At 40.2% G+C, this 72,089-nt stretch overlaps 1 protein-coding gene across 1 annotated transcript; it reads left to right on the plus strand.

The window, feature by feature from the left end:
- Positions 1-30,027: 30,027 nt before the first annotated feature.
- Positions 30,028-55,799, plus strand: cep85l (centrosomal protein 85L). The gene is given in 12 exon segments (XM_028605839.1): positions 30,028-30,497; positions 31,581-31,745; positions 32,922-33,784; positions 37,481-37,566; positions 41,620-41,737; positions 41,819-41,974; positions 42,737-42,889; positions 43,289-43,443; positions 46,300-46,417; positions 46,507-46,557; positions 50,535-50,715; positions 53,451-55,799. Coding segments are annotated over 12 exon segments (2,283 nt in total). The 5' UTR covers positions 30,028-30,448; the 3' UTR covers positions 53,639-55,799.
- Positions 55,800-72,089: the final 16,290 nt, after the last annotated feature.

Below are 72,089 nucleotides of genomic sequence, written 5' to 3' on the forward strand. Positions count from 1 at the left end.
ACCTCACACTGCTATTTGAAGAAGAACACTTTGCAACCTGCAGTGAACTACAGCCAGCTGAAGCTGAAAACAGTAGCACCAGTGTTGGTATTTGTCTTCAGATATGTTTATTCAGAGTATAAAGATATGTATGATGGTGTGGTGAACACGCTCTACATGACAGTGAGGACATCCACCGTCAAAACTATTAGCTTTGTGCTGTCTGACGCCTGAGAACACTGTCTTCTCTGTGCACAGCCTCAGTTTGATCTCTTCTTCACAGAAAGAATGTCTACAGAAAAAAAGTCTTTAAAGGAATAGTACAACATTTTGGGAGACAGGTTGTGGAGAGTTTTTCTCAGAGGAAACTTATTGTCTGGGACTTGCAGTTTCAAATATGAATACAGCACTGTAGTGGCAATGCCAAGAGCACATGATCTCTCTTTTGAAGTTGAATTCACTTTTCTGGGTAAGTTATTCTCTGTGTAATAGTGCATCTTGCATTGTTTCTCTGGAATCTGGAAACAAAAATATATGCCCGCTTAAGCTTCATATTGTGGATTAGGATTTTATAATAAGGCCGGTTACATACTGCCTGCGTGGCGTGAGCGTGGCGTTTGTGTTGCGTGTCAGCTGTGTGGCGGCTGCGTGGATTTTTCTGTCTTTACACACCAGAAACGTGTCTGACGCGGTGCTGCTGCTAGCCTTGTCTGAACACATGTATGTTTCCCATTGATAAAATGAAATACCATGTTAAACATAAATATATACTGATTTGATTACAGCAAAGACAATTATTGCACACATGAACCATGACAAAACAAACCAAATTGGCAGTACCAAACATAGATTTTTATTTTTTAGCACCTATAACACATTGCGCATCACCACAAGCCTGTAAACATAGATGCTTCAATGAATAAAGAAAATAAAGTAAATACTGACCATTTAAGTACAGTAGACTACCAAAAATAGTGACATATCATATTGAACCAAATATGGCCCTGATACACGCTCTATCTGAACTCCTTGAACATGTCTTTACATAATTAAAACATGTCAATCAACATGCTGCAGCTACAGCTTGAGTTTCTAGAGAAATGGAGTTTGTCAATTGCCAATTAAAGTACACTATCAAAAATAGAATGATTTCTTAACACACTCTTTAAATGCTTGCCTTTTATAGAATTAACATTCAACTGGCCATTCAAGTAGGTTACCAAAAATAGAAGTTTAACGCACTGCGCTGAATATGGCCCTGAACATGGCTCTAAATAGGCTAATTGAAATGTCTTTCGGACCTCTTGCCTTGTACGGCTTCATCATATTGAACCTTGTGTTGACGTTTGAGGTGCTGGTAAAGTCTTGTGATGTTACTTTGCGGTGCTGCAACGAGGGCAAAGCATGCCTTACAAATCACATCGGACTGACCCTCGTCGTCTTGCTTGAATCCAAAATATTACACCACCTAATGTGAGCCTTTTTTCGGAACGAGTTCGGTTTGAGACTGAGGGGTTGGGTGATTCTCGTCACTAGTACCTGGGTTTTCATCAATATCCATTTGGTTTATTTCCAAACTTCCTTGAAACACGTGACTAAAAGGCGCTTTCTCATTGGCTGAGGGCAATGAACTGATGAGTGAAAAATGTGACTAAAAGGCGCTTTGAAAAGCTTTAAAAGGCTGAGGGTGATGACCTAAACTGTGTTTTTTTTTTTTTTAATTGAAGTCATTTAAAAATTAAATCATGAAAAGGATGAATCAAGATCGCGATGTTATAACCGTTTATCGTGCAGGCCTAGTCGGCAAATCTTATGATATCGTTGATATTGTACACTGTAGTGATCTCCACAGGCTGATGGTCGATTGGCTGTTCCCGCAACTCTTTCTAATGTCCAGCAGAAAGAACATATTTTTGCTCATTTGCTTTATAGGACAGGGATAAAACTACTTCTTACACTGAAACACTTTTGTTAGTGTCAGCAGAGGCTGCGGCAAGTACCAGTCACGCCACCATGTTGGAAGGTGTTATGATCTTTAGTGAGTCTATTAAACTGGAGAGCTGAATACCTGAATAGGCTGAATGTAAGTAACTCTACAATGAAGGAAAGCTAATGTCCTGCCTACTGCTTTAAAAAAGGTTCTTTCACAATCAACTGATGTAATGAAGAATAGTGAGAATTTTATGTGCAAATAAGTACATGGAACATCTTGTATTTAATGTTACATCCTCTACTATAAGTATGATAACTATTATTTACAAGAGCTGATCAAGCTCAGTCAGTTTTCGTTCCTACCCTCACCTATGGTCATGAAGGCTGGGTCATGACCGAAAGAACGAGATCCAGGGTACAAGCGGCCGAAATGGGTTTCCTCAGGAGGGTGGCTGGCGTCTCCCTTAGAGATAGGGTGAGAAGCTCAGTCATCCGTGAGGAGCTCGGAGTAGAGCCGCTGCTCCTTTGCGTCGAAAGGAGCCAGTTGAGGTGGTTCGGGCATCTGGTAAGGATGCCCCCTGGGCGCCTCCCTAGGGAGGTGTTCCAGGCACGTCCAGCTGGGAGGAGGCCTCGGGGAAGACCCAGGACTAGGTGGAGGGATTATATCTCCAACCTGGCCTGGGAACGCCTCGGGATCCCCCAGTCGGAGCTGGTTAATGTTGCTCGGGAAAGGGAAGTTTGGGGTCCCCTGCTGGAGATGCTCCCCCCGCGACCCGACACCGGATAAGCGGACGAAGATGGATGGATGGATGGATGGATGGATCAAGCTTGTCTTATGTATTGTCCTGAAGTAGTTCTTGGCTTTTCTTCATTGGCTTAAAAAGGTAATTTGAAAATGTTTATCCTTTTCTCTCCCTTGTGCAAGCCTTTCAATGAGAGAGAAAAAAAACCTAGTAGCTGTGTGATATGGTCAGGCAAAGTGCAAATTAATTAGCTCTGAAAAGACTGGATTAAAGTATCTGCTTCTGCTGGCATAGAAGAGAACAGTATGGTATGGATCTGAAAGCATATTCCCATTAGAACAGCAGACACTCCCTTTATCTGTCCTCTCAGCCGTGAAGCAGAACTGTAGATCCTTTGTCTGCCTTGGATCATTGTTCTTTGGAAGAAACAAAAAAAGACCTGTGGTGATTAAGATGACTAAATAGACTATGCTTTATCTCATTTGAAAAGTGAAGCGGAGCAGTGGGATGAGCACTGATGCTGCAGCAGAGTGAGGTGGCACCGCAGCAGCATCATCACTACATGCCATGACTCATAATGACAGTAGTGAACCCAGCCAGCGTTTATCCTCTTTAGCACTTGTCAGGGTTCATCACACCCTGTTTTTTGCCACACACTGACAGGTCACAGTGCTGTGACCACTGTGGGAGAAAAGAACAGCTGCTGTCTGGTGCTAAGAATCCTGCTTAAACCAATCACAATCGTCTTGGGTGGTGTTAAGGTCCGGACACAGAGACGGTGGCTCTGCAAAATGGTCTCGGGAAGGAACTTGTTTTGGTTGAATATTTGCACCACAAAAGGAAACGCCACATACAGTATAAAATTAAGTTAACTGTTAACACAAAACAGTAACGTGAGCTATTTAAAGGAACACGCCGACTTATTGGGAATTTAGCTTATTCACCGTAACCCCCAGAGTTAGACAAGTCGATACATACCCTTCTCATCTCCGTGCATGCGGTAACGCTGTCTGACAGTTCCAGCATTAGCTTAGCCCAGCACAGATCCTGCAGGTAACTGGTTCCAACTAGCCTACTGCTCCAAATTGTGACAAAAGTGACAAAATAACGGCAACATGTTCCTATTTACATGTTGTGATTTGTAGAGTCACAGCGTGTACAAAAAACAACGTAACATGAGACACAGCCATCTTCTAACAGTAAACAAACTGGGAACTATATTCTCAGACAGGCTTGCTGCGAGCATATCACTCCGCCCAAGTACTATATTCTTCCGCCTGAGTATGTATCAACTTGTCTAACTCTGGGGGTTACGGTGAATAACCTAAATTCCCAATAAGTCGCTGTGTTCCTTTAAATTAGCTTAATACACGTAATTTGCTCTTACCAGTGTATCGCCGTGTGTATTTTGTCCATAGCACATCCCAAATCTAAACTTCCCAGTTAGATAGTAAATGCTGTAAACATATTCTTTGTAAATCTTTACAATCATTCCCTGAAAAAAACAAGCAGGCCTTAATCTTAAATCTTATTCAAAACTTGCCATTTATAATCTGTAGCTTTCTAGCTAAAAGTTTATTGTTGTTTCCCAAAGGGAACGGAGTTTAAGAACGCCAACAGAGAGTGGAAGGCAAGGGACAATTATCCTTGAAATGTCGTTGATCCAGAGTCCAGACAATTATTTCGTAATTATTTCACCCGGAAATTCACAATTTTTATAACACAAAAGATCCTCTTTTTGTTCAGCAGATAGACATTTAAGCTTGATTGATTTTGGGCATTGGGTAAAAATTATTTGCTTTGTCAAATTTATATACATTTTCATAGTATGCTGTAATCCCCTGTTTCAATTTTTAATTGCCTATTATTGGTATGTTGGAAACTGTCAATTGTCAGTGTCTTTCAGTGCTACATTGTTTCTTTTTACTACTCTTGAGAGCTCAATTGTTGAACTGTTCTATTTGCTGATATTGTCCAGATTGGTAGCCTGACAAGCCAGACCCACATCAAGATGTTGGGTCTGGGAACTCACCATTGACAGGGATCAATCCGAGGGGCGGGATAAACGGTTGTCTTTCAAATTCCCTCTGCACATAATGGGATAGAGCTACAACCTGGCAGAGCAACAAAGAAGGTAGCAGAGCTAGTTGATAGATTAAACTTTTGCCATTTATCAAAAAAAGGCTTAACTCCAAGTTTTCTAAAAGACCGGTGTTCCCAGCAGCAACAGCCATAAGCCTGCCCACCGATTCTATACATGTGATTGGCCTGACCAGAGTTTGGGTTTTCCAGCTCGCAAGCCAATGGAGAGTGACTAGACCCCCTGGCTGCAAATTAAATTTGCTGCTGCTAGGGTGCGTCTAGATTTCTAGGCTACCAGATTGGACCACTGAAAATCTTGGGGTGGCACACCAAAACCAAAAGCCGTAACTGAAATTGTATTATGCTGTATACAGGCTAGTTTAAAAATATAGCAAATAATTAAGGAATTACCCACTGATCTACTTTGGTTTGTTACTTTACATTTAATGTTATTAATTATCCAATGTGCACAGACTAACACCTGGACAGTAACATTTTGAGCTTCACAACAATCCTGTTTTCCACCCACTTTGTTTATTAAGTTTTGCAGGGAGATATAATTGATATTTACATTCAGAGTTATACATATGAAACAACAATCCCAATTTAATGTATTAATGTATATGTGTGTTTGTATGATAATACTAATAATTTATTTAACAAACAGCAGTACATGACATATGTACATTTTTAACAAAATCTTCATTAGGCTACACTTAATACAATTTCATTCACCTGTTTCTGTGTTTTTTGGCAAACACATCTACAAAATCTTCAAGATTTATTAGAACTAGCCCTTCTCGACTCTACACTTAACATCCCACTAGTTTGCTTCCTCTCAAGAATTTGCTTAAGCTGGGGGGATCTCATATTATAGATCCTCAGCGCATCACTTTTATTGTGAGGCAAATGATGGGCTAATACATCCTTGCCTCAACAGCTCTGATAACATTTCTCTCTTCAGATATTTCTTTCAGTAGACATATATGGCTGGTGAGTCTGTCCCTCACTGCAAGCCTTGTACCTACATACCCAAGTGTCTCTTTCAGCCTTTGTAACTCTCTCGGAGCCTTCTGAAACATCTGTACTTCAAGCCATCTTGGGTGCACATATGACCCTGACACAAAGACAGTACAGTTTTTGCAATAGAGAGAAGAAGCAATAGGCCTCAGGCATGCATTTCACACTGTCAACTTATACAAAATTTAGGCAATGTGCAGTGAAAATAAAAAGCTAATGTGGTATGATGCAAAAACAGTCTCATAAGTATTTGCAACTTGTAAAACACAATTCACAAATTAATACAGAGTGATTTGTATTCGTAAATCTGTGTTGTATCTGTGCCTCTAATTTGTGACTTGTGAAACACAATGCAGAAATGAATGCAGAGCTATTTGTATCCGCAAACACAATTCACAAATGAATGCAGAGTGATTTGTATCTGCAAACACAATTCACAAATGAAAGCAGAGTGATTTGTATCCGCAAATGCGTATCTGTGTCCGTGTGTCTAATTTGTAACTTGTATTTCATCATTTGTAAATTAACTTAGTATTTTTCAATGTGAATATATTTGTAAATCTCCTTCTATATGTGTGGGTACTTTTGAGACTGTTTTCCCGCGCCGTTGTTGTCACATAACAATTTGCGTCTCAAGTGACTTTCCCAGCACTCTCCAGTAGATGGCGGTAATGCAACACTTATGGATGCCAACCGCTCTTAAACTACATGAAAAAGCCTTATTTTTTTGTACTTTATACATCTATTACACACACAAGAAACTATACAACACATAGAAAGACAGGAAAAATCCAAAATAGGTGTTAAGGAAAAACTCAGGAGCAGCACAACTCATTCACTTACGTGAAGAAGGTTGGGGAGACCTTGATGACTTACACAGAAGCATTTAATGAGGATTGACAATTAAGCAGGTGTACAATACTCTCCCACCTACACATTTTTTTCGTTACCTCCAGATTAGAAATTACATCCGGACAAATTTACCACATTTTGAATCAATGCCAGGCCCCATTGGACTTCATACTCTAATGAATCAGTCTCCTGACCCAAAAAAATGTGTCTCTCGATTTGTTGACCTGTTTACAGCACTTAAACCAACTCAGAATTTAAAGGAAGCATGGGGAAAGGACCTCGGTGTGACAATTACTGATGAAAATTTGCATCATGGACAGATTGAATGGCAACAGGACAAAGAATGGAAACAACAAAGATTATGGTGCTAAAACAGTATCGTAAGTATTTGTAACTTGTGAAACACAATGAACAAATAAATGCAGAGGGAGCCGTATCTGTAAGTGCAATCCACAAATAAATGCAGAGGGATTTGTATATGTACAGTATATCTGGGTCGTATCTGTGCCTCTAATTTGTAACTCGTGAAACACAATGCACAAATGAATGCAGAGCTATTCGTATCTATAAAAGTGTATCTGTGTCCGTGACTCTTATTTGTAACTCGTATTTCATCATTTGTAAATCAACTTAGTAATTTTCAATGGAAATATATTTGTAAAACTCCTATCTGTGTGGATACTTTTGAGACTGTTTTTCCGTGCGGTGTGTAGCCACAAAATATTTGTGCCTTTAGTGCCGATCCAGCGTTCTCCAGTAGATGGCGCTAATGCAATATGAAGGCCTATGGATGCCAACAGCAAGCGACCCTTGTTAAGGGTCGGCAGCAGCATTGCTATATAGCTGCTATAATGGAGTATATCTTCTCAATACTGTTATATGATAATGTACTATGAAGATTTTTTGAATCACACTTTATTAATAATTCATAACTTAACATGACGAGTAGAATCTGAGTTTCGCTCTCGGAACCCGATTGAGCCCAACCATTACAACCATTGCAGGTCTCCTACTCGACTTGTAGCTGGCAAGCAGGATTTTGATGCGTGTATATCCATGTTGTTATGGTACAGATGCTTGGAGCAGCCAAAAAAAAAGGAACGATTCTGCCACTTTGTCTCCGTTCATGTTTGCTTGCTCTCAGCATTACAGGTAAGCTATAGTTTTGTTTGTTCATTCCAGCTTGATTGAAATTTCTATTTGAGTTAAAACAATGGAATTGTGCTGGTGTTTAGCAGTCTGGGAGCATATCTACTAATCTCATTCCATTTCTATAATCTGAAGTCTGTGATTATCAATTTAATTCACATTTTCATTATTGTGTACAGTTTCATTTTTGTAGGCTATACATAATAAATAACTAAAATAAAATAAATACAGCATTCTTTTTCGGGAGATGTCACGTCACAATGGAGCTTACCTTATCCTTAATGTTCAATTTCAGTAGTTTTACCTCCTTCAGTGAAAGTGACAGAACAGACATAAAAGTGACAGAACAGACATATTTAAGTAAAAATCTTCCAGATCACAGCTTGATGCTAAATCCAATGATTTTCTGTTCTAAAGCAGTGATTCTCAGTCTCTCCAAAGTGGGTTCCGGGAAGTTTATTTATTTTACAAAGCAATGCATATGCAGTTTCAACGGCTATTTCAACTTTTAAATCATTAATAGGCTATATAGACGCGTTCTCTAACAAATATACTCTCTGTATATTCACCATTTTATGGTTTTTGGCTGAAAAAAAGAGAGCCTCTGATATAAAGTAGCTTATATCTGTGCGTTGTTAGCCATGCTTACTAACCACACTAGTAAAGACACCAAGGGAGGGCAGCATAAACGGACAACATTTATCTGGTCTAATTAATACTATAATGTCAGTGAATTGTGCATAAGTAGTTAGCTAAAACAAATAAACGTCATGTCACTGCAGGTCAACCTGCATACGAGATGGAGAATGACCCGACTGGACAACAACCATACATCTCTGGCACACAGACTGTAAAGTTGTGCACACAAAGACGTCTCTGCAAGAGATGCTGGGTACAGAGAGTGTGTGCTGATGCTTTATCGTGCTTGTCACTCTTTCTGTCATGCATTTTAAAACTGAACTGACGGGACAATTTTAAGAAAAATAAAATCGTAAAAAGAACCACACCAGTTAATATAATACTTAGGATATATGTACTATATATAATGTATGATACTTGTAAGTTTTTATTGTTTGGAAATCGGTGATTCCTTTACATGGAGATGGAATCAAGTAATTTAAAGTACAATTTTCAAGTATCTGTACTTTATCTGCACATGTTAATTAAATACTGACCACAAAGTACAATCAATATAACCGTTAAAGTCTTTCATCTTTTCTAAAATCCCATGTTTTTGAACAAAATGTTTCTGAAACTTCAATTTGGACAAAAGTAGAAGAGTAAAAACATTAACATCTTACAGTGCTTAAAATATGGATGTTGCTGCAAGCTACAAATTCTAAAACGTAAATGCTTTGTACACATCTTAAACCTGGCAGCACATAAGATCTGTACATCCACCACAATTTCACGTTGGCACCCAAGATTAATGTCACCAATTCAGTATTTGACCAAATGTGAAATATAGTTACAATCCCCTCCTGTTTCTTAGTTATGATTTTGAATAATGCCCAGAAAAGCATTTTTGCACAACATTATGATGCCACAGTGAAGTTGGTCTTTGACCTTTTTATCACTTCATTTTATATCATAAATTGTCATGATAACTCAACCTCGACAAGACTCCTCCACTGCCAACATCCGACCCCTGCAGCTCATTCAGGACGCAGCAACTCAGCTTGTCTTCAACCTCCCCAAATTCTCTCACACTACACCGCTCCTCCGCTCTCTTCACTCGTTACCAGTTGCTGCCTGCATCCGCTCTGCATCAGCTAAACTGCTTGCTGCCCCCTCACAGCGAGAACTAATCACTCAACGAAATCCCGACCTCCCTATCGACATCAGGATGGCCGAAAACCTACACATCTTCCGCCGAAGGCTAAAAACACATCTCTTCCGACTACACCTCAGATAAAAAAAAAAAAAAAAAAAACTTTCTTGAACCTGCACTTTTATATGTTTCTTTGTAGCTTTTCATATTTAAAGCTAATGTACTTGCACCTACTATTTGTTGTCTGGTGTTTGAACCTTAACAGTTGAAAGCACTTAATTTTAATGTAATGTAATGTAATAAGTTTCTAAATTCTTGAGTTAGGGCAAAAAATTTGTTTTACAAGGTCACAATGACCTTGACCTTCATCCATTACCAAGTACAGTTGAGACATACTGGTGCACATTCAAGTAGATCTCAAACCCAAATGACTCAGAGGGACCGATTGGGTCAATAGTATTTCTCAGGTCTTCCATCTGTTGCCCTGTGAGAGGGCTATCCACTATGGGGATGATCACTCCAGCATCTCTATCAACAGCATGCCCACTCTCCTCCCAGTCAATTTCAGGAATGCCAATCTAAAAAAAAAAAAAAAGTAAATCAATAAACAATTACTCCTACAGTAGTAGTAATTTTGCTATATAGTCCACAAATATGTATTTATTTTTCAGGTGGAAAGTTATTTTTTGTGCATTGCATAACAAATGTATTATATCATGGCCACAGAACATCAACCATGTGAGCACGGCAATTGGTCAATGCCAATTATGTTTGTTTAGAAGTTACATTTTTGTTGACATTTCAATTGCAAAGTGAGATTTAATTACATAACAGCCTTACCTCCAAGATCTCTGGGTCAGCGACAGGATACAGCTCCTGACCCATTTCCCAAAGTTGGTTTGGGGTCATATTCTGTTCTGTTCTGATGGGGTGGTTGTCCCAGGACTCTCGAAATGTGTCCAAGCTAGCTTGCAAACGGGGCAGGAAAATGTAGTGGCAGCAGAAGAGATCCAGAGAGCTGCTGAGATCAAGCAGCCCCCCCCTCCTCCAGGGAGTGTAGAACTGTATAGTACATTGATGTGACTCCATCCCATACATCTCTCCAAAGCCTTTCAATACTGATTAACAAAAACACAGAAATAAATGGTTTTAACAATATTTCAGGGACAAAGGAAGTTCACAAGTTTATTGTTGTACAGTTGACAAAATGCTTGCCTACTTACCAAAACCACTCACACAAGGTGTATCCATGACAGCAAAAAGCCCCCTTGAGACATTTTAAAATTACTCAAATGTAAAGAATTCTTCTTCTTTTTTATAAAATAAATGATACAAATTGCGAATATGAATTCAGTTAGGATGTTGCATTTGATTTCTAGTGTTTGCATTATCCTATAGATGTAGCCCAAGCCAATCTGAGTAATACTGAACAGTATATATTTGTATGTTCTAACTTGATTTTCTAACTAAACGGTGAATGTATTACAAATTAAATTGATTTAGAATGTAAGAATTCTGACCCATAATTACCTTGACTGCATTTACATGTAATCCATTTATGACCATTTATGTGTTTTAATGCTGGGATAAAACACAGGGATATTGCTGCGTGTATACACCTTAAATGGTTATTGGGCGCCCATGACTATCTGCGTAGGTGGGCTTCAGCCAAGTGACGTAACAGAATTACAAACAATGGCGGTAGCAAGAGAGCCTCACTTTTGGAACCATGAAGAAACATGTCTTTCTTTGGTAATTAGATTGCGTATATTCATACATTGCTACCCTGTACTAAGTAGTGGTAGTGACAGGCTGGCACAGTGTTCTAAGAGCAGCTACGTACATAGTGTGTGTGAGTGTATGTGTGTGTGCAGGGAATATGAATTACCTAGTTTCTCTGTGATAATGTAAAGACCATATCCCAATTATGATCATAATCTAGATAAGCCTCATAAACAGGTTATTTATGTCCATGCAAACACACTCAGTAATGCAAACCTTAAACCTTAGCCCCCTTTGCTTCTGAGAAAAATATCCTCTCTGCCCATCAATGTAATTTTCTTTTCTGATCCTGACCTCATGTAGGACTGATAGACAAAGCAGAAGGCGAATCACAAGTAAAAAAATAAAAATTTACCGTTGATTTTGCCTGAGATAAAACTTCCATTCTCAGGCCCACGGGCAGAGAACATGAGACGTGCGACGTCTACATTTTCCAATCCTTGGTCTGAACGTAGTCAAACAAACAAACTCATAAAAGGTACTTGGTGCCCCTCGACTTATTGGAACTGTTATTTGTTTTCTGTGCTATGTATTACTGTATTTGAAACCAAAAAGAGTTAGAGTTAATCATTAAAAAAAAATACAATAGGGGAATCCACTGCTTGTGTGAAGTCTCAATTTATTTTGCTTAAAATAAGCAATATTGGGCATTAAGTGTAAATTACATAAACAGGGCAACTATATTCATGCAGAAAAAGCTAAATTTTGATCAGCCAGGCATCCTGGAGGGCCTGTTTGGAAGCCTTAATCCCCAACTATAATATAACAAACACAAATCTATTTGCACAAGCATTAAGCTTATTTAAATTAAATGGCCAAAACTGAAAAATATTTTCTCAACAACTGATATGATGTTAGTCGTTTTTTTTCATACATATTTTGAGATTATGAAAAAAAAGACAGTAAATGTCATACCGTAGTGGAAATCTGTGGCCTCTGTAAAGAAAGCCAGTGTTGTTTGTGTCAAGTTGTTTGTTCCTGCACCCAGGTACATGATCTAAAAGAAAAACTGGTAAATGAAAATAGGGTGGAAATAATTGTCCTAATACAAGAGACCACATTTACCAGTGTAATTACACATCACATAGGCCTATTTGTTTGTTTGAAAACACTTCAGGCAGTTTTATCTAGCTGACAGTCATATTTACCACCAAATGCATATCTACCAAAGGAAACCTGTGTTCTTACTAAGGCACACCAGGCCATTTGTGGGGGAAAACGGTAATGGAGGGAAGTCAAAATTTGTTGACTGGTATGGACCTTTAATTCCAATATTTAACAAATTTTAACATTAACCTACCTTTCTGGAGAAGAAATCAATTCCACCAAAGATGACCAAATTGTACCTGGTAATATGAACACATGTAATTTTTTAACACAGATCAAAGTCAAGACACAGAGGAATAAGTGGCAAGGTAACCAACACTTGTGTTTCTTTGTGCCTAACAGGAATAGCCACAAGATGTTAAATTTCATATAGTGTATAGACCCCTTCTGAATACATTAGCTTGATAGCAAACAGAGATTATGAATGTTTTGAGCATCTATTAGTTGAATTTTGTAGAAAGGATATATGAATGAATGGTTTATTTTCATGTCTGGCCACTTACTTAAGGCCCATCCATTATAGGATTATTCAGACACATTTTGAATTAACACTTTCCCAGTGCTGACAGAAACCACAATACAAACATGATAAACAAGATACACTAGTATAAAATGTACAATTCAACACAAAAAACAGATAAAGCTAAATGCAAGTGGAGTACTAACAAATAAGTTTTAGCTTTTAACATAAAACCCTTTCAGACAAGAGTAAATAAACATGCATAAACAAATAGAAGATAAACAGATTAGGCAGATACTATAGGTATTCCAAATAAGTAATAAGGTAGGGGAAACTGGAGAGAGAGAGAGAGCAAGAGAGGGAGAGAGAGAAATAGATAGACAGACCAAAAGAGACAAAACGAGACTGATGTACTATACATTTTAGTTGTTGGGATGAAATTTTCACTCTCTGCTTTTGATAGTTTGTCTGCCATGACATTAGAGAAACTGTCAATGGATTCTTAAATGCTACCAGCTAGCCTCCACCAGCCACAAATGCAACTGCAATGCTGAAAAAAGTAACTGGCATGTACCTGACAAGTTTGTGACAGGTGTCAATGTGTACCATATATTTGGGGCAGGGCACTGTATAAGTGCGCCGAACCACACATCCCATTTGGGTCAGCCTCGACAAAACGCCCACTGTATCCACTCTATGCATGGATGCACGGATTCTATTCCATTGGACTCTGTGTCCCATTGCCCTTAGATTCCCTCTCACCATGTCCAGCATTGGGCATATTTGACTTTAACTCAGATACTTTAGCATCAAGCTCTTCATCTGTCAAATTACTGTGTAGTCCCTTGACAGACAGATTGAGGTCTTTCATCCTTCGAAATAGTGTGGCACGGGATACTCCTTGTGGACGCCCATTAGTTCCACATGTGCCACTTCTGGTTGTTGCACAACTCTAGTAGGTTGTGTAGTTCTGTAAGTGCTTCAATGATATCGTGAGGGATTTGGACATTGTTTCACGAGGCACTAACAAAGACCACCTCTTGAGTTATAACAACTCACCAACTCCTACAGAGGAAAAGATTACACCTTAAGAAAAACAGCCATGACAGTTTATTGTAGTTGAGGGTGAAATTGTAGTCGCTAAGGCACTACGCTTTTCCATGTCTATTTTTTTGCTAAGAGGAAACTCAACAAAAAGACATTTGCCAAAATTAAATATCAAACAAAAGCCAGACAATATATAGTATTACTATATAGGTAAGTAAGTTGTTGTGAGCTGTAGCCTACATTCACCACTTCTAACCAGAGGCAGAATATAAAGTAATCTTGGAGATTATTCCTTCACACGCTGCGCAAGGCCTTTTGGCCAGCCTTAGGCACACCTGTGCAATAATCATGCTGTCTAATCAGCATCTTGATATGCCACACCTCTGAGGTGGATGGATTTTCTCGGCAAAGGAGAAGTGCTCACTAACACAGATTTGTGAATAATATTTTAGAGAAATAGTTATTTTGTATACATAGAAAAAGATAGGGGAAGAAGATTATACACAGGTGACACACATTAGGGAAGGGAGGGTAATCACACAGGTGGAAAGGCAGACAAAGACAGGAAGACAAGTGACCTGAAACAGAAACAGACAGTGAGTTAACAAAATAAAACAGGAAGTCAGGGAAACAAACAAAACATTAATTAAGAGCGGGAACTGGATGTAGGGGGAGGGGGTTGGTTTAGCCCATTGAATTATATCCGTACAGTTATCAAATAATATTAATTTGGTATATTTATTTAATTATTAATCTATTTGTATTTCATATCAAATTATTACACTTTATTAACTTTCCCACAGTTGAGTCAATTAATTCACAGGGTTCTGGTAACTGGAGGATTACATTTAAGGTACTGTAATCCTAACATTATTAGTTACAGCAAATGTACAGCTAACCCCAGTAAGAGCAAATTATAATATATATCTAATGTTACAAGAAAACTGTTTAAAAACAACTGCTTTGTAGGTAGCAAATGTTAACTTTATTTAATGATACCTTTACTCTGTGTGTTTTTGGCAGCTTGACTTGGACACTGGTGCTCTTTTTAGACATTTCACACTTACATCCAACATCTCTGGTAGTCGCATGAAAACAAAAATGATTTCTTACCAGTGAACTTACTGTTACAGTTAAACATATATATATATTATATATGATATTTAAGCAAAACACAAGATTTATTTTTCAAAATGTAGACTTTGCTTGCTATCTAACCTGCCTGAGTCAATGAAAAAACAATTACCCCAAACAAAATCACTCGACAGGTTCACCTTACTAACCCTGAATTATCACCTTTAAAATGTTTAACCTTTTCATGGTTCATAACATAACATACAGCAAGACAGCTATGGAGAGGAGCACTGAGTGGGAGGATTTGAGCCAAATGACATGCAGCTGGGTCATCCTGTGTCAAAATCCAGGAAAAAAGGTGGTGCACCGCCTTAGATTTTGCTCAAAGTTTATGCTACCCTTAATTTCAGTCTTTTCATGCCGTACAAACTTTTAATGGTTCAGTCATATTAACATGCTTGTCTTCCACCCTACAAAGTTTGGGCTGCCTATGAATTAATGTCCAAATATTGCTTCCCAGATAATGTGATTTTCAGGCTGTAAAATTGAAATAATTTCAAGGGCTAAAATATGAAGACATAGGATTTGAACATAAATATTTTACAGGCCTTGGTTTTGGGACACATTCTTGATATAGACAAGGTTTGACCAAAATCTGAGACAGTGCAACAACAACCTGTAATTGCATTTTAACCCAGAAGACTCTGACAGTGCTCTACCTGCCTGATAAATCGCTTATTAATTGAAAAAAAAAAAAATGTATTTCATTGCCAAGACACATACATTTATCTACTGGAATAGAGCCGTGTAAACATTGCATAAGGCCATCCTCAACCTTACAGTAGGCTACTTGTATGACACTCCCATCTGACAGGATTTCTGTTCAGCAATCAACGATTGTTGTAATGCACTGGGCTAATGTTTCAGGTTTTAATTTGCAGGTAGTTAACGTTACAGTTAGTGATAAGGGGTAACTTTGGCTATGTTCATTGCATATTCCACAAATGAACGTGCAATACTAACATTACATTATCACACCAAGTACTCTCAGTAACTTAGCCTGCGAATTCCTAGCTAGAAGTTACTAGCGTAAACAAATAGGCGCTAACTAGCGCTAACGTACAGCAGGCTTTTTCAGTTGGCTTACTTGAAACTTACTTCATGTGACTCGAGAGCGCAGACTCGCCCATTGTGTAAAGCCTCACGTCTTTTTTGCAGACTTTACAAGAGGCAACTCATATGGTTTGTCTCCGTTTAATCCATAATTTGTATTTTTCATCTTCCTGCCAACGTTCATTGAAACGACAACGTGCCGATATTACGAATCCCACTATGGCCACCACAAGACAGGCCCTTCAATAGCATTTATTGGGCAGGTGTCCATGATGCTTACACAAGGTAAAATAACACCATTTGTACAAGTCCTACCCCCTGACCAATCGGCTATCCTAACCTTAACCACTTAAGGTGAAATACATTACCCCAACCAATCGAGCTGCTTCCTAGGGCAAGTCTTGGCGTGGTGGCAGATCGCAGTCAAAAAGCACGCTCAGAAGCGGAAAAATCACGAGTCGGCAAGCAGACCTGCTGCACATAAATGGGCAGGTGGCCACGTTCCTCCGGCCCCAATTGCACCTCCAGCTGGTGACCCGGTGCTTATGGCACTGTCTGACATTCAATCTTCCCTCCTCGATATGACTGCCAAAATTTCTACACTGGAAAACGACTCCACCGTCAGGCCTTTGTCTTCGTCAACCCTCATCTCCACTCCATCGGCGTCCATTTCCGCTCCAGCAGTCTCCACCCTCTCCGACCAGCGACACCAACTGCACCAGCCTCTGAATGATGATGTCACCCCGGAGTTCACTCCCAGGAGGACCCTGGCGACCGCTGTACCCCTATCCACGGGCTCACCCTTTTTCCCGCCGTCTGCCATTTCTCATCAGCTGAGGGGCCAGATTTTGGCAGGTAATGATACCAATCTTGTTAAACTTCTGGTGGGATCTGAGCTGTGCGAGCGGCGTGTTGTAGACTGTGGTGACATATCCGTTGCGTTAAAAGATGGGGACTCTAGACTGTTTAAAACTCTGACCTTTCTCCGAGTTCTGCGTAACCTTTGGAGTGTATAGGGATGTAATTTGCGAAGTCTATCCGGCTCGCAGAGCCGAACTTGATACTTATCTTGCCATCATTTCCGACCTAGGTCTCTCTTATGGTGGAACTTTATCATCTCATCTGTGGGTTTTTATATTGGTAGGATGTAAATGGACTGTTTTTATATAGCGCTTTTCTAGTCTTAATTAGTCACACATTTACACTCCGATGCACAGCAATGTGTAAATCGGGGGCAACTCGGGATTCAGTGTCTTGCCTACCACTGAGCCACAGCCGCCCCTTAGTATAACTGTAAATATCTTCATGTCTGTAGCTACTGTGGGGATGCCCACTCCAAGTCGGTGTGTCCAAGGAGAACCCGCTTCATGAAAGCAGAGTGGAAGAAATAAAACCGTCAACGTTGACGGCGTTGAGGAAGCATCCAAACTAGGGCTGGGCGATAAAACGATAACAATATGTATCGCGATAGACACATAATCAATATCAATAGAAAATGTGGTCGATAAAACGTTCGATAACTTGTTTTTCTTCATCAGAAGAAACCAGAGGTTGTGAATCAAGTTTGGTTGCATGAACAAAGGCCCTCACTCTCTGGCAACCTAGCAATGTGGGGAGTGACACTCTAACAGCCAATCATGTAACAGTATCATGTTTGGTTGCGCCACATCGCTGTCTCGTGTTCTTCAATAACAGAACCGGCGTGGAGTGGAAAGTGAGTGCCGCAGCGAGCGAGGAAATCGTTGATTAAACAGGAAAAGTCAGTATGGCAGTTTTGGGGATTTTATAAGTCTGACCGTAGTCAGACCAATGTCGTCAGACCAACACTGGTAATACCATAAACTTGTTTTACCACTATAGCCGCGCTCACACTTTCGAGCACAGCCGTATTCGCCATCAACGTCCAACAACATCTGCAGCTGCAACACGGCACAAGCAGCAGACCACCATGGAGAGGTACTCTGCATCAGCGCCTTACTAAACGCTACAAAGAAATAACGAAGGCAGACATGCTGAGCACTGTCCAGAAGCCAGGTTACCAACCTAGCACTAAACCTGCAGAAAATAGTTCCTTCTCAGGTTTCTTATATTTAGCTAACACTTTGCACTATTTTATGACACTTTATTAAGCATTTCTTACTTATTCTTTAATTTTGCACCTTAATGTTAAGAGATAATTGTTAAGTGTTCATTGTGATGTTAGACCTGTTTACATTTTAATTATTTGAGTGTTTTCCATGGTTGTGTTGACATTTCTGCTTTTATAACTGAGGGGATTATAATCAGAGCAGGGTTAAATTTAAAATAAAAATGTTTAAATTTAATATATTTTTCTCCTGGTCCTTATTTTAAATAGGTCATAAAAATATCAATAATTATCGATATCGACCGATATGAAAAACTTATATCGTGATACAGTTTTCAACCATATCGCCCAGCCCTAATCCAAACCTCTGTTTTGTGGATTATTTATTGACTGGTCTTGTTCACGGTTTCTTTGCTGGTCTGTTGCATTTGCCTGCTGTGTCATTCGGATGTAAAAACATATTGTCCGCATCAAAGGAGCCAGAAACGGTGGATGCCTTGTTGGAGAAGGATGTTTAAAAAGGTTTTATGATAGGTCCGTTCGATAGGTCTCCTTTTCCAATTTTTAGGATAAATCCCATAGGGATCGCCACTCGAAAATATTCAGGTAAAACACATTTTATCATCGACCTTTCCGGTCCCCACAATGATTTGGCTGATAACCTCAATAACCTCATTCCTTTAGCCCCTTTTCCCCTGTTTTATAGCACCGTCGATGACGCTATCAGTAACATTAAAAGGGCGGATATTTCAGATGCTTTTAAAGGGAATGTGAGATGACTCTCTGATTGGTTTATTGCGTTACGCCCAAACCACACCTAGCTACTTCAGACCAACCCATTTAAGATTTGCGTCGGGCGCTAGAGTCATTTATCCCGCCGGTATAATAGCAACAGCGCCTGAGATCCGCCCACAAAGCTACTTGCGTTTTGCGTTTCATACTTGCGTTTCAGATCGTTAAAATAGGGCCCATAGAGTTATTCTTGGGCATCGCTCTCGATTCCAACCATATGCAAGCTTCGCTGCTTTGCTTGAGAAATTATCCTGCATAAGACAGGTTATGCAAGTCGCTCAAAGTTCACGGTCCTTCTCTAAAAGGGAATTGCTCTCTCTTCTGGGCCACCTTAATTTTGCGATGAGGGTAATTCCTCAAGGCAGATCATTTATTACCAGGCTTCTTGACCTATCCAAATCAATAAAAGATCTCAATGATGTTGTTACGTTGGACGCAGGATGTAGATCAGAGCTTAAATTTTGGTCTCTGCTCCTGGATAATTGGAATGGCATTGCCTTTTTTCTAAAAGATTTTCTGGAATCCTATGATGAAACTTAATCTGTATGCGGATGCTGCGCCCTCCGTAGGGTTTGGGGGGGGGTCCTTTAATAACGAATGGTTTGTGAGTGTTTGGCCGAAAGAATTACTCACTTTACCTGCCAGTGATTCCTCAACAGCCCTAATATAATTATATCCTATTGTTGTAGCCTCTGTATGACCAAAGTGAGAGCTGTGTCCGGGTTCTCGGTAGTAAGTCGGACTCGTTTCAGGTGAGGGTTGGCCTCCGCCAGGGCTGCGCTTTGTCACCAATCCTGTTTGTAATATTTATGGACAGGATATCGAGGCGTAGTCGGGGTGGGGAGGGGTTGCAGTTTGGTGGGCTGGGGATCTCATCGCTGCTCTTTGCAGATGATGTGGTCCTGATGGCATCATCGGCCTGCGACCTTCAGCACTCACTGGATCGGTTCGCAACCGAGTGTGAAGCGGTTGGGATGAGGATCAGCACCTCTAAATCGGAGGCCATGGTTCTCAGCAGGAAACCGATGGAATGCCTTCTCCAGGTAGGGAATGAGTCCTTACCCCAAGTGAAGGAGTTCAAGTACCTTGGGGTTTTGTTCACGAGTGAGGGACAATGGAGCGGGAGATTGGTCGGAGAATCGGGCGCAGAGGGTGCGGTATTGCATTCAATCTATCGCACCGTTGTGACGAAAAGAGAGCTGAGCCAGAAGGCAAAGCTCTCGATCTACCGGTCAGTTTTCGTTCCTACCCTCACCTATGGTCATGAAGGCTGGGTCATGACCGAAAGAACGAGATCCAGGGTACAAGCGGCGAAATGGGTTTCCTCAGGAGGGTGGCTGGCGTCTCCCTTAGAGATAGGGTGAGAAGCTCAGTCATCCGTGAGGAGCTCGGAGTAGAGCCGCTGCTCCTTTGCGTCGAAAGGAGCCAGTTGAGGTGGTTCGGGCATCTGGTAAGGATGCCCCCTGGGCGCCTCCCTAGGGAGGTGTTCCAGGCACGTCCAGCTGGGAGGAGGCCTCGGGGAAGACCCAGGACTAGGTGGAGGGATTATATCTCCAACCTGGCCTGGGAACGCCTCGGGATCCCCCAGTCGGAGCTGGTTAATGTTGCTCGGGAAAGGGAAGTTTGGGGTCCCCTGCTGGAGCTGCTCCCCCCGCGACCCGACACCGGATAAGCGGACGAAGATGGATGGATGGATGGATGGATGGATGTTGTAGCCTGCATTCTCTGGGGTTAACATTGGGCTAGGAAACAAATTCAGTTTTTCTGTGACAACGAGGCAACTGTTAACATCATTAACAAGAGGCATTCATCTGTTCCATCAAAAGTATGGTCGCTGGCATCCAATTCCATCTACGCCGCCTGGATCCTTTCGCTACCAGTATTCTGGAAAACCCCATCCATACGCCTCTTGCTGAACAGCCTCAAAAGGAAGTCACCATGAGGCAATGATAAATGTCTCCCTTTCACATTAACTTTAGTTAAACAAACTATATCACAATTGTGGAAAGGGTGTTTTGGGCCTTACACAGATCAAATGTTGGAGACATTGATTGGATTGGTTTTCCAAGGGTGGCGAAATTTCTTCACGCACGTGTTCCTTTGACCCAAATCACGATCTCACCATTTCTGATGTTTAAATTAATGATCACCATTTCAACATTGTTTCTCAAACACTCCAAAACAGATAGAAGTAGTGAAGGTACTGTTGTCTATATCTCAGAGTCTCCGCATCTGCTCCTGTTTCAACCCTAAAAGCCATGGGGCGATGAACTTCTGCTGCATATGAACGTTACCTTTGACCTGACGTTCGCGCTATTCTCTATTGGTTTGGACCAATAAACAAATCAGCAAATTCGTGCTTCATCTGCTTAACTTTTATTATGTGAAACAATCTAAATAAGGACGTTCATTATCTAATGCGTTAATTCCATCCTCTTGTTTTAATTTAATCGCAAGAGGATTGCCAGGTATGGTCTGTTTGGGGGGGAATAGTTTAGCTCTCCCAGTCTTAAACTGTGTGAGCATCCCCTAATGCTGCTGCTGCTGACTCTCTGCCCTTTCATGGTACTCATGAAAGGTCAGGGGTCTCCTCTGAACAGAGCCATACCGCCAAATTGTATTTGTAATTTATTCAATAAAATTTCCTAAAGCATTTTTGTTGTCTGTGTTGCTCTTGACTTAATGGACCTGACAGAAATTGAGCGTCAGTTCTGGCAGGCCAAGTAGTCAAGACGCTGCTAACTGCTATTGGCCAATAACATGGTCGCATCAGCTGAGCTGCATCAGCTGAGCTGCATCAGCTGAGCTGCATCAGCTGAGCTGCATCAGCTGAGCTGCATCAGCTGAGCTGCAACAGCGCTTCAGCTGGTCAACTCCCCTCGCTGCTAAATGGCTACACTCAAACAGGGCGCCCTACTTAAAGGAACACGCCGACTTATTGGGATTTTAGCTTATTCACCGTAACCCCCAGAGTTAGACAAGTCGATACATACCCTTCTCATATCCGTGCGTGCTGTAACGCTGTCTGACTGCTCCAGCATTAGCTTAGCCTAGCACAGATCCTGCAGGTGAATGGTTCCAGTAATCCTACTGCTCCAAATTGTGACAAAAGTGACAAAATAACGCCAACATGTTCCTATTTACATGTTGTGATTTGTAGAGTCACAGCGTGTACAAAAAACAACGTAACATGAGACACAGCCATCTTCTAACCGTAAACAAGCCGGGAACTATATTCTCAGACAGGCTTGCTGCGAGCATATCACTCCGCCAAAGTACTATATTCTTCCGCCTAAGAATATAGTTCCTGGTTTGTTTAGGGATAGAAGGTGGCTGTGTCTCATGTTACGTTGTTTTTTGTACACGCTGTGACTCTACAAATCACAACATGTAAATAGGAACATGTTGGCGTTATTTTGTCACTTATTCGGAGCAGTAGGATTGTTGGAACCAGTCACCTGCATGTTCTGTGCTGACCTGATGCCGCTGGAGCCGTCAGACAGCATTACAGCACGTACGGAGATGAGAAGGGTATGTATCGACTTATCTAACTCTGGGGGTTACGGTGAATAAGCTAAATTCCCAATAAGTTGGCGTGTTCCTTTAAAGCTGCTTTAGTTTGCTTCTAACTGCTTGCTGCTTGCATCTATGCTACCCACCTCCTCCCCTGCTCCACCTTGTTGTAAAGCATTTCTATTGTCTGTGTTGTTCTTGACTTAATGGACCTAACAGAACTGTGTTAGTGGTTTATCAATGGTGTTGTGATTATGACTTTGCATATGTTGGTTGTAGCCTTGACAGTGCTTGTGTGTTTACAGTACTATATAACCTTCCTCACTTGCAGTTTACTGCATATCATACAGCATTTGGTAGCTCATTAGCTGGTAGCGTTTACCTTGTTGTAGTTGCTGATTATATTTGCACATTTGTTTGAAAGCTAGAAGCTACTAGACAATGAGCTAATGTTACATGTATGCAGTAAACTACAAGCTAATGTAAACTGTTAGCTACTGTAAGCTTAATGTTACTTGATGTAACTCTATGGAAATTAAGATTAATTAATGCAATTCTCCTTACTGGTAAGTGTTATGACAACTACAAACATGAACTCCCATGAGTTTTTAATTGATTGACATGGCATAAATAAGAGAAAACGACTATTGCTTACATTATAAGAGAAAAGCTGTAATACAGACTATATGATTGTGACTGTTTATCTGTGTGCTTCATTCTACTATGAAAACAAGAATAAAGAGACACTGACACAAGTGTTAGGTTTACAAAAGGATTTTTTTTATTTATTTATTTTATTCATAAATGTCTGAAACAATGACAAGACAACAGTATAACAAAGTAGGCCTACAACAAATTCAAACAAAACTTCAATTCATAGTAACTATATAAATATCTATGGATTTCAACTGAACGGGCCATGCATGCTCAACAAAGAAATATAACATGCATGCTCAACAAAGCAATGTAACACTCACTACTTTACCATGCTTACCTTACCTTCCTTTCCTTTGTAGATAAGTTTAGATAGATTTATAGATAGGCTCAAAACAAGGTGGGCCAGGAAGTCCAGCGTCTTTTGCATCCTTCACTAACACCCTTGTGCAGGATAAGTAAAACACAGACAGACATATTGAAATTACAAATAAGAATATTAAGTGTTTAAGTGTTAAAACGGCATTTCACAATCATGCATTTCTTGAAATTGCATTGATCTCCTTTGGTGTGTCCTTCGAATGGTAAGCCCAGTGTTGTGAAATAATCCTGTAAAAACAAACAAACAAACCAATATTCCAAAATTCAGTAGGGAGAGTGGGGTGATTTGTGCCAGGGGGGAAGTAGATCCACCCCTTGTTTCTGGAAAACCATAGAAGAAATTGGTCATGTGACCACCTCATTTTTGAAAAGCCATCCATTTTACTCATCCTCCAAAGAAGAGAGACACATGGCACATTTTAGCTCAAAAAACTTTTTTTCCTTTCAAAGTAAAATTTCTATAATTAGGTTTTTTTGATTGTAGTGTCTGAACAATTATAGACAAGTTTGAAAACATTTCACACATGTTTTAGTGCTTTAGCAGGCTACACAAGGAGTCTGTAGAGTTTTTCAAACTTGTGGGTCTGGCATGATTTGTGCCAAAGGGCCTGGGTTAAGTTGTGCCAGTGATGGAGTCATCCCTAGAGGTGATTTGCTCAAGAAACTACCCACACCCCAAAAACTTGGTGGTACAGCCAGAAGGGAGCAGAAGTTTATATTCCCCTGCAGCACTGACAAGTGGGATGTTAAGTAGTAGTAGTAGTAGTAGTAGTAGTAGTACTAGACCTACATACTCACAGGGGATAATCTGGAGAAGTGAGGAGATGGGCATGCCTCATCAGTGTTTGACTTAGGCCTACCTGTCATTTGTTTAATTTAGCTAACACTGATTTCAGTTTGTTATTAAAGAGAATTTTTATTAAGTTTTTAAGTTGCCTAAGTTTACCTATGTTTAGAAATTAGCCTAGTCACTTTATTCTTATGTTACATAATTGACAGACAGCGTTCTATGTATGTCAACAGGCCAAAGCCTTTTTGCCTGAAATGATTCACAAATATCATATATTGTTTATTTAAGTTGTACAAAATATGACTTTTTCCAAGAGTTTAATAAGGTGACAATATCTAAATAAACCTTAAATTAGTAATTTTGTATTGCATTTCTCTTGCTTTCATATAACATTACAGTTCATAACATTAAAATGTTCTGTTTTACTTTAGAAATCACTGGCACAATTTACCCCAACGTATTCCCCCAAAGGCACAACTTACCCCGCATCAGTGGCAAGTTGTGCCACGAGAACACTTTTTTCCCAAAAGCTATATTTATGAAACAATTTATTTCAGATCCAAAGTAATTGTTCTCAGGGATGCACCATATCCTGATATATATGTACATCCTTAAGTTGAAAGTATTACTGTCATGGCTTCACTTTAAAGTAACTTTGAGTAAAAACTGGCACAACTCACCCCACTTTCTCCTAACATTGAAATCATTAATATTTCTGTTTTACAACAGGAAATTCACATACTACGCCAGAGAGAATGGTGCTTAGTAAGTCCAGTTTTTAAAATACATTAGAGGCTATAAATATATAAAAATCTAAGTATTATACAAAAAACGTTTTGAGGTTTTGATGATCATCCCCAGTTGTGGATGACTGTTCTATCACTGTTCTTTTTATCACCTTCCTGTCCCAACTATTGTATTGGTGTCACAAAACAGTGTATTATTATTGTCGTTATTATTACTAATAAATTTTCATATAATTTATTAATGTCTCAAAATGTGTAACATTAATTACAAATATGTCTTCTTTTCTCATTTGAAGCTGAGTGCAATACAAAACAGGTGGCAAATGACAGTTAGTCTTAATACTGTGGTATACTCAGTCAGTCAGTCAGTCAGTCAGTCAATTACAGTGTGCCTCAGTGTTATTTAAATTCGTCTGGAATACCTCCTAGCCAATTTCCCAAAAAGGTGGAGTGTTCCTTTAATTGCATAGGCTTCATTTTTGCAGTGTGCCCCAGTGTTATTTAAATTCGTCTGGAATACCTTTTAGCCAATTTCCCCAAAAGATGGAGTGTTCCTTTAATTGCATAGGCTTCATTAAGAGAGTATTTACATAAGATGTACACAAGTTCTTTATTTCTTTATAAAATTGTGATGTGTTATTTTTTTGACTTTCAGATGAAATTTTTAATGAAATTGGACCAAATTGTTGAACAACAGCAACAAATTCTAAATTACCAAAAACAAAATATGCCACCTGTGCATGAGTCAGAGGACATAATTGACTGTCCCTGCGAGACCCTGGAGGACCTGGAGATATTGAAATTGTGACCAATTCGATTTCATAAACACAAACACACACACACACACACACACACACACACACACACACATACTGGGCTATAGGGCTGGGAAATATAAAAGGTATATTGTATAAAAGGTATACATTTCTCCAAAGGTATGCATTTTGACTATATATACCCATAGCGCAATATACAGTAGTCATCTTCATCATTGTGCCCACAACTGGGCTGATGATGGTGTACAACACGGCGGTGGCATTTAACAATGATCTCTCCATGTCTTTCAGACTATGTACCTGTGCTCACTTGGCGGGGCAAATCTGAATGCAGCCGTCAGAAGAATTCTCTGCCTGGTGGGCAAAAATGACCTCTGGTCAAATTTTAGTTTTAAATAGTGATGGTCAAATGAAGCTTCGCGAACCAGTGTCTTTACTTTCTGAGCTCACTAGATGGTGCTGTCCGTTCAACAAAGGGTTTGAAAACCCATTGAATTGCCATTCATTTAACCTTTTTTTTTAACAGAGAACACCATCTACTGAGCTCAGAAAGTAAAGACACTGGTTTGCGAAGCTTCATTTGACCATCACTAATTTTAAAGAGAGGCTGGGCAAGCGCCCTTTCAGTAAGCTTGTGAAGCAATGATTGGTAAGCTGTTATTGCAATAAAGATTGTATTACTATGTACAATGTTAACACTTGGAGCTGTTTGACAACTCTAACCTCTATTATGTTTTTTAGGAGCATGCCAGAAATTGCATAAAGTGAATGCAGATGAGGTGGAGGATGCCATTGGCCAGGCGCGGAAATTTGCGTCACACAGACAATTAAAGTGGTAAATGAGTCATTATTATCGATATTGGTTCTGAATCCATTTACATGATTGTTACATTTTGTTACCATAACTGCTCTGTTAAAATTATTTTGATCAAGCACTAATGACAATCTTGCAATTTTTTTCTTTGTTTAAGATGGAAGAGGAGGAGAAGTACAAAACTGTAGTTTAAAATGAAATCTAATTTATGGATCTCATTTCCTGTCATTTACTTGATATAGTAGATAAGGTGTATGATAATTAGTACAAATTCCAGTGATATCTGTGTACAAATTCAAGTAATATCTGTGTTCTACTAATAGTAGTGACCTAGTACTACATATGTATATCAATATAGCTGTGACTGCAGAGGCAGCTTTGATCAGTGGGACAGATAGGTGGACAGGTGGGAAAATGAATTGGAGACGACTCTGCAAAGATGGATGAAGCTCCAGGGAAATGCTGATAAGTATAACCAACTCATGATGGACAGAATTAATTGAGAATGTATTCATAAATATATCTGCATTTTCTGTGTGGAAAATTAATACTATCATTTATTTGTTTCAGTGTTCAAGACTTTTTCATGGATCCTTGCGATGTGCACCTTCAGCGTCTAATGTAAGTTATGTAAGCACTATATCTGCTTTGGAACAAATCTTGCAACGACGAAAGCAAAGGGAAAATGAATCAATATCAGTCAAAAAATGGTGTCCTTTTATCCAAATACGTGTCTTTTCAGTGTGCACTTGTGATTCAATACTCATTTAAATTAACGTTGTTTTGGAAAGGACATGAAAATTAGTCACTTTGGTCAGCTGTCACCCATGGGCCATGTCTCATCCCACTTGTGACCACACAACAGAGGCCTCCTTTGGTAAAGAAAAGAAAAGGGTAGATTATGATGTCTTGAGCATTATGCAATTACTAGCCATAGCATGTAGTCAGTTTCAGAACATGCAGGTTTTACAGGTTCAAAATGTAATATATATACTATGTATATACACTCACCTAAAGGATTATTAGGAATACCCTACTAATACCGTGTTTGAACCCGTTTCGCCTTCAGAACTGCCTTCATTCTTTGTGGCATTGATTCAACAATGTTCTATTGGTATGAGATCTGGTGACTGTGGGGGCCATTTTAGTACAGTGAACTCATTGTCATGTTCAAGAAACCAATTTGAAATGATTCTAGCTTTGTGACATGGTGCAATATCCTGCTGGAAGTAACCATCAGAGGATGGGTACATGGTGGTCATAAAAGGATGGACATGGTCAGAACAATGCTCAGGTAGGCTGTGACATTTAAACGATGCCCAATAGGTACTAAGGGGACTAAAGTATGCCAAAAAAAATATTCCCCACACCATTACACCACCACCACCAGCCTGCCCAGTGGTAACAAGGCATGATGGATCCATGTTCTCATTCTGTTTACGCCAAATTCTGACTCTACCATCTGAATGTCTCAACAGAAATTGAGAATCATCAGACCAGGCAACATTCTTACAGTCTTCAACTGTCCAATTTTGGTGAGCTTGTGCAAATTGTAGAGTCATTTTCCTATTTTTAGTGGAGAGGAGTGGTACACGGTGGGGTCTTGTGCTGGTGTAGCCCATCCGCATCAAGGTTGTGCGTGTTGTGGCTTCACAAATGCTTCACTGCATACCTCAGTTGTAAAGAGTGGTCATTTGAGTCAAAATTGATCTTCTATCAGCTGGAATCGGTCGGCCCATTCTCGTCTGACCTCTAGCATCAACAATGCATTTTCGCCCAGAGGACTGCCGCATACTGGATGTTTTTCCTTTTTCAGACCATTCTTTGTAATCCCTAGAAATGGTTGTGTGTGAAAATCACAGTAACTGAGCAGATTGTGAAAAACCATGCCACGATCAAATTGGCTTTCTTTCCTATTCCGATATTCAGTTTGGATTTCAGGAGATTGTCTAGATCTGGACAACACCCCTAAATGCATTGAAGCAGCTGCCATGTGATTGGTTGATTAGATAATTGCATTAACGAGAAATCTTACAGGTGTTCCTAATAATCCTTTAGGTGAGTGTATGAGGCTTATTTTCTCAGAGTTTGAAAATGGTCATTATGGTATATGATTACAAAGCTTCGTTGTACTGAGAGAGTTTGATAACATTCAGATATGTAGCTGTTTCATATTCCTAATATGGGTCTAATGAAATTAAACAACTATAATCATTTGACTTGTGGCACAGGTTGAAAGAGACTGTTTGTGCTTAGATAGGCCTACACATTAATAACAATGATAAATGATCACGTTTGACATGTTACATTTTTACCCCCAAAACGGAATAAAGTGTTATGTGGGGTCATGCCTGTTTGTTGTAGTCAGTTAGGTTTTGGTATGTGAGGCAAAGATGAACCTACTTTACTGTTTCGAGGCTTGCATTTTCCCATGTTAAATTGTGATATCACCAGTTAACATGGGCTTAGATTTCTCTCATATGTTAACCTGTGTTAACTTAGACTAAAAGTCCAAAGTATAGATAGAAATAACAGAATCATTTCAGTGATGTGTAGTGTAGTGGTATAGATAATGTAAAAGCTAGTTCAACCATCAAAGGTTCGAATCCCAGCTAGATTTCTAGTGCGTTGTTTCGTTTTATTTTTTTCCGTTCATACAGTATGTGTCGTATTTGTGTGGAAAATGCTTAAAAGGACATGCATTACACATAAATTGGTGATGTTTTGAGTGATATCCGTTATTTTTTCTCACTTGCAAACACTTTGTGAAAATGTGAACCTCTGGCACTCGAGGGGCGGAGACAGAGCAGAATGCAGGGCAGGGCCTTGTTGAATATTCACTGATTTCATGCAAATATCACCAGTTAACATGATCACCAGCTAAACACGTGTGGAAATTTCAAAAGGAAAAAATACTGGCATTAGCATTGTTGTCAGAAAAGATAAGCTAAGCATGTTTCCTTAATATCTGATTACGCATTGGGGTCATTTTTTGATTTACTACAGTAAATATATTACATTATGGACCTTTAAGAGAAATTTAAGTCATAGAGCTTTTATTGTGACGGGAAAAACGGATGTGGTGAAATGCTGTGAGGTGCCGATCATGGATGTATTAAGAGGTGCTGATGCCTGTGCTGTGGTTGAATAAAAATAAGACGTGCAGTGCCGTCTCGGTTTCGAAATCGAAGGCCGTTTTGATTTTATAGTCGATCCTGAGTGAAGGCAACATACTAAACTATCAGAAACACTGTTTTGAATATGTTGATATTGTTTTATGTATTGTAACTGAATTGTTTTAAATAAAGTTTTTTTTTTTTTTTTTGGGGGGGGGGGGGATCACTCGCGCAGAAGCTACCGTAATTGTAAGAATAGACGCCCTAAGAGAATCTGAAAGAGAGTTTTATAATACATCCATGTTTGCAATCCGTTCGTGGTCCGTTTGTGGTTCTTCTTGCGCGTGTGTAGTGCCGTTTCGTGCTCATAGATAAATGTGTGTCGTGCTGGCAGTACTGCGGCTGAGATGCGGAGGAGGAGTTTTGGATCACTTCCTTTCAGTTGACGTTCGTGCTTCCGACGTGCGGGCTCAATTCATAGGAAGAATCCCGTTATCCGAAAGAATGTTTTTGAGACCGAATAAAAATACCACATATGATCTTTCGATCGTTTATACTATATTGTAAGGAATGACAGAGTACCTGCGTTGTCATATTTTGGACTTGTTTTTCTTCTTCTTTTGTCCTCCTCCGTTTCCAGCTGTTATATAAAGCCCGCAGTCATACGGAATGTGGTACAGAAGTGATTTAGAAGATGGATACGAATCGAACAAAACAGGTGAGATGCTCATAAGATAACGGCTTGGGATGACAAGATGATGCTTAGCGTGCGAACTATAGATCCAATGATTCTGTTTTTAACGGCCAAGATAAGCGACAGTACAGCAGCTAGCACAGACTACCTTTTTTCTATTATGCTGTGATACGGGCTACAGCCTATAGGCTACATTAACACATCGTATTGAGCAATGAGAAAGAAGTGTGTCATGGTTTATTGCTGTTTGATGCAGCCAGTTATGCCCAGCTGCAAGTAAACTGAACAGAGTAGCAGAGTAAGCAACAGCAACTGAGATTAGTGAAGGTATTTAAACCTATTCGACCTAAACGGGTTAATGATCAGCCAGGTTGATGTGGTTGAAGTCAATACAAAATCATCAGTATTAATCATTATTTAAGCTTGGCATATACAACAGTATAGAACATATAGCCTATGTAAGATGAGAAAATCAAATTGATGACGTAAGTAAAGCATTTCACTGGTAAATTGCATGTCATGTATCATACAAAACCCTCATCTGCAGCCTAAAGCTTAACTCATTTTTTAAGTTTTCACTACTACCATGAATCATTCATTTGGGGAAAATACATTTGTAAATCGATAAGTGATTGCAATAACGTAAGATGTCATACACCTAGTCTTCCTGGAGGTGGACAGGGGGGGATCCACCTGGGCCTGGCAATACTCTACACAATCCTGACAACAGGGGGAATACACAAGAAAATAATTACCTGCAGATAATGAAAAAGCAGTTTTAGATCTGAAACGATTAGTGGATTAATTGATTAGTCAGTGGACAGAAAATGTATTTGTTTGAAAAAGTAGAAACTTCACAGGTTCCATCTTCTCAAATGTATTTGCTAGGGATGTTGGTCCTCTGTGGTATTCAACAACATATTTTTGAAGACTTTTGAATGTATCAACTTGGGCCTTCAACTACTGTATGTCAGAACATAAAATGTTTCTTGCCCTATGTGAGTACAACTCAATCAAACATTGGCAAGTGGCCCACCTGGTAACCCCAATATTTTTGTGGCAGTGTAAACTGTGTAACAGATAGTCCTTTAAAAATTGTTGTTTTAGGCTCCAGTGGAGGCGGTTCTCTAGGATGGGTCTCTGGCCACGAATCACCGTGGCACAGCAACCCCCCTGGCCCTGGGAACAGTATCTCTAGTGGGCGCCGACACAGCACAGTGTCTGACAGTGGTGACACTGGAATTGGCACTTACTGCTCTGACAGCGTGGAAGGTAGGATGTCCCGTCTATTTATTCTGCATCGTTTGTCTCTTTTTAAAAAGGTTTAACCAGCAGGGTTTTATTCACTTAAAGCTTAACTCTCGCCAAAATGCAACCTAGGGTCTTTTTGTGAATATACCCGAGTCAAACTTTCGTTTAAAAGCATAATTAGGCCTTTTGAATGGGAGTGCTAGGGGCACTACTATGATCTCATCAAAATCACTATATTTAAAACACTAAGAAGGCTCGACACCACATGAAACTTTGCTCGAAGTATCACCAGGAGCTCTACACGTGAACTCGAGCATTGAGAACATTGTTTGTTACACAGAGTTTAACATTGCATTTTTTTTAAACGGAATTTAAAACACATTCTTCTGCATTTCCTTTCCCTGCTCTCCTCGGGTCTCTCTGTCACTTGTGTCACGCTCACACAGACACACACACACAGCTCCTCCCACCATGCGGTGTTTGGTGTTTTTAGCCCCCAACGTCGTCTTCCAGGCAGCGCGGCAATGGTTATAGTTAAGCTGCCTGTAAGGCAACGTCGGAGGCTTAAAACACCAACGAGCCCACCGTGCACACAGCGTCTGTCTGTGACGGCTGGTGAAATTCACAAGTTCACAAAAGGTTGGTATCTATCTCGTGAACACCTTTACGCAATCACACATTCACAATCACCGACCCAACTCTTTAGAAAGTTAACTAGTCACAAGGTTGCGATAAAATGCAGTTGGGTTGTCAAGGTCAAAACACTATATAGCAGCTGTGAATCAAATAAACGTATTATAAATAATGTTATGTCATTTTTTACTCTTACACTGAATATTTGCTGCTTCAATCCAGATTAGTATTGAAAAGTATTTTCCACGACTGAAAAAGGCATGTGTTGAGGATGAGGATCAGCCTGAACCGGAGATATCCGTCTGAAACAGAGCTGAACAGTCCGACCAGTGTAATTATTTATGTTATTAATTTGTTTACAATATTTTCAGGCTTCAACCAGTGAAAGACAGGGTCAGGGAGAGAAAGAGATAGATTCGTTAGGCATTGAAGTAGAAGAGGAGGACAGCATCCAGACCCCCCCTCCGTGACACGGGACCAATGAAATACAATATGTTCATGAATATGCTTGTGTTGATGATTCACATTGTTATTATGGTCTCTTTGGCATGTTATGTCTTACAGACGACTCCAGTTCCAGTACCACGCCTTTGTCTTTCCAGCCACTGTACGAGCATCTCATGGGCCAGGATGATAGTGCCATTCCTGTTGTCCACGCCATGCTGTCCCCATCCTCCTCACCCTACACCAGTTTTAGAAAACCAGCCACACCCAGCAGCACAGGTCGCTGGAGCAGGTCTTGCCAGCGGCTTACGTCAGACATGTCTCCCCTGGGTGCACCAAGCTGTCTGGATATGAAGGACCATCAGCCCATCCGGAGGTGGTCCTCTCTCACCAAGTTGTCAACTGGGGCTGATAAGAGCTCCACTCGGACATCAGTCGATCAGTACAACCCAGATTCACAAGGCTCCTTGGACAGAAGTCTGCTATATGGGTACAGAAAACAACCTCATGGTTCAAACTTGGACCTTTATCTACCTATATCTTCCTCCTTGCTCTGCCATACCTTGCTGCAGCGCTCACCAGGAGCTGGCCCCTGCTACCGATACAACCACAGCAGTAGATCCAATGGTTTGGAAACAGATCTGTCCCTTTCCTCAACTCTGTCATCATCCGTAAAACACAACAGTCTGGACATGAACTATAGTGCTTTACCAGAAGCTAAACTGGTTCGGGGAGGTGCACAGGTTTATGGCCTCAGCTTACCCAACCAAGCAAACTCAATGGGTCATCAGACTGATAGAGACTCCCCAATTCAGCCTGCAGTTCGCACCCAGATGTGGCTGACTGACCAGATGGAGTACAGGCCCAAAGTAGAGGGTGGAGGTCAACCTGGTCAAATCAGTGCTACTGGAACAGAGGGCTGTGGTGTAGATGGGCCGTTGTTATGTCAACAGGGACATCAGCAGGAACTAGGGCTTAACCAGGTAAGAGGAGTATAACAATAACGAAGTGAGAAAAGAAATAAGTAGGTATAGGAAAAAGAGAAAAAAGCGAGGGGATGAATTAGTTATCCAATCCAAGGTTGACAGAAGGACGAAGAGGCTTGATGGAGCAAGAAGGTACTGTTATCCTCAAAAAGCAATGTTTAACGTGCACAATTCACCTGACTTTAAAATAATGACTTAGTGCCATGATAAGTTAAAGGTGCCCTGTGGAGTATTTTGTAAACAAACTGGAATATTGTGAAGACTGCGATCACAATCAATTGATAGACTAATAAAGTAACTGGAATTTACTGATTAAAATAGATTTATATGGAGGACGTCTCAATAAATAAATAAATGAATAAATATATGCAGTAATATATGAATAAGTAAATAAATAAAGTAAATAAATCTTGAAATCAATAAATAAATGCTTTACATTTATTTCTACATTTTTGTCCACCTACATTTATTTATTTCTGTCTCCATATGTTAATAAGGTAAAAGGTCCTAGCCTCTACCTTGGCTAGTTTCGGGTCTGGGACTTTTGCCTTACAGTGAGACATTGCACGGAGGAGCAGCAGTTGACAGCAGCTCTCCTCTGCTCCCTGCTATGTCCACAGTAATATTTTCCTCATTGATTATACGTTATTTCACCCACAATCCATTCACTATTAATCAGAATTTTCATTTTCATGACTTGCATGCCACGGATAAACTGCTGGTGGTTGCTATTGCTGAACCCGCTGAGCTAGCATGTTGTTTGTGTATATGGACATGAATATTCCGGTTTGGAGGCTTATTCCGTGTTTGATCATATTCGGGTCGGGAGATACTCTAGCCATAGATGTAAAACCTATAAGCAATATTACACAAGAGGGTGTGATTTAACGTTAGCAAAGCAGTGATGCGGCTAGCACCGAGGTCCGTAACGTTAAGCACCACTAAAGTGCCAATCCCTCCCTGTTTAGTCAGTCAGCCAACTTAAGCTAACATTAGCATTGTAGAGATCGTAGGATTTCACAAACTGAATAAATACCGCACATATAAAAACAGCACAGCTTTGCTAGCTCAATCTTGTTGTAACAAAGATATTTGCTGAAAATAATATTTTTTATATCGACAGATTTAGCTCCTCTGTGTCTGTGAACTACACATGTAGCAGCTATTTTTAACATAGTGTATCACCCGCACCAGTGTCAAAGTCTGTTCTCCAATACGATATCTGTTCCCTTATTGTTAAAAGGCTACAAGGGTTAAGGTTTGGTTCAGGTTTAGGTAGGGGAGAACGTATCTGGACAGGGAAACAGAGTTAAATACAACACCGGCACAGCTGATGTGATCCAACATTTCAATAACAGTTAACTTCAGAGTGTTGTAAAAAAACAACTGATGAATCACTTTATATAATTATCTCAGAAGAGCTTCTGTGTGTTCCACTTTGGTTCCCAACTTATTTTCATGAATACAATTTATTTTTTGATTCAACACCGTAATGTTGACATGTCTAATGGCGGAGTAATACTTAAGTGATGCGCCTGGTGTGCTTAAATGGCTCTGGGTGTGCCGTCACGATGATTTGAGCACTTTATAGTTGAACATTCCGATTGCCTGGTTGGATCTAATTGTTGTTTTTAATGGCATTTTTAATCCCGCAGCAGGTCTGCCAGCTGACTCCTGGGGCCTGTTTCACAAAAGCAGAATATATAAATCCAGGATAACTGATAAAGCGAGGCTTGACCTAGTCTAATCTGTGCATCCTGGCTTGGTGCGTTTCACAAAGGCCAAGCCAGGCTGAGGAGGAGCGACTAGGTCGAGCCAGGCTGAACTAATTCAGATAGATGCGCGTCCACGGATTTCCTCAAAAGACCGCAAGGTCGATCACAGATTTACTGATGCCAAAATGGAGAATACGCATTGTACATACTTTATATAGAGTGAGCAGCAGCTTCTTGTGGAAGTATGATGACGTGAAACACATTTGAATAAAAAGAAAATAACACGGCCGCTGTAACGAAACAGCGAGAGAAAGTGTAGCAGACGATCACGGACCGACTGAATGCTTAATTGTAGCCTAAATATATACATTAACTGACCACTGCTCTGAATGGAAACCGTCATAATCCTACCATTCAATGATTAGGCTACTAATCATTTGCACAAATTAACAATTGTACTCTTTGCCTTAAAAGTAAGCAGAAGAAATTTACCATGAAGATCCATTTTCTATAACGCTAGAATATGAAGCGTAAATATCTCTTTCACTCTGTTCCTCCCTCTCTCTCATTGGCTAAAATATTAATTTCCTAAGTCATATTAACTTCCACTACCCGCTTTTAATGCAAAGTGTACAGTTACAATTTCTAATTATCTCAACAACTGCCATAATATACAGTATTCATCAAACTTCTTACCACAATATGAAAAGCAGTCTTCATACAGCAATATAACAGTAACAATGACAAATTTATAATTATAAAAAAAAATAATGGTCACAACTTTAAATAATAACAGTACTCAAATGAACAGCAATATGCACCTGTTGTATTTTAATCCAGGCTGATAAGAAAAGGGTAAAACCACTGCTGAGTGAACAGAAAAGGTTCCAGGATTAAATAAATCCTGGCTGTTAGCCTGGTCAGGACCAGGCTAGCTGCACAGAATAAATCTCCATGGTGATTTATGTGCCTCTGCTTTCGTGAAACCGAGTCAAGGCTAAATTCATCCAGGATAACCAGGAAATCCCGGCTTAATCCCTTATCTTGGTTTTGTGAAACAGGCCCCTGGTCATAGCCATTATTCTAACAAGAGCTGGTTTGCAAACATCTGTATCACAGATTTGCTAGGGAGGATCATTTGCTTTTGTCTGGCTCTCTGATTTGACCAATCATGCTTGCTTTAAACTGAGGTTAGGACCTCCTACCTCATTAACATATGGACAAAGAAATACAGAAATAAATAAATGTAGGTGAACAAAAAAAATTAATTTAAAGCATTTTTTTTATTATTTTATGTACGGTATTCTTTTATTGACTCTTATTTACACATTTATTTATTTATTCATTTATTTTGGCATTTATTTTTTCATTTATTTATTTATTTATTGAGACTTAAGTCATGTTCTGTCCTCTATAGATGTAGTGTAAAGTTACACTTTTAAGAGTGTCATTATCTTGTGCTGCCAGCCAGTGTTGACAACATGCTGTGTCCATATTGGGGGTGAGTTAAAAATCTATGTACAATTTCTTCTATTGCGGTAACTGCAGTGGTTTAAAAGACTTCACAAAATGTTTGCAGCACAAAAAAATCAATGCCGCCCTCAAACGAATCATGAGATTCCCCAAGATTATCACCCCAAGTTTACACCTTGTACAGCTGTGATTAGCACTGCTTTGTTGAACAATGCTATATCACTGCTGAATGTAGTGACATTGTCAACTCACCCCACACAAATGCAATGTGTGTGATTTGTAATATTCAAATACATAATTTGTTTGGGTTATGATATAAAATTCAAATCACAGATTTTGCATTTATACAGTCATTTACTGATCATTAACATGACTACAATCAATTAAGAAAATTGATTACCCTTACAGGATGTAAATTATAGGCATGAGACACTGATGTAATTACATTATGTCAGTATGTATTTGTACACTATGTTTAACTGCCTGTGTTTATGTATGTTTCCAGATGCTGATAGGGGCCTCCCTTCCTGTCAAAACTCTGGTGAAGGTTAAAGAGGGGCTGCTGAGACAGAGAGAACTGGAGATAGAAAGGTAGAGTAAGACACACTCACAAACACTTAGAGCTGCCCTGAAACTTCCTCCAACACTGTCACATGTCTCAGTCTTACTCTGTTCAGACCAAAGTGCCTCATTTTATTTTTAGTGTGTGTATGTGTATGTGTATGTGTATGTGTATGTGTGTGTGTGTGTGTGTGTGTGTGTGTGTGTGTGTGTGTGTGTGTGTGTGTGTGTGTGTGTGTGTGTATTTAGCTGTATTATTACAGATAAGCCATCTATAATTCCCGTCCCTCCGTGCTGAGGCCCTGGCAGTTCTGTGACTGTTCCTTGGTGGGACTGGCCTTGGCTGGAATGAAACCTCCTGTGATGAGGTTAATGCTAGTGATGTCCAAATGAAGCTTCATGAAAAATTTCTTTTTATTTTCTGAACCCAATAGATGGCATTCTCTGTTCAATAAAGGATTAAAAACAATTGCCATTCCTTGAGCCTTTTTCCTAAAACCAAGAGCGCCTTTTAGTTGGGTCAACAAATACAGCTAATGGTTCATGAAGCTTCATTTGGGAATCACTAATGTGGGGCCGACCCTTGACAACCCTGACGTGTGGAAAAACAGTTGGAATGGCTTATATTTCCACAAGGGGGAGCTGTGATTATGAACACAACTGTTTACTGGCTTGAAATCAGCTGTTCTTATTATATTTGATGTGTATGAGAGTGTGCTCCTACAGTGCATACTTTTAAACTTTTAAACTTTCAGTAATAACGGTGAGTGCGGCATTTCAGCAGCTGACTGGCTGCAGCAGGACAGGCCGGGACAAACTGACTCAATGATTTCCACACAAAGAAAGAAATAACAATGTAGGGCATATTAGGTTTGTTGAATTCACAACAAGACACAAATAATTATAATTTTGACGTAAACAGTGTTTTACAAAGTTTATAAGCTTTACCCCTAACTTAAAGGAATATTTCACCATTGGAAAGATAAATATATCGCAGAGAAAAGCCAGAAAATGTGTTTTTGGCTCATGTGGATGAAAGACCCCAAATCCCAGAATGCACTTGCTTCACTGATTTACGAGTCCATTCCCAAGCCACGTCTACCGTTTACAGACATAGACAGACAGTGAGGCATTCAAACCAAGTGTGTTTTATTGTCATTTCAACCATATACACAAAACAATATTTCACCGTGGCTCAAGTGGTGTTATGTATTTCAAATATATAAAAACGACATTATATAAAAACAACATACGAAACAGGCTACATTTAGTGCACACACAGTGTAGGCTCCGTAAAGTTCAGCAAACGCATACTAGCATTAGCACTTGGTGGGCTGTAAACACCAAGTATAAACACAGACGTAAATTTGCGTGGAATGTAGAATGGTCGGCATTTAACAGTCACAAACTCCAACAGCAGTTAGCAGTTAGTTGGATACAAGCACCCCATTTCTCCACCAGTCCGTGTTAACACAGCCCACCTCCACTAGTTTTACCCGGCGACAGAGCAGCACACCTGGTAGCTGGATAGTCCGGTACACTGTTGTTCAGCCATGTTTCCACAACAACAAAAACACAGCCGTCTCTGAACGCGTGTTGGGAGTTTCGTTGAAGTTGGATGTCGTCCAGTTTGTTGTCTAATGAGCGGACACTTGCAAGCAGGATTGATGGGATAGGTGGCTGCTTGGCGTTAGCTTTCCACCTAACTAGCTTATACTCCTTCCCTCGTTCCGCGTTTCACCGCTGAGGATGTCCCCTTACCGGCTAGCAGCATCGAGCGACACCGCAGGCTGAGGTGCTGGTCTCCGTAGCAGGCGAAGCTTGCGTAGTGTGTTTAGTATTCAGTCTGTAATAAAGTTTCCTGCATATTCTCCAATCTGTACCAATGTATTCTGGTGGTACACATGTGCGTTAGTTTGAATGCGCATAATTGTTGTAAGTTTGCTGCTGAAAAGACAGAGCCTGTTTATCGAAGCTTCAAGATGGCTGACATTCTCCTTGCCTCGGCTAGCTTCGGGTAAAGACAAGGGGGTAAGCTTCGCTTCAGAACTCGAGCCATCATGGCGCCATTTTGTTGCTAACTGGCCATCACCTCCTGTTAGCATTCCGCTGACCGCCATTTTTTTTTTACGTCACTTGACTGCGAATAACTTTACAGCTGAAGCGTTTAAAGACTCTATTTGTCCGTTGTTTAGTTCCAAAGAAACACGACAATGTATAAAAGGCTCCATTACCTTGTACCTCACGTTATGGCTCCGTAGCAGACGTTTTTGTAAAAATAGGCTAACGATTGTGTCATAACCAAGTGACTTACTGTCGCATAGTAGAGGAATTACCGTATAGTACAGGAGAAGCTCGCAGGCAGTTTCGACTTACATGAGATGTTTAGGTTTAATTCCTAATGTTAACTAGCCTGTTAGTAATCAATAATTAGCCTGTGCCCATGTTATCTCCTTACATACACCTACAGTCTCCGTATCTGTAAGATTGGGAATGATTGAGATTTCTCTTGGCACAGCTACCAGAAGACTTAAAACTTTCAGACACGTTGCTCACGTCACATTCTCTCAGTTGGAGGCTGCGCAGTAAAGCTGGCCATCACCGGAAAAGTGCTTCTAATAGCCTTCACTGGTCTCCGTCCAGAGCAAAGGGGTCTATTGTTCCATTATATACTGTCTATGGGTAAAGACAGTCCAACCCCCTATGGGCGGGTTGAAAACATGCGGAACTAGCTGGCTGTAGTCACAGACTCCGATGACGCAAAATGACAATTTTTGTGTCATCTGAGGCTTTTTTTCCAGACCCACAATACAGAGAAATCTAGTCTCAGGGGGACATGAGGGAGGGAAGCACGGCCATTCAAAAATATATTACCGGGTTTCTACTGATACAAAGCTTAGTGTTAATCGTTGAAGTATCCCTTTAACAATTCACAAAATTGCGTGATTTTTAAGAGATTCTTGGAACTAGTGAGCCTTAAGTGTGAACAGTTTGATCAGTTAGATCAGGGATTCTCAAGGACAGGGCTGTGACCAGTACCTGGTCTCTGCTCCACTCAGCCCAAACAGTGCTGTCGCCGGCCTGCTGCTGATTGAGGTAACACTGTTTTGTTGTATCTTAGAAACGGTTTGTATCTCCACTCACAGCTTTGATGGATTATTTTCAGGTCAAAAACTACTGCAGCGGAGTGGGAAGGGGCAGATGCAACAAAGCATGCGCAGACACGTAACCCCGATCTAACCCCGGTTAATACGTGCACAAATACCCCAGTTACCAAAGGAGCTATCTAGGTCTGTTGACTGGAAATCTATTGGCACGTCAGTGGCAAGCATGTAGCCGGTGTCAGAGAGGTGTCAGGCAGGTGTCAGGACATTGGCAAGCGAGCGGCACACGTTCGGCACCCATAGAGAAGCTGTCGAGCTGAGCTGCACCACAGAAGCAATATGTCGGCTGTTGAGAGACGCTGCCTTGATTCGCCGTCAATGGGAGGGGCAAGATTTCCAGGGAAAACCCACAGTAGAAGTGTGCATGTTTTGTTGTCACAACAGGTTAGCTGCTGTTTAAGGATTTTTGTTTAAACACTTTAGATTACAGCCCATAATGTACAGTGTAATGGATGGTGTGTTCTTTTGTACTGACGGTGTACCAGTATAGTACATACCAATACTTATATGTACTGGGGAACAAGATATGAAGTTAATATAATTAAGCAAAATTCTGGACTTTTCAGGAAAGGTGGAGTTCTGCATCACTTCAATCAATCAGACTTTATTTATATTGGACTTTTCATACAAAGTGCCTCATACACACTTCAAATAACAGTTTCTGTTTTAATAACTATGACATCTGTGCATTTTCGGAACAACGAACCAGGGGACCAGTATATTGTCATGTATAGTGGCAGCTGGAGATTGGGAGTAACTAGGCTGGCAGCCAAAAGGCCTTCAGTAGGGAGGGGAAATTCGAAGTGGCTTCATCAGTACCAACGCAACATAAAATGCTCTCAAAAGGCCTGAAAAAATATGTATTTTGCTGTACACTTTATTTCACTGTTTGTAAGCAGAAAGAGATTGTGTGTTTCAGACAAAAGCAGCAGGTCTTGCAGCTCCATGCCCGGATCAGAGAGAATGAGCTCAGAGCGCAGCAGGTCCTGCAGAGCCAAAGGGGGTGGTATGACGACCCCCACATTCAAAATACTAAGGTAACACAAATTCATAATGTGACAATCAAATCCAACATTTTCATAATACAAATTACAGCACAAGTTTTGATTGTCCAATAGGAATCAGCACTGAGAACTCCATCTGATAGGCTGTGCTGTGATGAAGAACTTGGTAGGAAGCTAGCAGTGGCTGAACTGGAAGTACTCCATTTGAATGAGTTCTTCAAGCAAGTTACACAAAAATATACAGAGGACATCAGAAAACTGGAGGAAAAGGTACAGCAGGCAGAGAATTAAAAATTATTAATACAAAGAAGTCAAAGAAAACTGATGAGCAGAGCAACTATAACTATAACCTATATAACCTACTAATATACCTATAACCTACAAACAACCCCCAAATATACGTAGGCTTATTTCACTATTTGAAGGGCAAATAATAGTCTTTCATTGTTTTTGAAATAATTGTATTTACCGAACATGATAACTTATGTGAACTGATTCAATTAATTGTGTGTTTTTGTACATTACGTTTGTACGTTTTGTAATATCCCTTTATAAACATATAAAGGGTTACAGATTTTCAACCAGCTTTGTATCTACTAGGTAGTATGTGTAAATGAATTATGGCTAACTTCCCTCCATCTTGCCAGTGGCCAGATCTCCATGCTCATCTCCCAGCAAAATGCTGGTTGTTATTGGTGTATTTTAACTGTATTGTAAGTGTCTCAAATGAAACATCATCATTGCTCACTTTTACTGTAATACGAGATCCTTTGTTACCAGCTGGCCGCCATATTGCTTTCTGTGACATGCTCGCGTTACATCACCCACCAGCGGGAGCGTTTGTTGGTCGGCTCCTTTTTTCAGTTTTCTCTGGCCATATAGGACCAATTAAAAAAAAAAATAATAATAAAAAGTTTGCAGTTTTCTCCTGCATAGACAGCCAAGTTTTATGAAAAGACCCTATTTCCAGCAGTAAGGTACTTTTTTAATTACATTCAACATTATCATTTTAAATCAGTTTTTTATTAACAGATAAAGACGAGGGATCGCTACATCAGTAGTCTGAAAAAGAAGTGTCAGCGAGAGAGCGAACAGAACCAAGAAAAACAGCAACGCATAGAGACACTGGAGAAATATCTTTCCGACCTGCCAACGCTGGATGAGGTGCAGGCCCAGGCTCAAAAGGTACAAACGCATACGTAAACATACACACACACAGGTTGTGGCTACATAGTGTCTGTCAATGCAACCTGAGGGGTGTTTTATACAGAAGGCTTATAAAAGCAGCAGGGTGAAAATTCTTACAGGTGCTAAAACAATTCAGTCTAAGTCAAAAGTCTGACTATTCAAAAGAAAGAAAATAAATACTTCTTGTACTTAGCCGTGTCCAGCTGTGTTGGGATCCTACCGTCAACGTAAAATGTAAAGATCAATATGTATATGTATTTTTGGAAACCTTAATTGGTTAAAGAATACCCTCGCACTCTAAAAATTTAATACACCTGGTCTGTTTCATCAAAATTTTGCTCAATTCTGTTCGGCGACTGTTCAGTGACGACACTGGTTATATGTGTGTTCGCTTAGCAGGAGGAGGTACAGCAGAATGCCAAGGATCTGGAGAAAACAGCATCTCGGTTACAGAAGAGCCTCGACGAAGGATATGCTCTGATGAAGGAGAAAGACATCAGGAATGAGATGCAGGCCATGAGGGAAAAGGAGTTGATTTCATCTGTACAAAGGTACACAAAAATAACCAGTGGCGTTTTTAGGTGGATAGAAATGGTGGGGCAACAACTGCTTTGGACAGATACAAAACGATAAAATTAGTTACTCTGGATGGTTGCAAACGACAATTGGCCCTGCATGTGTAGGCATTGACCTGCACAATCCAATGGGACAGTTGCTTTATCAGTTGTTTTAAAAGAACATGGTCTTGGGCGCCCGGGTAGCTTAGTTGGTAGGAGGTTTATTCCTCGACGCAGAGGTCCAGGGTTCGAATCTGACCTGTAGTGGTTTCCTGCATGTCTTCCCCCTCTCTCTCCCCTTTCATGCTGTCCTGGCGATTAAAGGTGAAAATATCACAAAACAAATCTTTTACAAAAAACATGGTCCTTCTGAGGACCACAGTAGCACCAATGTATGCACACAGTAGTTTCTACATATGCTCTAAGGGCCGATGGGCATAACAATCTCGACTTCTCCTCTTCTAATGGGGTGTCAAATTGTGACAGCTGGATAGGCTGATTAAGGTGTGAATGGCCAGCTCTTTAGGAAAGAACGCTGTATTCGGTCAAGGAGTGACCCCCTTGAGCCATTTGTATTCCATCTAAAACATGAATTGCTCTAAGACGAGGCATGTAGCTCATCGACACACTAATGCAAATGTGCATCATTAATTTGGTTGACTAAACTTTTTGCCACTGAAAGACTTATTATTCTAAGTGTCTGACAACATTATGGAAAAGATTCCTACAGAGTTAGGTGTTTTTAAAACCTCTTTAGGACCTTTTTGTTTAATCAGAAAACGCTCTAAAGTCGCTAGCGCTAAACCCACCTGACTAGGGGTGGTACGGTTCATGAAAAAACACCGAACCGCTTGGTTCGCTAGTCTCGGTTCGGAGCATGTGTGTACCGCACGGTTCGTCAGTACACTGTTAATGTGCACTAACCTCTTACTACCGTAATGCCCACTTTCGACACCTATGTTAAAACACTTAGCGGAAATGACGAGCGGGATGGGCGTGACAAACGCAACCCATGGCAGCTGATTGGACGATTGCGTCACATGGATCTGGCTGGTCCCTAATTTCAAAACAGACTGTCATGGCGGCTCGTTCAGAATACGATCTCATATTGTACTAAAATAGTTCACCAAAACGTGTTTCTGAAAACATTTTAAGCGATAAATAGGCCATGCAGTTGCTGAATCTGTCTTCATTTCAGATCGACAAAGGTCAGTTTAAAAGATTTTCGTCAGATTTTGAGAGACACCGAGCCGACCGCTCCTCAAGTGGAGTGGGGTGCCGCTGCAGGTCACGTCACGTCACCTGCAGAAATGTCAAGTGGGAGAGAGGCTGCCCAGAGCTGGAGGATGCGCCAGCGTCGTTTATGGTCTGGTGTGTGGGAACATTTTGGATTTCATGTTACCTATGATGAAATAAAACAATATAGAACTGCCACTGTGTGCATGTTTTGTGCAACATGCATTCAATATGCTAATTTTAGCAATATGCTGAAGTATATTCTGGAGTGTTAAAGATTAAAAGAAAAAATAACAAGAACCGTACAGAACCGATAACAGTGACCCTAAAACCGTGATACGAACCGAACCGTGGGTTTTGTGAACCGTACCACCCCTACACCTGACACCATTTAAAAAAACTATACTTTTAGTGTGTATAGAGCCAACATGTTTTCACATGTAAATTGGTAAACTATGTGTTTTTTTTCAACCAAAACTGGAGTTGTGATTGTTGGAAAAGTGGAAAGATGACCCAAAATGGCTTTTCATAGTTTTACTTTGTTTCTGTCGACTTTGAATGAAGTTTATTTTACGGGGCTAAAATCACTGTTTGTTTACATAGAGACTCTATAGCGAATACAATTTTGTGGATGTTTTCGTGTTTACAAAAGGATCTTACTCTTTAACAGAAAGCTCGACCTCCTTAGAAATCCTCCCCATAATGTTGTCAGACACTTAGAATATTAATCTGAGCCTGTCAGTGGCAAAACGAGCACTTTTGTGAACGTAAATAGAAGCTGCACAATTGCCCTATTAACTTACATTGTAGCTTGTTTCGCTGATTGCTGACTGCAGCGGTCTTGCTTAATACCGACCAATGTCAAAGATTGTTGTTCCCATCAGTCACTTAGACACAAAAACATGAAAATAGGGTCCAGGTTTAAAAAAAATGGAAGTTACCCTTTAACTCACAAGGTCACATCTTCATCACAATCTCATGGGAATTGCAGGTTTGGGCCCAAAAGCAGATAGACTGATGAGGGGGCAGCAAGAAAAGTCTAATGATTTATTATAGAAATGACTTACAGATTGAGAGTCCAAAAACAGGCAGATAACAGCACCAAATCCAAAACAATAGAAACGCTAAACAATGGGAGAACTAAACACAAGGAGCCAGGGCTGGAGCACTTGAACAAAGACGAACTGGCAAAAGACAAGGGGAGCACAAAAACTAAATACACAAGTAAAGGAGATGGAAATAATCAGACACTTAGAATAATAAGTCTTTCAGTGGCAAAAAGGGTAGGCAATCAGACAGGCAGGAAACGCGCAAGCACAGGAAGTGAAGTTATCTGGAACGAGAGACAAGGTGAGTATTTCAACAGAAAATATTGAATAAATGACAAGAAAAGACCTCAGAGCAGGACCTGACAATCTTCACTTCAATTTTCACAGCCCAGAGGGAATGTGTGTCCACTGGTGTTTTTGCATTAACTTTAAATGCAGTTGGGCCTCTAAAATGACTTTGCATTCACCAACTCCTTCGTCATGCTGCAAACTGCTGCTAACATACTCTTACATGTCTCTGTCTCTTTCTCTCGGTCTCTCTCTTTGTGATTGTGTCTTGATAAAGCCTGCAAGAGAAGGTGCAGCACTGTTTGGACGATGGGGTGAGGTTGCCCATGCAGGACCTGAAGCGGCTTGAGGTGGAAAACACTCAACTTTTAAAGCAGCAAGACAACAGCAGCAGGGTAGCATTTTAAACACACACATGCACAAATGAATGCACACAAACAAACAGGCAACAATACATTGACATGTTATCTTTGCTCCCCACCAGCTGATTGAGCATCAGAAAGAACAGATTGAGAGACTGACCTTGCAGCTAACGGTAGGTTAATAAACAAATCCACACACTCCGAGAGTTTCTCAACCTTGGGGTCATGTTCTTGAAACATAATAAATAAGTGTGCTTAAATTTAAAAGCAACCTGTCACCACAACACTGGTCAACTGCTATACATCTAGAGGTGGGTAGACTAGCCAAAACCTGTACTCAAGTAAAAGGATTGTTACTTTGTAATAGTAGTCCATCATAACAGCTACTCGAGTGAGAGAAAAAAAGTAGGCTACTACTTGAAATTCCACCAGGCACAGATGTGCAGCGCTTTTCTGTTCCGTCGTCCACCATGTGTCATACCACACCAGGAGGGTCCTTAGTAGTGGAGCGTCTTGCATACCCAACTCACAGACTTGGTTGTTTTGGTCATTATCTTGGATATTTGTGCTTCTACCATAAAAGTAAGTAGTCTATATAGGTAAATGTTTTTTTTCCATTTAGTCCAGTTATTAACAATAACAATAGTGTAGTCATGTGATATACATTTGGAGGCTGCACAGGGTGGATGAGTGCACAGGTACATGCACAGGTACATGTTCTAGCCCTTCCACTGCCTGCTCGGTCTGTAGAACACCCCACGGTTCTGTTAAAAACAGACCTGGCATGTAGCTGCAAAGAGGCTTGGACTACAGTGACAGCAGAAAGAGACAAAATAGATAAGGTGGTTTAAATATTCAACATTGGATAATAATTGAGAGTTGGAGCCTCACTGTGATGACAAAATAGGCTGACAATCATCTTCCTGCGCTAAAAGCAGTTTATTTTTCCAGCAATACACATATTGTGTGCTTAAACTGCATTTTGCTGCTTAAAGTTAGCTTGAATGTGTCTTCTTGGAGTTGATAAGTCAGCTAAGCCGAACTTTGCTCAGGCGGCGCATATCAAACACACAACAAACAGCACTGTCCGTGGTGCTGAAACAATCAATCCTGGATTTATACAGTCTCATTAAAACTAAACTGACCAGTTGCATATTACTTTGGAAAAAGAATCACATCACAAAACACACCAATGGTTAACAGGACTAGGGCCAGTCCTCACAAACACACAGCTCAATCAATTCATTCCCTGATTCTTACCTTAAAGTATTATGCTCATTTTCAGGTTCATGATTGTATTTAGAGGTTATATCAGAATAGGTTTACATGGTTTAATTTTCAGAAAACACCATATTTGTGTTGTACTGCACATTGATGCAGCTCCTCTTTTCACCCTGTGTGTTGAGCTCTCTGTTTTAGCTACAGAATGAGGTATCTCACTTCTATCCAGTCTTTGTTGGGAGTCGCACATGCGCAGTAGTTAGGTCAGCACTACAAGCTAGTCAGAAGCAGAGTATGAAGGTGTGCAACGCTAGCAGCTAGCCTAGGCCAGCATTATAATGTGTGTTTATCACTGAAGTAAAGGCTGGACTACAATTGAGCTGTTTGGAGCAGTTTGTGAACAGTGTTTTCTGTTGGAGATGGTAAGTTCCTTTGGGGCGGACTTTGGCCTTTGTCAAACTTTTACATGCACAAAAACGATATATAACACAACAAAGGAAAGGGAAAAAGCCAAAAAGCATAATATGAGCACTTTAAGTCAGGAGTGGCCAGTGGGTCTCTGACTTTGCTTTACGTCCTGTACCCCAGGATTTTAAGGGTCAGTGGCTGGCTTTAATCCACGATGAAACAAAAGGCAGAGGATCAAATCGTTCCAGGGTGGGTCCATTCAAATCCACAAAGAGAAGCAAGGAAAGGCTCCATTCACTTAACTTTTTGCGATACTTGTCAGTAAAATTCACAGCAGAAAAACCCCTCTCACAGCTGAGGTGGGCAAGTAGGTGAGACTTGCTGTTTGGAGTTTTGCCAGAGTTTTTCCTGTTGGTGTGTTTTCTAGTTTGTAGTTTCGGAACTCCTCCACGGCCTCTTGGGCTGGTTCTCCCAGTGTTTTTGCCAGTGCCCGCACCTCAGCTTCCCCATACAGTATGAGAGCACTGTATTGCTGTCCGGTGGCTTCAGTATCTGGAAAAGGTCTGTTTCAGGTAGCTGATTCTTCAAACTGTCAATTATAGACTGATAGAACTGGGGATAATTTATCTCTCTGAAAGCTTAACATCTCAAGATTTTCCCTATTTTCAGTATTTATATGTTTGAATCTGCAGCAGCTTCTTAGAGCAGACGGGTGTTCTTTGATGACTGGTTAGAGAGGGCATACAGCTTTGAGATGAAAAACTCAAATTGGTTACACCCAGCAACCTCCTTAAGTGAGTCTTTATAAGCTAACTCAAGTCTGTGTGCTAGACAGTGTATGGATTGTACTTTGGGGAAGTCTTCATTGAGTTAAGCGACGAGTCCGCCGACTCTGCCAGAGACTACCGCTGCTCCAACGTTGCTATGGAGATGAGATTTTTCCCCAGAAACTCGTCGTCCAGTCCTACTTGTCTCTAGCTGTTCTCAAGTATATTGACCCAGCATTTGTGCCCTCTGACAGCTCAACAGTATCCAAGAAAGCATTGTCAACTCCCACCTGCCCTGTCATGTCACACCTTAGATAGATAGATAGATAGATAGATAGATAGATAGATAGATAGATAGATAGATAGATAGTATGGAATTTTGAGCAGTTTGGACAGCGTTGGATATTAAACTGTGAATAAAACTAGAAGACCACGGAAAACGGTTGAGGGAAAAAAGTGCTGCCATAACACTGGCTCTTTCGTGTCTAACCTTCACAATAAACGCCCATCTTAAATTCACTCAGCATTTGGCTAAGAGGCAACTCAATAATAAATGATTTCTTTCTTTCACAATAAAAGCCCAGCTTAAATTCACTCAGATCATTTTGCTTAGAGGAAACTCAATCAAAAGACATTTTTGCTGACAGTAATCGTATAGACACTATCACATTAAGTTGTTGAGTACTTTTACTTTTAATACTTTGAAGTACTATATTTAAGTGACTATATGTAACTTTTAAATGTTTCTGAAATTGTGTAATGTTCCATCTGATGATCATAACTGACCTGTAACAGCAAACGAGAGTTACAGTGAAAATGTTTTTTGGACGTCAGCAGACACCAGCAAAATGCTATGGCAAGTTCAAATATGGGCAATCTTCCCGCAGCATCGCTTACTGCCCCTTTAATGTCTCTCTCTGCCTTTCTATCTGTCTTATTGAACATGGATGGATGTAGTTCCTGATCAGTACAAGTGACTATGGTTAGGTTGTTCAGATGTCTTCTAAAACTTGAGTGCAATCTGATCTGAACTGAACTTTGTGTCTGTACAGACCTTCTCTGAAGACATATGTCAATATAAAAACACCTACTCAAGAGTTTTTAAAGGCAGTCAAATCTCATACTCTAATGTAGTGAACAATAGGAGGGACCAAGTATGTGCGCATCCAGGCAAAAATACTGCAGGAAATATAGGTCTGCACAATCTTGGGGTCCAATTTAATAGTGTTTTTCTCTTTTTGGGCAACGTTTTGATCCACAAGATCTTCTTCAGACAAATGAAAGAGTGAAAATAAGAAAATCTTGTAGATTGAAACTTTGCCCTTAAAAATATAAATAAATCGTTAAATTTGAGTCCAAACATGTGCAAACCTCCTTTATGTCCTGCAGTTAAGAAGACTCAGAAAGGGATTTATTGATAAGTAAGAAACACAAGTACTTGCCTGTTGGTGGTGCATACATAAACATAAATAAATTAAAAGGAAATAAACGATAAATGTGAAAAAAGTGTAGTCACACAAAGACAAGTGTTTCTCACAGGGGGATAATTTTATACCATCAGTTCAATAAAGAGATATTGAGATATTTTGAACTTAAAAAGAAAGACAACACTGACACAGTCAAGTGTAAGCCAATACAATTATATCTGGAGAAATAAAGTTGGACCGGTGTATGCCTGGGGGTTAGGTTATGTAATGCATAAGAGAAATTGTTCCTGGAAACTAAATATATGCTGTTGTTTCCCACTAAAAAAGCAGCGGCAGGTGGATAAAGGGCTGTTGGTGCATCCCCTGTCTCATGTGGAGATGCCTGAGGTGGGCCGGCTGCTGAAAGAGATGTCCCTATGTCTACTGGACCTCCAAGCTCTCTGCAGCATCCTGGCTCAGAGAGCACAGGGGAAAGAGCCTAACCTGTCTCTGCTTCTGGGCATGAAATGTATGTGGGTTACACACACACACACACACACACACACACACACACACAAACACAAAAATGAGTAGCGGTATTGTTTAATTTTTATCTTATCTTATTTCTCTATGATTGGTAAAGGTATTCTGAATTATGTTATGTCTGAGTGGATGACTACTATGGAGCATCAAATTCATCAAATCTGAATCAAGTCCACTGTCCAATTCAAATGTTGTCTCTGTGTCCAAAGAACTTAACTACCATGGATTTGAAAGAATTTGTAATTTTTCAGATTTTCACTAAGAAAATCACAATCTTAACATGTTAATGTGAATTGAAACAAAACCACTTGGTAACGTTTAGGCAACAAAACTACTTGGTAAGGTTAAGGAAAAGATCATGGTTTGGGTTAAAATAATTAGTTTGTTACGTAGGCAAGTTAAAGGAGCAATATGTTAAATTTACTGCTTTAAATCATAAAATGACCATGATGTGTCATCAGATATTTAGAAAACATGCTAAGTTGAAATACTTGCGTCTCTGAGAACAATGCCAAAGCCAGTATGTTCTTCTTTTAAATTTTTATTCCTGTCCATAATGTCTATATTTTTTTTGGCCTGTGTGTTGTCGTCCACTGCACAGTTTGACACCCCAGCCGTGTTGCCAGATATACCGTTAAAACGCAAACACAGCCATGGAAGCAATAACCAAACAAACTAGGTCAATATAGTGTAAATACATTCTTTCTGCCCAATCTAAAAAAACTCGGCAGATGACGTGGTAAAACACATGTAAATATTGGATATGCATTTACAAGATGGAGGGCCCAGAGGTCGCGTTTTTTTAGCAGTTGTTGCAGTAATGTTTAACTGACCGTTTAAAAGGTGACTGTCAGCCGGGGAGGTTGCAGTCTTTTTAGCGGTTGTTGCAGTTAGGATTAGCTTAGCTTAGTTTAAGCATCTAGCCAATATTGACATTGTCAATGTTGACTTTTGGTTTCACACAGGACACAAAAAACGTGTCCTGGGTGAAAGTCCTGTGTTTGTTTGACCCATCCACCCTGACCTCCTCCCTACACAGAGGTGTTGTCGTTCTTCATACTATGTCACCTGACTTCCCCCATTTGCTCCTCTTATAATTACTATGGCCACAGAAGCTCACCGCCTAATAATATACAGTATGTTAATATGGGTCATAATAAGCTGCTTGCAAAGACCACCTTTATGGTCATTTTCGGGGGAGGATGTTCTGGTTTGTGAACTTGACAGAGCCAAGCTAGCTGTTTATCCCTACTTCCAGTCTTTATGCTAAGCACATCCTGACTACAGCTCTCAACACACAGAGAGCAGTGTTTCCCCTACCATTGTTTTGGGGGTGGCGACAATATTGTATAAGCAATTGAATGTACTCTAGGCAAACATTTGGCTTAATTCATAAAAGTCTTTAAACTAAATCTCAGTTCTAAGTTTATTTGTCTTCACCATTCACCATTCCTTGTGTTGACTTTGCTCACATTGACCCGTTTTCAATTTTTGTTTTATATCAGAAAATATGGGACGTAGAAATAAGCGCTGAAAATGTGTAGAAGAAAATTTTAACAATTTAAAACGTTGGAGAAAGCAAAAACAAACTGTGAAAAAAGGTGTCAACTAGGGCTGCACAATTAATCAAATTTTAATCACGATCACGATTTTGGCTTCCCACGATCAAATTTGCGTGATCGAGCGATATTTAAAATGCGTCATAGAACGCTCCTTATCAAAGTTTTTGCAAAGCCAGTCTAGTGCTCCATAAACCACTGTCTGATCAGGTGCCTCTGTGAGCAATCAGAGTTGTTCCCTGCACCGCGCAGCTTAGTTTCTAGATGTAGACAGTCACAGAGGACAGAGTAACGTACAGTAACAGGTAGCAGTCGGTCATCATAAGCCGGTCACAATGTTTACCAGTTTACCAATAAACGCAACATTATGTCTATGTTTTTCAGACAACAGCAGTGACCATAGTGCTAGTTTGTGTCTGTTAGCTCATAGCTTTAGCTTTTCAGACTGTATGACGTCCCGTTGTTGGAAATACAGTCACACTACACCGTTTAGCTGTCAGCATTTTAGCTGTGTTTAATCCAGTTACTACTGTGGCTAACAGTAGGCTAACGTTACCTGCTGTGTAACGTGTTATTAGTGTTTACTGTAGCTAACGGTAGGCTAAAGCTACCTGCTGTGTAACATGTTATAAGTGTTTACTAGCGTGACACGCAGCAATGTTTATGTTGCCTCTAACGTGGGTTTTGGAGCATCAGAGCGCAACGCAGACATGTAAGTGGCAGTGTAATGAGCCAATGAAATCTGCTTTGCTATTTTGTCAGGTAGATACCATACGGCAAACGTGCATGTATGGAAAGCGGTCGCACAACAGCTGAAATGGCATACTCCTTTACAGTATCCTTCAATAAAGGAGGAATGTAGCACAATATGGATGTATTAACAGGAATGTAGCACAATATGCATGTAAAAGCAGTTATAATTAGCCTATGTGACAATAACATTTGTTTTGGTTAAATCAACAAATAATCGTGATAATTAATCGTGATCTCAATATTGATCAAAATAATCGTGATTATCATTTTGGCCATAATCGTGCAGCCCTAGTGTCAACAACGTCGAAAAAAAGGTTGACGGGAGGACAACACAAGGGTTAACTAAGTAACAATCTTGCACACTGTATATTATCCATTACCCAGTGATAACTTTGCTTTCTATGTCCAGCATTGAGTGTTTCGGCAGAGGAGAGTGACTGCACAGTAGCTGTGGAAGAAGAACTGAGGTTCAAGCTGCTGGAAGTCGGCCAGCTCAGGAGAGACATTGATGACTTAAGGAAAAGCATCTCAGACTGCTATGCTCAGTAGATGGGTGACAGTTGTCTCTCATTGACAGCAAATATGCTCCAGCTCTGATGACACTGCTCTATCCCAGTGTGTGTTTTAAGTTTTACTTTCATATACTTCATAGATAACTACATAAATAATTACATTAATTATAACTAAAATTATAAGGTCCACAACAATGCAGACTTTCCCAAAACAATTATTTTGTGCCATCTTCACTGTGTGGTTTGCACATGATGACAGACAATGGTAATGTGTCATATACACCAATCATATTGTTCAGCCTACCTCCATATATACACACATATGGTTTGCCTTCACACTACAGTTTTGTGTTGGACCCAAGACCAGTTTACAACAACTTTGACAATATTTGACGAGATCAAAATGTAACAAGACTTCTCGTCGAGGTAGAAATTAACTTGCGATATTGGTCAAAATAAATGAGTCGGAAGCAGACTCATTAAACTTTACTTTTACTGATATTGAACACAGAGAAATGTTCTCTCGCTTGGCTAACCTTTGTTCTCTGAGTAAAGAATATTTTTTCAGTCATATTTCTTAATTTAAGTTTTCTTTAAAATAGTGTTAAAATCTCGCCTCGTCTCGTTCTCGTGAACCCAATCTCGTGTCTCGTCTCGTGAGGTGAGTGTCTCGTCACACCCCTACAATATACCAAACTCTCTTGGCAAACGGCCTTGGATCTGGAAAAAATCTCTAAAATCAGCCCATGTCTGAAGACACCTTTCAACACTTTCATCTACACAGAATCTACACAACTGAAAGAAAATGTGTATTTATTTGACAATAGATCAAATAATCTGTCACTTGATGAACCCACAGATTATCAACTTTAACTGTGCAGTTTCACTCAGCTTTATAGAGCATTTTAATCCGTATCTGCTGGATATGTACAATAAATAAGTAAGTGTTTATATACAGTATATACATAAGGATATGTCACTGTTGTATTTACAGTTTGTTGCGCTGCCCACAAGTAGCCCAAAACGTGTTCATTTAATAGTTTAAGGCCTCTGAACACCCACACAGGTGTTTCAGTTATTCGGGCTGATTAGACCTCTGCTCAGGTTGAAGGTGCGCCAGAGTTTTGATAGAAATGTATTAGGTTACAAATCTTCATCTACCAATAATAATTATAAAGCTGTCATTTGTCCTGCCCTAACAGGTGCAAAAAAGCTGACAGGAGACTCAGGAATTTATAAATTACAGTCATACAGTGATGGGAAGAGGTTTAATGAGCTTGATCAACTGAAAATGTCTGTGTGAACGTTCAGAGCCTTTAAATAAATACTACAACTTCATTGCTGGTTTATAAGCCTAAATAAGCAAAAACATCATTTGAAAAGAGCACATTCAGGCATATTCAGAGTGATTGTGGTAATGGGATCTCGTGCACCTCTCTTGGTGCTGGATACCGAAATGCATATTAGACCTTCATACGTTAGATAACTGTTGGAAACTCTTATCTCTGTGAATTTAAATGTCCTAATAAGCAATATGAATTGTGCAGATGTGCTGTTAACCACCTGATTAAAGTCAACCATACGACTCTGAAAATCAATGAGCAGATGTTTAATTCACTAATGACTCATCAGGTGATACTCAGCTGTTTGTGACACCAAAAGTAAATGAAAGAACAATGCAGGAGTGGTTATTTGTACAGACATCACATTTATTTAGCATAATGTTGTACAGTATATAAATTGTCACGTTTAATGCTTATTGTTTCCAATTACCCTTGGTAAATCTTGCAGCCAAAGAAGCTGAAACTTTGAGTAAACTGAAACAGCACATGCACTTTTTGGTAATTTTGTCTTCTGTGAAACCATACAGGGCGGAGAATTAAATAATTCCGCTACCAAGCTTGATTCACATCAAACAAACAACCAAACAAACAATCAGACATGTTTTGTCTGAATGGTTTGGTTTGAAACATTTAAGTACTCTCACCAACCATGACAATCCAAACCAAAGGTCTGTTTTGATTGTCCTAATTGGTGTGTTCAATCCACCTGTAGATGTTGCAACAAGCCACCAGATGGCTTGTTTCTCTGTATAACAAACTACTCTTTCTTTAATATTCTTTTAGTTTTACTGCCAACATGTATGAATGCCAAAAGTATGTTTATATACAGTGATGTTTTTTTTGCAATATGAAGGTTTGATCTTATTTGTTCAGATGGCAAATAAAATTATTTTTGTAAGGTTGTGTAATTTTGTGTCAGAATACTTTGCAGTATATTGTGTGCATAATAACAAATGATGTCAGTCAACAACAAAGAGTGGGCCCCAGTAAATTAAATGTGCTTTATTGCATGCTCATAGGCAAAGATTACCTGCAGTAAATAATACACAATAATACTTGACATTTACTGAGGAAAATCAAACCTACTGTACTAAGAAGGTATTGAAATTAATTGGAAGATTTCCCTACATTGTGAACCATAAGCAAACAAAACCACTTAAACCAGGGAACTTAAGAGCTTTCAGATATTAAAAGACAGACATGAGGAAAAGATGACAGCCTGCATGGAGAAAAAAGGTGAAGACAATTCAAATCAAAAGAAAGGAGATGTAAGTTGAACCAGGGGATGTAGGCGTATCTGTGGTATCCCAATTAAAGGTCCAATATGTAATACTCATAGCTAGCATTTCAAATGGTTACTGCGGTCCAGGTTGAGAACGCTAAACCCAACGTCACACAATGTCAATGTTAGCTTGATGCTAGTCTTGCATTGCCAGCATTAATCCACAGCGTAGTTGCTGGATGCTATGTTGTTATAAAAGCCTGTGATTTCACTGAGCTCTGTACCTGGCTGACAGTCGCCTTTCATCGACTAACTGTAACAACAACAGCCGCTAAAAAGACCGCATCTGTACTAAGGGTGTCACGATGCCAAAAATTCAGTAATCGGTGCCAATACCAGTAAAATAACACGATTCTCTATGCCGATTTTGATACCACGGTAAAAAAAAAAAAAGATTCCATGTACTTTAACTTGAAACATAAACTTTATTAAAATATTTGAAAAATATCAAAATGTCATAACACATACAAAGCGTGCAATAATGCATAGAACAACATAATAAAGTGCAATTAATGGTCATAGTGCAACAACTTGTGTCCCCAGACACATTCCAGACTTCCAGGCATCTTTTCAAAAGGTACTGTGCAAAAACAACAACAGTGTTTCTAACAGTTGACGTTACAAACCCCTGGTAAATATTGGAGATGTAATTTATCACGGCTACAAGAGACGGGTGTTTAATGTCATTTCAACATTTGTGTACTTAAATTGAATTATATAGCTAGAGTACCCGAGTTGGTTACTCGCAAAAACAATTGGGTAAAGTGATCCCGACCTGTCCTGGCTAACGTTGCTATGCTAACCCTGCTAAAGGCTAACAGGCAAGCGGGCCACGGCTGTTTACAACGTGTAGCCTGTTCAGTGGCCGTAGCCGATAATGCTGAGTTATTTGAAGCCAAGAGAGGGGGGGCTGTAAATCAGAAAGAGAGGACCGTGAGTTTGCAGTGAACATGCCGTTTTTTAGGTCGGGTAGAATCTATCTCTCTGTTGACTCTCGTTCACATTTTTTCTACTGGAAGTAGAAGGGTGTGACTTCGGCCACTTGTTCGTGACCTCCTACTTCTGAATGTATAGACTGGAACACTCTGAAGCATATACTGCCCCCATCAGTTCCGGAAGAGGCGCAGCACCGATGCTGCTAACGCTGGCATCGTCGCTAACGGTGCCTACGGTGCTTAAAGGTTCCATGACATGGTGCTCTTTGGATGATTTTATATAGACCTTAGTGGTCCCCTAATACTGTATCTGAAGTCTTTCCCGAAATTCAGCCTTGGTGCAGAATTATAGCCACTAGAGCCAGTCCCACAATGAGCTTTCCTTAGAATGTGCCATTTCTGTGTGTGTAGCTATTGAGGAGGAGAGAGGGGGGGGCAAGGTTGAGAGTGGAGGTGTGACCTTGACCAACTGCCACTTTGCTCATTTGAAAGCCATGATGTCTCTTTCACATGGGTGGGCCAAATTCTCTGGGCGGGCAAAGCAGAGTAAGGGGAGATAACCTTACTCCTTATGACTTCATAAGGAGTAAGGTTATCTCCCCTTAATGATCCCGAGGTTCTGACACAAAAATTCAATGATCCCGAGGTTCTGACACAAAAAGTAAGATATCATCCGCATAAAGCATCGCCCCTCCCATCATGACGCCTGGGAAATTAGTCTCCCCCTTATGGCTGGTGCTAAGGACTCAATGGCTAAACCAAACAACAAAGAGAAAGGGGTGAGTCCTGCCTTGTTTCCCTTCCAAGAGCAAAATATTTAAAAACTATACCAGTTAGTCTGCACCGCAGCCTCTTAATCCACTTAATGAAAATGCTGCCAAACTTCTACATTTCCAAAAGTTTTAACAAATGGCCCCACACAACCTTGATGCCTTTTCTGCATCAAGAAAACTGCATCAGATCATGGGGATCAGACCTCCGGTGCTGGGTCTGTTAGCTGCTGCCGTTTTCTTTAAGCAGCAGCTAGCTACCAGCTAGCTAGCACATAGCCGCCAGCCCATTGCGGAGCTGGTGTGACCCACACTAGCTAGGTGGGAATTTTATAGCCATATTAATTCATATGTAAAGAGGTGCAAAAAACGGAGGATCAGTCGCTCAAGAAGTTAGGCTACAAGTTTCCCTCAACTGCATAATCTGATGCGAAGCAGAAGCTTCAGCCTTAAGTTTCCCCTTAACTGCAAAGTAGCGGTTTTTGGTATGGCAGGCGCCGGGGCAAAATTTTTTCATGATACATGGGGAGCGGCACGAGCACTTAAAACAAAAATAAATAAAAAAACTTGCACCGCAAAGTGGTTTTTCTATTATCTATCATTTCACTGTGTGGGGAATAGGAAAGTGGACGGGGGGCTCAAACAGACTGTTTTGAGACCAAAGCAGAGAATTAGCTCCACACATAGTTCATTATAGGCTAAGTCTTAAATATATTTGGAATATCCATTGAAAAATTTTCACATCATTTATATACAAGTGGACAGCTATAGTGGTCTTTGCTCCAGTCTGGAACCGGACACCCTGCGATGCCATCCGGCTCTGCAGCTCGGCGCGCATGCATGGGATGAGTGTGTGTGTGTGTGTCCTACCAAAGCAGAGAATTAGCTCCACACATAGTTCATTATAAAGATTCATATTAAATGTATTTGGAATATCCATTGAAATATTCACATTTTACATGAAAAAAGTTACTCTCATTTGTGTCCAGTTTGGGACGTCACATAGCATTACTGTATGATGCTGGGGGTCATTTTCACATAATTTTATTATACAAGTGGACACCTGAGTACAAAACACCCAAAATACACCCAAAACATGCTTTTAGGGATATTGTAGTCAGTGATTGTGATGTCATAATGCAGCAACAAAGTAATCTGTATTTTCTCTCTTTAAAAAACTACTAATCGATTAAAGGTTAAGGCTGGTGATAGTCTGTATTTTTTAATAAATAAATCCCATTAAAGACCCAGACCACAGCCTGATAAATCTTCCTCCAAAAACACGTCAATGAGCAGCATGTTGTTAGGAAGTGATTAGCTAGTGGTACACAGGTCATACTGTACATACTACAGGTAGCTACAGTGCATGTAAATACGTATGTCATGATGCAACACATTTTTTTATAAAATATAACTGCTTGTGCAGAAATTTTGTGTTTTTATATATTTATTTTTTTGACAATATCTGGTCTCAGAATATGAAAAAAACTGGCATTTTTTCATTTTCTAGTGATTTAATTTTTTGTTATATGATATAGAAAATGAAAATCAAAGCATACTTTAAATTTCTTTCATTCCCTTTTGACCATGAAAAGGAAAAAATGTCTTGTATTTCAATTTTAAATTTTGCTTTTTAAAATGAAAATTAAACAATCACTTTTTTTTTTTTTTTTTTTAATACCCATTTATGAAAGAAAAATCAAATGATCAAAACATACACTGACCGAGTATAATGGCAAATGTGCATAGTTTTGTGCCGAAACTTTGCCTAAGAGTAACGTACCACTCTAAAAAGCCACTGGGAAACTGCATGAAACAGCATTGAACTGTTAGTACATATTTCGCCAATCATCGTTGTCTAATTTTATGGTTTGGGGACTCTGAAAATATCGCCTCTGGTACCAACATTAGAGCAGTGCACCACGGGACATTTACCTCAGAGAGAAGTGCGAGTGCAGCATGGCGATGTCGAGTAGCACTAATGTAGTCGTGGGAGTTCAGCTACCCCCAAATTCAGTTAAATCTCTACACCTGTATCCTTTCGAAAGAAGAACATTAGTGGAAAAACTCATTGTAAAAGAACTTGGACCAGACAAGCCAGAAGTGAATATAACCCAAAAGGCGTTAGAAAAAGAGAAAACCTACAAGAGGACCTTTTCCTGAAGTTGGTTCGATCGAAAGGCTTGTCTAACTAGCTGTGGGTACGCCAATGCAATCTTTTGCTTCCCTTGCTTGTTTAAAACAAGTGCTTGTGATAGTTTGTGGACACAGACAGGGGTGACAGACTTGAGACATATGTCAGAACGCATTAAGATACATGAGTGGGCAAGAGTGCATATGGACAACTCTGTGAAGCTAGCCATGCTAGGCCGAATTAGCATAGCCACACAGCTAGATGAGGGACGCATTGCCATAAGAAGGCACAACAAGGAGGTGGACAGGAATCGGCATATTTGGTCAAAGATCATTGATGCCGTAAAGAAACGGAGGGCAATGGGAGAAGATACGCAACAGCATCTGGCAATAGAGGTAAGCAGTAACAGAAATTCTATTTCTGTATTCTATTAGCCTATCAGTGAACGCTCAGAGTTGTCATGGTGATGCGTCTGGCCCAAAGTTAACTTTTGGTCCAGCTGCGTTTGTTTACTATTTAGCTAGGTTTTACCGGCGAATATGGCACCGACTACAAACGCAGTGAAAGTGACACTGATGAGCAGACTGAAGTTGGGTCCGGGTTGTTGCGCTGTTGGGTGCAACCTGAACTCAGGAACAAACGCAATCTCCAAAATAAAAATGTTTCAGTTTCCTAAAGAAGAGGGGAGACGGTGAACATGGATCACCGCTGTGCGAAGAGGGGCTTGGCAGCCAAACCTCCATCAGGGGGTATTCCTGGCGGAAGTGACCAGGAGAAATTGCTCTGGCATTTATTGGCCAGGCGTCTATGCTTACGCAAGGTAACGTAACCCCATTTGTACAGGTCCTATCCCCTGACCAATCGGCTATCCTAACCTTAACTACTCAAGGTCAAATGCCTAACCCCAACCAATCAAGCTGCTTTGTAGGGCGGGTCTTGGGGTGGCGATAGTGGAATTTGTAATTTCGCCGGCCACTCCAGACTAACGTTACCAGACGGCACACAGCAATTATTTAAGTAGCTAGAAGCTAGCGATAAAGGATGGCTCTAGAGAGTACATACAAGAATTATTTGAGAGTGGGAAAACACACAAACAAATATCCACCGCCCTACAGCGCATCGGTGCCTCACGGTGCTCAGTCATGACCGTGAGGCGGTTTTGCGCAGAGCACAATTTAAACGTACAATATGTAACTTTCTGCCGCTAGGGGTCTCTCAACCAAAACAATGGACGGTAAAACTGGACTTTTGATGACGTTGTGAAGTTGCGTGGAATTATGGGAGGTTTTAGTGTTAAACACCTTCGCTGCCGGTTAGAATGCATCAGTTCACGGATGAGTTTACCCATTCAAGTTTATTCACGTTACGTTTAGTAACGTTTATTCATGTTATTGTAATAAAATAGCTGCAGTTTCCCCAACATAATTACGTTTTTCTTGATTAGATTTTTATTTGTAGCTGACCAGTTAGCTAGTGAGCCAGCAAGCTAACAGTAGCCAGCAGCTAAAACACAAAATATTTCATATATCAATGTGACCTTTTGGATGGTTTCAACACCGGGGCGGACGGGGTTTGTTGTAACGCTAGCTCCGCGACAGCGAGCCAGGACGTTTGATGCCTGTTGTGCAGCAGCAGAACATCTCCCAGCTGCCCGGAATTATCTCCCCTTCACTTTTCAGTAATCTTAACTTCTCGTTTTGGTGCTTAACCCACCTTTTGTCGGGTTAATTTAGCTAACCGTAAAAACAGCTAAACGCGAAGTTTAGTGTGATTCATTGAACTTCAGTACCACCATCTGGGCATGTCATAGGCTATATATTGATGCACATTATTACTTTTCAGACATGCAGTATTGACCCACGGGATGTGGGACCAAGTGAGGGTTGACCTTCTTGTAGCCTGCAACTGAGCTGCAATTGAGCTGCATCTCAGCCTCTTCACTTATTTTCCCTACATGTCATGTTCATAACAGAACTTAAGAGTGGAAAAGATTTGGCCTGAAATCAACCAAAGAGTCAACTACCCTCTAAAGGAGGCCTTAGTGTTGTTGGTTGACCAAGAGGCCATTAGCATGCAGGACAACACCGTAAAATTCTGTGTCTCAAACTTTGTAGGCCAATTAAGCCAGATTGGCGTAAACAGGGTTGTGCAGACATGGAATGCACATAGGATTGCAGGTTGGCCAAGAACATGAAGATGCATGCCAAGATGAATGAATCAACTCATGTAAAAAAATAAATAAAAAAACTGGTATGAGCAGGACTTTGGATCCTCACTCACCAGGGAGCCAATCTTTGGTGTGGACTCGTTTCAAGCAGAGGAAGACAGGAGCCAGGCTGAAGAGGATTTTGCAGTGGCCTATCCTGACACATCAGTTATTTTTGACCGTGTCATCAACAAAGACTTTAGTTCTTTCAATGATGCCCTTTTCTGTCTTTTAAATATAACTGAGAGATACATGTAAAGGAGAATAGTCCTCTTATGTCAGCTTATATGTAGCATCATGGTGATGTTCAGGGAAAATGTTGGCATCAAATCATATTAGTTCAGAGGAGACAAGAAGTAATGTTGTTTATTGTCTCTGCTTACCAACTCATAGTCTCATAAAGTGCCTCATTTCGGTGCCTGACTTTACACTACACCTGACAGCAGGTAATATTAGCCTACCATTAAACACGGTTAAAATGCTGACAGCTAACGTTAAACAGTATAAAGTGTGACTGTATTTCACTATAGAGGATTCCAACACTGGGACGTAACAGTCTGCTGTTACACACAAAGCAAATAAAATACAAAATTCAAACATTCAGGCATACACTGATTCACACAACCAGAAAATAAATTAATAAAATAAAACCAATAAATAATAAATAACAATACAAACAATTGTTCCATCAATAAGGGGGTAAAGAAGGAAGAGATTCAAAGAAAGTTAAGAAGGGCTGCCACTTACTGTAAAACTTGTTGGAATCGCCCCTCTCAGAAAATATTTAATCTTTTCTAATTTCAGAAAAAACATAACATCCCTTAGCCATTGAGCGCTGGAAGGGGCTTTTGTAGATTTCCAGTGGAGAAGGAGATGTCGTCTCGCCAGTAAAAATGTGAAAGCAAAGATGTCTAATTGTTTCAATGTAAATCTATTATAATCCTCTGGGCATCCGAATATGGCAATATGGGGAGAGATTGTCGTCACAAGTATTTCAGAGATAATATCAAAGTACCTCTGCCAGAAGGAAAAAACTAATGGGCAAGAATAAAACATATGAGTTAGATAGCAGGGAGAGTTATGGCATTTGTCACAGCTGTCGGTGACAGTGGGAAAAATTTGTGACCTTGTCCTTGGAGCAATGGATCCTGTACAATACTTTGAATTGTATCAAAGTTAGACGGGCACAGGTGGAGCTAGAGTGGATTTTGTTGAGGGCAACGTCCCACCAAGTGTCATGCAGTTCCAACCCAAGTTCACCCTCCCAGGCAGCCTTAACTTTCGTGATGGATGAGGTATCATGATTCAGGAGTTTGTTATAGATTTCTGAAATGAAAGACTTCTTTGGGGGGTCTGGAGAGAGAAACTCTTCCCAAAGGCTGGGAACAAGGATTTGGCGCAGTGTCTGATTTGGAAATAGCGGCAGAGGTGAGATGGCGGGAGTTGAAATTCACTTGACAAATCTGCAAAGCTACGAAAAGTTAGCCTAGAAATCTAGACTCCCCCTAGTGGCAGCAAATTTATTTGGCAGCCAGGGGGGGTCTAGGCACTCTCCGTTGACTTTCAAGCTGCAAAAACCAAATTTTGGTCAGGCCAATCACATTGTGTCTGGAACTTTTATCAGGATGCATAGTATACTGGATCCATCAAATAACTGTCTGCCTGCCTCTACGGGAATTTAACATAGGGGTGTACTGACTTATGCCCCCTGTATTTCAAGGAAGAACATTTATTTATCTATTTATCTATTTATGATACATTATTCATTCACACAGAACATTTGTGTCCTTAAAGGTTGGACTTTTTAACAAACAAATTTAATTAAGGCATTAAGATCAATTTCAAAAAGATGTTTTTATATATTCCTCTTTTTAGTCAACTTTAGCATGGGTTCCTAACCTCATTACCTGCCCTTCTCTGGCAAACACTTGGCGCCATGCTAAAATTAACTCAATTCTTCACTGACAATGGCTAAGGTTGATACACCAAGGACAATGATTGACTATGGACTATCATTAACTAAAAATCAGTTTTGTTAAATTACTGAATGCTTTTCAATACAGAAATCTGTAATGACAACGTATTATAAGTGGTAATGCACTTGCCTTTGTCCTTCAGGTACACCTATTCTGGCCTTGACAGCAACAGCGGACCTGGATTTCTGAGCAATTATACAAAGATAGTTGCATTTGGAGAATGCCACTCACGTAACCATAAGCCCAAACAGAACAAATATTAGGCTTGGACTGACTACAGTGTCTTCAGATACTATGGACTGTCTGAACTGGGTTGTGAGGAAACTGAAAGAGAGCGGCCCAAGAATGTCGCCAGTAATCATCTACTGCTGACTTGCGGAAAGGTGTTCTGTCACCTAAAAGAGGAACTTGGGGAGGAGTGCTGGGTTGATAGGGATCCAGAACACAGGGTAATAAACTTACTTATGTTTCATAGCCAAACACTTCCTCATCACAAGAGTAGAGTACTCGCTTCATTAAGCGCCGATGGTGCAGAGTGGTTGTAGCCACCACTGCTCTCGGAATGGGACTGAATTTTCCCAACATATCCCATGTCATAATGTATGACTCACCTGAGGATGTGGAGGCCATTGTACAGGAGGTTGGCAGGGCTGGGCGAAATGGGTCTCCCTCACATGCCATTATTTACAGAGTAAAGCAGCACATAAGAATGGATGAGGGTATGACAACACTGTTAAGAAAGGGCTCAAATAGCTGCCTTCGGAAGGCGTTATACTCACACTTTGAGCACCACACTGAAAGTGTTCTACCAAGACATTTGTGCTGCTCATACTGCCACTCAATTTGTTCGTGCAGCTCTACAGGTTGTGACGTGGCAACACCTGAATATGAACTGTCTCAACAAGACGTTCATGCCACAGTCAAAAGCAGGGAAGTTTCAGAGGATCAGAAAGAGTTGATAAGAGATCTTTACAGGTACAAGCTCAGCTTAGTACAGCACACACATCTGTACACTAACAGCACAGATTGCACTGGTTTTAGTAACGAGGTGATCAACTGTGTTCTTGAGCGCGGCGCAGAAATATTTGATCTTACTTTCATAATCAACAACCTACCCGTGTTTAGTAAAAGGCACAGACAGAAAATTCTCAGATGTCTCTTAGATGTCTTTGAATATTTTGAATACTCTGAAGTTGATCTGTCTGTGGAGGACATTGTGGTGCCTGACCAAGATTACACAGGTTACTTTGAAAAGGACTCTGAGGCAGATATACTATCACTAGGGATGGGCGATATAGACGATATGCAATATAAACGATACAAAATTGGCCTACGATAGAGATTTTAATTATATTGCACTATCGCGATAATTCATGTTGATGACGCAATCTACCCGCGAAGTTGTGTGTGTGTGTGTGTGTGTGTGTGTGTGTGTGTGTGTGTGTGTGTGTGTGTGTGTGTGTGTGTGTGTGTGTGTGTGTGTGCGCGCGCGCTGAAATGCGTTACATTAGGCTGTACCTTCTTAGAAGTACCTGTGCATCTTTGGCTAATACTGAAAGTATTTTCAGTACTGTGTTTGTTCCTTAACTAAACAGACACCAGTTTTTCCTGTTCCCTGCATCTTGGGTGGCATTTAAGAACCAAGGACTTAAACTTACTAAGTGTAGTGCCTTTTAGAATGGTTTGCACTAAAGAGAAGACACCCAATACTTTAAGCTTTTTCTTTCTCAATGTCTGTGCAACTAGTGTACTTGAATTTTATTTATCTTCAACATTATGTTGTATAATTACAGTTTTGAACAATACATTTTCTCAAAACTACATACTATGTTTCTTTCTCTTTTAAAAAAAAAATACATTTAGCAGTTTGGTTTTCCTTAGGGTCTATGTAACCTGGTCTGAAATGGTTCTATTATTATTTATATATCGCGATATATATAGTTATCGCAAGAGGCTGCAATGTATATCGCAACATGAATTTTAGGCCATATCCCTACCTATCACTATGCAGCTTAGAATCTGGGTTTTCACTTCTGAGCTCAGACTGATGCCTAAAAGCTATATGGAAACATTTGCATATAGTTGTGCATATGACCACCGACCTGTTTTTGAAAGTACTGCCTGAATGCTCCCCAAAACTTATGTCAGATGACTGTATATAAATAAAGTTGGAGATTGATATATTTGCAATTGTTTTCAAAGTGTTTATTTCACATTTTCATACACAGAAAAAAAGGGGTGAAAATGAAAATAACAAACAAGCTGAAAATGTTGTGTATGCAATGCATTTTAATTGTACATATGTAACTTGCCCAGCAATTAAAGTAGATTTAACAATTTACATATTATTTACACTTTTCAGCAATAATGAAAACACTAAGTGAATGTCTCTGTCTTGACCAACAGTAAATGATTAGATTTCAGTCATACAAATGTCTAATGACACGGCATGTTCAGATTCAGGTACTTAAATCATTTTTATATTAATACTCACATACATCTTTTGCATTGTCAATATAAAAATGTACTTTTACTATTTAGATAATGAAATGATATTCATGAGCATGCCCACACACATCAAGATTATGTTCTTTTGCAGTGATACTAGGGCAGTGCATATTGTATTGTTACATAAACATAAAAACAAATAGCTCCATTTGTGCTGCATAACCTCTTGAAGGGTGACATACCATACTGTGTAAGGGTGAATGACTTCACACACAAGAACATGAAAGGATCACAGAGCTGGGTGGGCGTATGCCGTGTCTGTGGTAAGTGATTGTTGTCATGTCATTAAGTTAAAGCTGAGTAAAAATAAACATCCAAAGAAATGTCATACTCATTCGGAAGGCTTTTGGGTGTGCAATTGGCTACCATGTTCTGTCAAATGTGTTGAAACATTATGCAATCAAGTAGCTTCATAATAATAGAGCCCAGTCACGGTGATTTACTATGAAACTCACCTGATTCTGTGGAGTTCATGTGAACAGTCCGACGTCTCACATAGCAAAATAATACAGTCAGAGGACTGAAAGGGACAGAGTTAATGGGCAATATGTGTGTCCAAAAGTAATATGTCAGAATCTCCACTCCATTTTTACTTTCATCCACTCTCAAAGTTCTTTGGAAGAGATTGTGGATTTTGAACATGTACCTTGCCTAACAATGAAAGTACTGTATATCTAACTACATATTAGTCACAATGGGTCTATAGACAACATAGGAAACCACAAATGTGTGTGATTTACTTTTTGAGTTTTCTCCACTCTGTCACTTTGAGCCTCATCCACTGCCACATTTCTTTGTATTTGATTTTGCGCAGAAGATTCTTGTCAAATTTCGGGTAGGCCAGAAATTCCCTGCCAGGTATTTCTGTAAACAGTTGACCCTCTATGAAAACATCCATCGGAGTCAAAACATCCTGTGTCTGCTGCTCGGCACGATGGATGCCTGTTGTCCTGTTGACACCCAATTCACCATCCACCTTATCCATCATTTTCTTCAAAACACCAATGGACTGGCTGACCTGGTGTGCTGATTTTTCAGACAGGTTTGGACCCAGAGCCTTCAGGAAAGACTTTAGGAATGTTTCTCGCCCCACCATTCATGTTTCTCACCTCACCTTTCATGTTTCAAACACAAACTTCACATTCTGGGAAAGTTAGTGAAAATAGAATGGAAACCTTGTAAAGCCATACCATACTGGTAAATTCCCCAAACCAGGGAAAGGCATTTCATGATGGCCCATCCCATCCCACCACAAAGAACATAAATTCATGGTGTATCCGAAAATATGTACAGAATGACTGGAGTTTGTGTGTCAGCAAAACTGCAGAGAACATTGTCAACAATTTAGATAACATTAGGTAGCAAGCTCAAAATAATTTCTGCTGGCCAAAGGCCAATGGTTCAATCGCAGTCATGAATTCATAGTGTCAATGCAGCAGCTGTAGCTCAACTTTGTCATGTTGGCGAACAGTGTCCCATGGTCCTTTGCAGATTTGTCGCTGAAGAAAACTTTAAATTAGATCTAAGTTAAATAAATAAGTATAGACAACATTAAAACAAAATTAATGGATAAGGCAGCCTGCAAAGCAGAAAGGTACACTGCCTCATAACACTGTTCAACTATGATTACTGTCTAAAATTAAATAATGAACTGAATATAACAGTAAAAACAAACATCTATCATCATCATGTCCAGAAACCTGGTCCACGGCACTGCTTTCAAATACCTCTGATGTGATCCTCAACTCTTCTTCTGGTGTAGCCTGGTCCACGGCACTGCTTTCAAGTACCTCTGATTTGATCCTCACCTCTTCATCTGGTGTAGCCTTGTCCACGTCACTGCTTTCAGCCACCTCATCTGCTCTCATACATTAAAGACAAATAAACATAAGACAACATAACCCCATACATGTCATGTAGATGAAATAATCTGTGTGTGTGTGTGTGTGTGTGTTTGTGTGTGTGCGCACACGAGTGTTACCTCTCACCTGGTAATTGAAGATCTTCTATTCTTCGGAAAACATCACTGAGTAACAACTCAGACTCTGACTCAGACTTCTGGGGTCAATGGAGTATTTTTCCTGTCCTTGATTGACAGACTGACATCCAGCTTCCAGAATTATGAATTCTTCATTTTGCCTCTTTAATAACCAAAGACCAGATCCATACTTGTTCGACAACTCCTTCTGCTTTACAATAGCATTTTTGTGCACAGTTGAAATGGCCAATTTGCTGAGCCTTTCAAACACTGCCTTATTCGCACCCCCATATTGAAGAATGCAGTTTATATAGTGAGCGAAAGCTGACAGATGGGTTTCTCTACCTCTCAATGCAATTGCAGCAGCAGCACAGGTGACAGGACGGGAGTGGTTTGTGATGGTTGAAAAGACAGACAAGAGGAGTGGTGAGAGACGCTGGAGGTCTGACTCAAGGCTGCTAAATGAGAAAGAACTCAAATCTTCTGGTGAAGACCTCCACAACATGAAATGATGGCTGGTTTTGCATTCACTTGCAATGACTGTAAGGATGATGACCTTCACTTCCTGTAGAAGCTCCTCATGCTTCATGATTAATTTGGCCGCCGCTTTCCATTTTTTGTTTTTTATGTGTTTCACCATCAAAGCATCCTCAGCCTCACACACCTTTTGTTTAGGACTTTTGGTGATGACCTGAAAGAAGTCAAAGAAGTTCTAATGTGGAAATTATTTATTGTGGTAATAACCTACAATGTAGAGTAACAGTATCTTTGTTGACAAATTTGTTAATAGGTCTATGGAATGTGGAGTAGCTTTGCAGCATATCATTACTTATTACTTTTACAGTCAAGATCTAAATAAGCTATCAAGACCATGCTACATCTGTAATTCGAATAGCCTACAACGTTCATAAGTTATCTCAGTCTGCAACACATGGCATGACAAAGAATTGTTAAAACCAAAGCCCTTGATAGAGACATATAATAGACACGAGGACATAAACAGCTTTGGTTAGAGCTTATGAAAACACGGCTAGTACAAGTAAACCATTATATCATTAACTGATGTTGCTCTTGGAGTAACTGGCGGCCAACATGTCTGTAATGAAAATCAGGCTGTTCTGCACTGTTACTGGATGTTAAAACATATGTAACCATATAACTACCATACTTCGGTGATGCTGCATCGAATATTAGCTCTTCCAGGAATTGCAGTGTTATGGCAGAACTTTTTCAAGACCCTGGGTGTCTTCGATGGAGTAGGCTCGCGGTCTCGTTTATCTGAACGACCTGTCATGGTTTCTACTGCGGAGGCTTCCTCGTTCTTTTCATCCTCCACCCATCTCCAGTATACCAGCAGGTTACGTTCAAGGCTCGATAAAACGCTGAGACATCGCTGACAAATTCTGTTCGACTTTGTCGGTGTTTTAACTACCGCCACTCCAACATGCAGTAGTTTCTCGGCAATACTTTGGCGTTTCTTCTGTTTTTCGAAGATGCTTGATGAATGTACAAGCACGCCCACAATTCTCATATTCTTTTTGCAAAAACATCAAAAGTCGTTGAGCTCCATTACCGTAACATTTGTTGGCTTAATCTCTCCATCAAACTTTTCCACAACACACCATTCGCAACACTCCCCCATGGACTAATTTCCATTGCTCTGACTACATCACCTTCTTCGTTGCTCTGGTTGGTTGTAGCGCTATCATATTACTAGTGATGGTCAAATAAAGCTTTGCGAACCAGCGTCTTTACTTTCTGAGCTCACTAGATGGCACTCTCTGTTCAAAGAAAAAGGTTAAATGAATGGAAATTCAATGGGTTTTCAAACCCTTTGTTGAACAGAGAGCGCCATCTAGTGAGCTCAGAAAGTAAAGACCCTGGTTTGCGAAGCTTCATTTGACCATCACTACCTATTACGTGCAGAGGGAATTTGAAAGACAACCATTTAGGCTAGCCCAGTAATATAATTGGATATTTGGGAGAGAGAGTCCGGCATTAAGTATACATCTCTGAAGAATTGATTTACTTATTCTGGATGTCTTTCCACACCATAAAAAGCTAGATATATCCTGATCAATAGTTTTAAAAAAGCGCTTAGATAGGAATAGAGGGAGACATTGGAATAGAAACAAGTACTGTGTTGATCCTACCTATAAGCAACAATGGCAAGCCCCTCCATCTTTGAAGGTCAGACTTAATTTTAGATATTAATTTATATTAGCTTTCTGGTTACATTTACTCCCAAATACAAATACATAAGGGGCTCAATTTGAAGAGGATATCAGACTGACTCAGTTGACACGCCAGGGCATTAACAGGATAACATTCGCTTTTGGAGATATTAACTTTGTAACCTGAAATAAAGGACAAAACTACTGGTATAGAGCGGCAGGGGTCAGAGACATATAACAACAAATCGTCTGTGTAAAGGGAAAGTTTAAATTCCATTCCAAAATGTGATATACCAGAAAAAATGGAGGAGGATCTCAGAAAGATAGACAAAGGCTTTATGGCTAGCGCAAAGAGTAAAGGAGATAAAGGACAACCCTGTCGGGTGCCTCGAGATAAAGGAAAATAAGCAGATTGAGCGCCATTGGTGGAGATAATAGCTTGTGGGGATCCATGAAATTAATATATCACCCAACCCAAATTTATTTAGTAAAGCAAGCAGGAGGTTCCATTCGACCCTGTCGAATGCCTTTTCAGCGTCAACTGAGATGACCACTTCAGGGGTTATAGTGGAATTTTTTGAGTATATTATATTTAAAAGGGTGTGGACGTTGTAAGCCTTTATAAAGCCAGTTTGCTCTCCTGAAATCATTGCTGGGAGAAATCTTTCCAAGCGCCTGGCCAGAGCCTTAGCAACGATTTTAGCATCCACGTTTAGTAAAGATAGGGGTCTGTAAGAACCGCAGACGTTGGGATCCTTGTCTTTCTTTAACAGCAGACTTATGGAGGCTTGTCTTAAAGTAGGAGGGAGAGAGCCAACCTGCAGAGATTCCTTATATACAGAAAGCAATATTGGGGCTAATATGTATTGTAATCTTTTTAAAAATTCCACTGGGAATCCATCAGGGCCAGGAGCTTTATTATTTTGCATGTTGTTTATAGCAGTGTTGATTTCATCAACTGTTAGTGGCAGATCAAGATCTTTGGTAACATGTGGTCTAACAGTAGGAAAGTCGAGGCTATCTAAGAAAGCACCCATTTCAGAAGCGTCAGGTGAGCACTCAGACTTATACAGAGAAGAATAGAATGAGCAGAATACTGAGTTAATGGTATTAGGGTCAGTATGTAGTGTGCCCGAGGGATCCTTGATTTGAAGAATCATACGTGAGGCAGCCTGGCGACGCAACTGATGGGCTAGGAGCCGGCTTGCCTTATCGCCATGCTCATAATAT

This window comes from Perca flavescens, chromosome 18 (assembly GCF_004354835.1).
Source record: "Perca flavescens isolate YP-PL-M2 chromosome 18, PFLA_1.0, whole genome shotgun sequence".
Lineage (NCBI taxonomy): Eukaryota > Metazoa > Chordata > Actinopteri > Perciformes > Percidae > Perca > Perca flavescens.